General features: G+C 40.3%; 1 protein-coding gene across 1 annotated transcript; it reads left to right on the forward strand.

Moving 5' to 3' along the window:
- Positions 1 to 881: 881 nt before the first annotated feature.
- Positions 882 to 18,862, forward strand: ISOC1 (isochorismatase domain containing 1). The gene is made up of 5 exons (XM_047875064.1): positions 882 to 1,273; positions 10,605 to 10,724; positions 10,838 to 11,041; positions 12,665 to 12,781; positions 17,662 to 18,862. The coding sequence occupies exons 1-5, from the start codon at positions 971 to 973 to the stop codon at positions 17,806 to 17,808; spliced, it is 891 nt and encodes a 296-aa protein (XP_047731020.1). The 5' UTR covers positions 882 to 970; the 3' UTR covers positions 17,809 to 18,862.
- Positions 18,863 to 64,556: the final 45,694 nt, after the last annotated feature.

Below are 64,556 nucleotides of genomic sequence, written 5' to 3' on the forward strand. Positions count from 1 at the left end.
CCCTCCCCTGCTGCGTGCGTGCTCTCTCTCAAAAATAAACATTAAAAAATTAAAAAAAAAAGTTATTACCTTCTAAGAAGAGGAAACCCCTACTATCTAAAAAATGTTTATAGACTCTTGACCTTTTTTCCCAGGACCTGGTGTTAAGGAAACTTAGTTCATAGTATATGCTTCTCTAATTCCGGTTCATTGTATACAGTGCTTGACAGTGTTCATAAGGCAGAGGATTATTTTATTTGCAGGTGATCCACTTTACTGAAAAACAAACGCTCAGTTTGAATATAAAGTCTCGATTTTTACTCCCATCCAAGTGCCATCCCCAATTCAAGTTCTTCCTGAAATTGAGTTGAGATAAAGGGAAGCCAAGATCTCAGATTCATTGCTAGAGATATTGTATTCCATGAGACTGAAAAAATATGAAATTCTGAGCCTCGGGTGGCCCTCTGGAAACATTACATTCTGCGGTTCTTCTTAGGCTATCAGCCAGACCTACAGGTTTTGCGATTACTGCTGCCATCCTCGAGGAGGAATGACTGCAACCCTCTGCACAAGGCCAACAGGTAACGCGTCCCAGCAGATTCAGCCGGGCAGCCCTGGGTCCCACGTAAACTCCCCGCGAACTGCGCTCATTGGAAGGTGGGCGGAGCGCGAGGGCAGTGGGGGGGCCACAAACCTCCTCCGCGCACTAGACCCGCAGCCGGGCAGCCGGGCAGCCGAGACAAGTCCCGGTTGGAGGGGGCGGTCCCGGCAGCGGGCGCAGGCGCTAGCTAGCGCCTTCACCCAGGCCCCACCGCCCAGCCCTCAGTCGCGGTCCGCCCCCTGAGGGGCGGAGGAGGGCGCGCGAGCCGCGGCCGCCAGGGCCCGCCCCTTCGCCTTCCAGAGCGAGCGGGCGGCGCGGGGAGGCGGGGCCCCGGCGGCCGGCCCTGTCTGCGCCTCGCTGGCCTCGGAGCTGGCAGACGCTCGGGGGAACATGGCGGCGGCGGAGCTGGCTGTCCCGGCGCTCCCCAACAGCGGCGGCGCGGGGGCGCCGTCGGGCACGGTCCCCGTGCTCTTCTGCTTCTCGGTCTTCGCGCGGCCCTCGTCCGTGCCGCACGGCGCGGGCTACGAGCTGCTCATCCAGAAGTTCCTCAGCCTGTACGGCGACCAGATCGACATGCACCGCAAATTCGTAGTGCAGCTCTTCGCGGAAGAGTGGGGCCAGTACGTGGACCTGCCCAAGGGCTTCGCGGTGAGCGAGCGCTGCAAGGTGCGCCTCGTGCCGCTGCAGATCCAGGTGGGTCCCGCCGGAGGGCCGCGCGCCCAGCCGCTGCTCCCGGTCCCGGTGCGTCTCTGTCTCCGCCCCCGCCGCGCTCCTCAGGTGCCCCGCGCCGCCCTGGCGCCGGGCCCTGCGCGCCTCGCCGGCTTGGAAGGGCGGTGGGGCGATCGCAGTCCTCGGGGACGGCCCAGAGAATGGGCCAGTAGGAAGGTGACGGTCAGCAGCTGCCGCCCCCGAGGCGGGGGCGGGGGCCTCCCAGCGGGTCGCGGCGCGAGCGAACGCCCCCACGTGTGTGGTCCTCGATCTCCCGCATCAGCTTTGTGTGCCTGGAGCAAGTCCAGCCGCCTGCGTAACCTAAGGGCTGCGCGGTACTAGCTTTGATTTTATTTTGGGCTCATGCCGAATGGGGTAAAGAGTTGATGCGGAGTATTGGCCTTAGGGTTACCCGGAGTTGTGTTTACCACTTGCGGAAACACAAACTTCAGGAGTTAGACCTTTCCCCCTCCTCTCCCCAGCTTTCAGTTTCTGGAGCTTAAGCTTCCCCTAACCTTAAGTGAAATAACCATTTGCGTAGCCTTTTCCTGGTATCTGGCTACCCTAATCTGTTGATTATATATGCGTCGCCTACGTTGAAAAAGTCATTTGACTCTAGGACTGTAATACCTTGTTAATTACACAACTTTTCCTAGACCACGATTTTCTGGCTTGAGAAAGTTGATGCACCTGAGGATTATTTTATAGCTTTAAATTTTTTTTTTTTTTTGAAGCTGTGCCGTAATACCGTGCGGGTTTGTCTCCTGTCCTTTTTACTCTCAGAAGATTAACTGGAGGATTTATATTTTTGAAAAGAAAGAACGTAAGGTATATTTTAAATACTACACTGTCCACATTTTTTTTTTTTCTTTAGTTGAGAAACTGATAAGCTATTTCTTCCGAAGACCAAACTGCAATGTGGGATTCAGGCTTAGAAGGCATTTTAATATTCAAATGTCATATTCTTAAGATTATTTTCTAGATTCGTTTTTTCCAGCTGTATTCGGCTGCAGAATTGGTCTTGTTTCCTGTCACACCAGCACCCATGCCAGAAGCTTCCAAAGCAGGTACTTTGTACTTGGATACATTTCTTAGGTTCAGAGGACAAAGGCAGTGAGATTCCATTGTCTCTTCCTGGAGATCCTAAAGGGATATCTCTGATCCCCCAGAATTTGCCGTGGTGTCCATGCTGGGAATTGTGGTTTGTAGGTGTTTACTACACCCCCATTTTTATGTCTTCAAGGGTTTTCGTGGCTGACACCTCCTTGCAACCTTCTTTGTCAGTGTATTTAGATAATTGCTGCCAACATACCCAAGAAGTTGGATGCCCCTTTGACAAATCCATTAATAAAGGCCAAAATCCAAACACTAACTGAGGAGATATGGAGCTATCCTGAGGATGCAGACTTCTTTGTGATGCATTTCCTGTAGTGGTTGGGAGGGAGGGTGGGCAGTTCCCTGATAAGATGTTATGCTGAATCAGGGACTGCCCACCCCACATCTGTAAGTCTTCCCCCCACCCCCCTGCCCAAGATAAGATTTTTTATTTTGAAAAATTCAATGCCCAGGTATGCCAACTCTTTTTAATTAAACATGTGTATACCAGAAACATCCTATACATTCTCAAAAGGCGTTATATAATTTAGGTCACTTGTGGCTTTTGAAGTATTTTGCTTGGTACAGAAGATAACAATTTTTTTGGTGATGATGTTTAAAATAAAAATTATAATAATAGCAGTACTCTGTTCCATCTTTTTAAAAATGTTATTTATACTTCACTAAATAGTCCCAAGAATTCCTAAGCCTCTGTTATATAATACTTCATATATTTCAAAGTTGTAAAAAATATTTTTCTTTTATATTATCTCATTTTAGTACTCATCATACTTTGACTTGTCCCGCTGGGTGCCTCCCTTAGCCTAAAAATAATGTGGAAGGACACACACCTCATATATATCCATAAACCTATTCTGAAGCCTGTTTTTGTGTATTTATGTCTGAGTATACTTAGAGAAGTGAAGGGGAAGCTATTTCTTTTCATGAACGCTTTATTACATGGTTTTGGAACCTAGCTGGTTTTAGGAACCTTTAGGTTTTAGGAATCTAAAGACATGGACATTTTGTAGCTAAATGAGACCATAGAGTTCATGACACCAACATTTGAGTGGCGGCGTTAAGTGCCTGGCACATTGAAAGCAAACATGGATAAGACCCAGTTCTTGTTCCTTACCTGATACCGTAACTCTCACTTTGCAAAAGAGCAGAACAGATGGGAAATTGCCCAAGACTCCAAGGTGATGGTGGAGCTGGCAGAGCTGGGAAGGGCCTTCCTTTTAGCTGCGTATAGCATTCATCTTTTCTTTTTGTGCTTAATGAAAGCATCACGCTGAATAGAAACCGGCCACAAACTTGAGCTTGTAATATCATTTGTTTTGCTGGTGTTCATTGCTCTTTGTTATCGATGCCTGTAGCTTAGGAAGGCTCAAGATGGCCCATCATTGAAGTGCTGCTACTGGGCATGGCAGGCCCCATCTCCCAGAAGGAGGGATAGAGAGCATAAATTTGGCCAAATGTAGTCCACTGCTTAAATAATGTAACTTGTTATTTTTTCTTCCTGAACATAGACCTTAGAGCCTCGAGGGCCCTGGTTCACATACTGTATATTCTAGAATTTATTCTCAATTTACATAGGGTTGTGACTTTGCTTTCATGCTTGTTCTGACTGCTACTGCTACTGACCTTGTAAAACACAGTGGTCGCTTGTGCCATACTGTCTGCACCCTGGTTGGTTAAGCCATTCTATGGGGGCTGATCTTTGAGACTGCCGTTGCCAGTGTTGGACCTTTGCGTGTCTTCTCCGAAACACTCTGTCAAAATGACCGAGTGTCCGTTGACAACTCAGGTAGCTGCAGACTGCTCATGTTTCAAGCATGGTTTATGTGTCTTCTGCTTTGTCAGAATGCTTGAAGTCTGAGGAATTTTGAGACACAGAAGAAGAAATGTAAATGAAAGGATTATACGGTGGGAATTTAGGTCATTTTTATAACTTAGAGTTTTTAATTTTTCAAAAGGTGTTTCCCAATTTTTAACTAATTGAAACGTTCAACCCTGAGAATACCTGTAAATTTGATACCATATAACCACCACTTTATTTTCCAGCTTGTCACCAGGGAAAGCAGAGCCCAAACAGAAGGGAGGAAGAAATGGACATTTTAGGGAGGATGCCAGTGACGCCATTTTGCCTCCGTACATATGAGGGAAGGCTCTGGCAGCTTTGTGTGGGCAGAAGATAAGGGCTTCCCTGGGAAGGTTATTTTGACCTTTCCTGAGATGGTTAATTGGGAGGGGATTTGACTCCAGCTTTCACTTTCTTGGAGGTTTGTTGCTACTGTTACTGTTTTTAACAGGGGGCATGGACATTTTTAGCTAGAAGAGACCCCCAGGGTTTGTGGTGGGAAGGGAGAGAAGGCAGGGTTTGGAAAGAAGAGGGAAAAGAAGCTGTACCCCCTTGGGCTTGCTGGTTTGAAGGTGGCGATGTTTGATAACGAAACCTTTACCGTGGGAGCATGTAGGAGGAGCAGGAAAATGATAATGATGAGAAACAGTGGAGAAGCAGGCCTGACAGATCTCTGGGAGGTGACCAGTGTCAGGGCGCTGAGGGGAAACAGCTGGATCTTGAGGGTGTGGTTTGCCTCTACTCCATTGGTTCAGTGGGGTTGTGTGTGTGTCACGTTCAAAAAAGTTAACATTTAACACTTTGGATTACTGCCCAAAGCATTGTATACTACCCCCCCCCCCCCCCCCGTGGAGGTTACCTGTAAATATGTGTGTTCATGACACTCTGTGTTTCAGAGTGGAAACTATGCATTTTTTGATTGATTACATGCAGCTCATTGGATCCTTGACGTAGCCCTCTGAGGGAAATGCTGTTTGGTTGCTTTATTAAGAAACTGCTGTTTGAAAATGTTAATGAGTTGTCCCATTTCACGTAATTGAGTTTAGTGAAATTGAGATTTGGTCTCAGAATCCAACGCCCACAGCTCTGTGGTGTAGGGAGCCTTGTAACCCCAGGGGAATCACATCGCTGAAATCTGTTTTCAGGGAGTCAGTCCTCGAGCAAGGCCTTACTGTTACTGTGGTAATCACATTTGCTTGGAAACACTTCTCAGTGAAATAATGATACCCTGTACCCCTTTGGACTCTCTCCCAAGCACATCATTCATGCCTATCTTGTGACTGTAATAGACTCCTACAATTTTGAACACATCATATTTACAATTCCAAACTTTTTTTTTTTTTTTTTTTTTTGAGAGAACAGGTGAGAGAGGCAGAGAGAGAGAATAGAATCTCAAGCAGGCTCCTTGCTCAGCAAAGAGCCTGAGGCGGAGCTCAATCCCACGACCGTGGGATCATGACCTGAGCCGAAATCAAGAGTCAGATGCTCAACTGACTGAGCCACCCAGGCGCCACTACAGTTCCAAACTTTAATCATTCCTAAAGGTACACAGTTTACACACTGTAGTAGTTCGCCCTGGAAGGCTGCTGTAACAGAGTGCCACAAACTGAGTGGCTTGTACGACAGAAATCTGTTTCTGCACAGTCCTGGAGGCTAGTGATCAGGGCTGACTCCTTTTGAGGGCTGTGAGGGAGAATCTGTTCCATGTTTCTTTCCTGGCTCTTGGTGGTTTGCTGGCAGTCTTTAGCATTGCTTGGCTTATAGACCCATTACCTTAATCTCTGCCTTCAATTTCACAAGGCCTTCTCTGTCCAAATTTCCCCTTTTTATAAGGAGACTGGTCATGTTGGATTAGGCACTCACCCTTCTCCATTGTGACCTCATCTTGACTAGATTTTCAGTGATTCTCTTTCCAAATAAAGTCACTCTTTGAGGTACTGGGGGTTACGAATTCACCATATGCATTTTGAGGGACACAATTTAACATAGAACACCATGTATTACTTTTACGGAAGAACAGAACTGGTACACAGAGCATCCCTAAGCAAGGCCAGCCTCCCTGTATGTGTCTGCCCTGAGTAACCTGAGGCACTCAGCATGGGAGGTACAGGTTCCTTGCAGATGTACAGCCATTGTGAGAAAATGTCAGAACACATTTTCACTAGAAGAGGGGAAAATAGTGTCATGTTAATGGTTATAATGCACTTGGGGATGAAAAGTTTTTTGTCTTTGAAATCTAAGGTCAAATAACAGCTATGACAGTTCTTAAGAAAGTGGTCACCAGTTTATATTGGAACACTTTTGTTGGGGAAGCTACTGGCTCCAATCAATTTTTTGTATTTAAATATTTATTGGAATATGTATTACCTGTATGTGTATATACAGGGTTGTTTGTAGATATATAGATATATGAAGGTGTGTATGTATACATCCATATATTTTTATATGTGAGATTTTCATGATTCCTGAATATGCATCGATCTGTAGTTGTATTTTGCTTGTGATGGCATTTAGTCAAGACCACTTTTAATTTGCTAGCCTGCAAATTCTCTTCCACGATCCATTCCTGGATTCTAATTATTTAGTTGTCATGTCTTCTGAGGTCCCCCTGGGCTATGAAAGTTTTTCAGACTTACACTGTTTTTGATGTCGTTGACAATGTTGAGGCATACCGGTCAGATATTTTGGTAGAATGTACCTCAGTTTTGGTTTATCTGATGTTTTTCTAGTGCTTAAAATGGGGTTTTGGGATTTTGAGAGCCAGATCATGAAGGTTGTTGTCATCACATTTTGTCTTATATACTCTCAATATGACCTCACAGATTATCTCAGTTTTGATCACCTGGCTGAGGCAATGTCTACCAGGTTTTTCCACTACAAAGTCACCATATTCCCTCTATATTCTACTTTGAGGAAGCAAGTTACTTGGTGCAGACCATGTCCTAGGGGGTGTCAGGAGTTAAAGTCTGACTTGCTGGGAGAAGGCTATCCGGGCATTTTTCATTAACTAAGTTATAATCAAATCATCACTGCATAATAATGTGCCTTGTCATTATCTCTGTGGTTTCTCTCTGTGTTTGCTGAAGGCCTGCAGGTAAGTTCCTATACTAGAAGGGTTTTGCAAGGCGGTGAGGATTTTATGGCTGCATTTTCTGACGTCCCCAGTCTTTGACTACTATGACATATATCTGATGTGGTTCCTTGCCTGGAACAGGATACCTCACAGTCTGAAAGGAGATAGAGGGAAGCACCAGGTAACAGAAGCCCCAGGAGACCACAACTCTCAATATTTAGGATTTCTGGGTAGGTGAGGTTTTATTCCTTTCAATATCCCAATATTGAGTATTTTGGCTATTTTAGTATTGTGGTCCTGGGGTATTACATAATTTAACATTCTCTGAGTTGAGCGTGCTCTAAAACGATCTTGTCCCAGTTTATATGTTATGTACATACTGTTACTCCTCCACTAGAAGGCTAGAGTGTGGAACTAGTTGAATTGTGATCTGCTTTTATTGTATTTTGAATCTTTTCTGTGTCATCTATCATTTCTTGCTGATACCAGTTTGCCTGTCTCCAGCAGTTTCCTTTCTGGTTTGCCGTTTATAATCTTTTGTGAATTTAGAGTCCGCACAACCAACCGTGTTAGGAATGTATACAGAGTTTGTCCATTATCTGAGATGAGATCTGTGAGCTGAAGATACAGCAGGTATGAGCTGTAAGGATGATAGTACGTGTCCGTCCAGCACACTTAAACCTTTCCCCGTTTACTTTGCCTGCTTCCTGCTCTCATAGCCGTGGACTGGCGAGAATGGCTGAGTTGCATTGCTATAATCTGAAACAGACCAATTGTGGGTAAGCTGCATTTTGTAGTGTGCCCTAAACACATTGTGGATGACTAGGGACCCCCTTGGATTTTGAGCCCTTCTAGCCAAAATTTAATTTTTACTGAGAATTTAAAGTACATATTCATATATAGTGATTGGTTTTTGAAATTGTGTCCTGAGTACCTCTGTATACATCATACTGCTTTGGAAAAGGACCAAAATGGAGGCATGACACCTGCATTAAAATTGAAGTAAGCAAACAGTTAAAGATAGAATGTATAATTTAAGATGACTGAATATTTATTTTAATCAAACTCTATTGGCAAAGTAGGAAAACCCTGTACCTAATGTTAGAATTACAGATGGCACACCCATTCTGCTATGACCTTGGTGTTGCATGTTTGTAGAGTTCACACCAAAGGAAGGTTGATGCCAGAGTGCCTCAGACCAGCACATAGATAATAAAGTACAAAGTTACTAGAACAGTCATACCACTCAGGATAAAAGATTCCTTTTAATGATTCATTTAATTCCTGTAGCAGTTGTTTCCTGAGAAGTTGCCCTGGGCACTGACACTGAGGCAGGGTCTAGGGCCAGGCTGGTGGGGAAGCCACCACCATGTGATTGGGACGTGGGTTTCTTTAGGAAATTATTAACAGCTATTATCTATGGATGGTTTTAGGGCAAAACAGGGTAGCTAGAGGGGAGACTTAGGAGGTGGCTAGTAAGAGGAAGAGTATGGGTTCATTCAGGACCGGGCTGCTTCCTTTATATATATGCTCTCTGAAATTAGAGAAGGTAGGAAGGAAACAAGCATGGGCCTTGAAGAATCTATGAGTGACATTAAATTCTTATATTCAACAGTGGTTTTTACTTTTTGGTAAATCCATATTGGGCCCAAGTTGTAGCCCAACTACAGTAATTAACGTAAAGCTTGGTGATCTAATGCCTGCTTTTAACCTTAATTCGTTAATTTCCTGATGGTGATGAATCTTTTTAAGAAAGCAAATGTCACCTTTATGTCTGTATGTTTAACAGTGGTGATGTGTTTGGCATCATTTTATTGCATTTCTTTTTTGAACTCTAAGAAGTTATTCCTGAGAACAGCATCTTGATATTTCTGTGTTGATGACAGCAGCAAGCCTGGAGTTCTTTTTTTTTTTTTTTTTAAAGTTTATTTATATATTTTTGGGGCAGAGAGAGAGGGGAGGCAGAGAATCCCAACCAGGCTCCTCGCTGTCAGCGCTGAGCCCATCGCGGGGCTCGAGCTCATGAACAGTGAGATCATGACCTGAGCTGAAAAGAAGAGATCGTGAGTCAAACACTTAACTGACTGAGCCACCCAGTGGATTGCCCAGTGGATTTCTGTTTTTTTAGATATATGTTTCCTAGTCTCTGCTACAGATTATTTTCATTGTTACTTTTCATACTTGTAAGCATTGCCAGTTTACTATCATAACTTTTTTTCCAATTACAAAAGCAGTGCGCATTTTTATTTATTTTTTATTTTACTTATTTAGTGTGTGTGAGAGAGAGTGGAGGAGGGGCAGAGGGAGAGGGTGAAAGAGAGAATCTTAAGCGGGCTCCATGCCTCAGTGCTGAGCCCAATGTGGGGCACGATCTCGCCACTGTGAGATCATGACCTGAGCTCAAATCAAGAGACAGATGCTTGAGCCACTCAGGCACCCCAGTGTGTATTTTTAAATATTATTGGGAGGGGTTTTTAAATAGCATTTGGAGAATATAAGAAAACCATAAAGAAAAAAACATTGCTAACTCCCGTTAAAACAGTTAATGATAGAATGTATAATTTAAGATGACTGAATATTTATTTTAATCAGACTCTGTTGGCAAAGTAGGAAAACCCTGTACCTAATGTTAGAATTACAGATGGCACACCCATTCTGCCATGACCTTGGTGTTGCATGTCTGTAGAGTTCACACCAAAGGAAGGTTGATGCCAGAGTGCCTCAGACCAGCACATAGATAATAAAGTACAAAGTCACTCGAACAGTCATACCACTAAAAATAAAAGTGGTATCTACTTGTTAATACTCATATATTTGCTTCTTTTTCTTGATAATAGTCTCCTATATTTGCTTCTATCTTCTATTTGTATTTTTACATTATTGAAATACTATTGAACTGTGCTCTCTTTTTAAAATTAACATTAGATTATGAGCATTTCTTTGTAGATGGCTCAAATTTTTTGAAAACTTATTTGCATATGTTATTTTGGTTCTCTAAAAAATGTTTTATCATGTGAACGTGTTAAAATTTGTGTAGTCATTTCTGTATTGTTGGTCCTTGGTTTATTTCTAATTTTCACTATTGAAAGCAATTCAGGGAACATCTTTGGATAATTTTTGTTTGTTTGTTTGTTTTGTAATTCGAATCATTTCTTGTAGGTAATAGTGGTAGAAATTGACTTACTGGGTCAAACAGTAGGAACACTTTTCTCCTTCATTGACCTCCACTGAAAATAAATGTCGTTGTATAACGAGTGCTAAATCATTCTTTTTTCTTTTTTTCTCAGCTCACCACCCTGGGAAATCTTACACCTTCAAGCACTGTGTTTTTCTGCTGTGATATGCAGGAACGATTCAGACCAGCCATCAAATATTTTGGGGATATAATTAGTGTGGGACAAAGATTGGTATGTTTGTTTGTTTATTTTTTCCAGTTTGCAGAAGCACGATATACATATATATATATGCAAATTGTATATTACTAATTGTCTTTGTTTGTTTGTTTGTTTGTTTTTTCCAGTTACAAGGGGCCCGGATGTTAGGAATTCCAGTTATTGTAACAGAACAGTATCCTAAAGGTCTTGGAAGCACTGTTCAAGAAATTGATTTAACAGGTGTAAAATTGGTACTTCCAAAGACCAAGTTTTCAATGGTATTGCCAGAAGTAGAAGCAGCCTTAGCAGAGATTCCTGGAGTCAGGAGTGTTGTGTTATTTGGAGTAGAAGTAAGTACCTGTTGTTATGTTTTGGGCACAATGTCATTTGTAAAATCTTGATATGTCCACAGTCCGTTTTGTAGATAGACTAGGTGGTAGGCGGTAGTAATGATGAAAAATAGCCACCCTTTATTAAGTGTTGACTGTGTGCAAGGCAGTGATCTGCATCTGTTAATTCATTAAACACTCCCCAGTGAGTTTCTGAGCCAATTAAGTACTTTTCATCTCCCCCTGTTATGTAGATGAGGAAACAAAAATACAGATGTTGTACCACTTGCCCAGGGTCATACTGCTGGTTATGGGATGGAATTGAATTTGAATGTGGGTTGATTGTTGCGCCTTTCCTTTTAACTACTTTTGGAGCATGTTTTTATTAAAGGCGTTATTTTTATTTATGTGTTGTAGGATTTCACGTTGGTCGTGTTTTTGCTGTAGAAAAACCATAGAAATCATGTATTTCATTGTCCTTCACGCTTGATTGCTTACATACCTTTTTAAAGGAACAGAAAACCCATAGATTCTTAATGCTGATTAAAATGATTTTTTGATCTTTTTTTGGGTATTTACGAATGGAATACATGTATTTATTCATAGCATTTAAACAACTATTGAATTAAATTTAAAAGTTATGAAAACTGTAAAAACAATGCAGCCCAAATAGTGTTACTTTAATACACCTATGATGTATTGATGGTAGGATTTATACAGTAGGTTTTAAGATGTAGCCTAGGGTTTAGATATACGTTACATATTTCTGTATTTTGACTTCGATAATGACAATATAGGGTAAGCTTGTTTGTATTAATGTCATGCCAAATACTGTTGCTGACTTCTGCACTTTTTTTGCTCATTCATCATTGTTCTACCTCATGCCTAATCAAAATCATCTTTGAACAGTCCTCCAGTGCTAATTTTAATGAAATGTCAGTTGATAATTCTCCAAAGCTCACTTGTCATGTGCACATAAGGTTGGCATCCTGGTATTACTGAAATGTGCTTTCATTGCTTATATAACCCAGTTATTGTTGGGACATGTTTTTACTCTGTATTCTCTGCTAATGAATTGTTACAAGTTAGTACTTACAAAAATGGAATCTATATAATACATCTGCTTGTGCTGTATACTGGATATTTTTTGCCTTTGTCACTTGTTATTTTTAACTTGGCCTACCTTTACTACTGGGTACCCAGTAACAACTTAGTTTTTCTACTTGTTTCTCAATATGCAGGACTGCTGACTCATTCTTTGTGTTAGGCACTCAGTGTGAGTTCAGAAATAAACCCGACTGCAAGTGGCATCAAAAACGAGTGGTAGTAGTCAGTCGTATGAAGGTCATTCAGATGACAGATGAAAATCTTTAAAAAAAAAAAAAAATTCTCACAGAGCTCTAAGAATATGTTCAAGTTCCTAGTGTGCAAAAAACGTGATGTAATCCAGTTCCTGACTTTACAATGAAGAAACCAAAGCCTGAGATGCTGTTTATTTTCAAGAGCACCTAGCAAATTAGAGGCAAATCTAGGTGTAGGACAAGGTCGTGAGAGCTGTAGTATTCTTTCTGCTTTATCATGGTGTCACGCATTTGTAAAATGCTTTACTGCGTTTTTACGTATGATTTTTTTACTTTCTACTAGACTCATGTGTGCATCCAGCAAACAGCTCTGGAACTAGTTGGCCGAGGTATTGAGGTTCATATTGTTGCTGATGCCACCTCATCGAGAAGCATGATGGACCGGATGTTTGCTCTTGAGGTACTTGTCCTGGTTTCAAACAAATGATTGGTCAAATTTTCCAAATTAATTTGAAGAATAATGAGTACTTCACAGCAATGAAGCATTTACCTCTTCAGTTTGAGTTGTACTCTGACCATAGCGGACTCACTGACTTCCAGAGTCGTGTGCTGACCAACTTTTGAGGTCTTGCCACCATATTGTTTTAGATCTTCTGTCTCCTGAGGTCTGGAGTTCTAGTGATACCAAAAGCTCTTGCACATCTTTCATTGGACTTTGTTTTGGTTTGATGTTTGAACTTCTAAGAGGTATTCCAGAAAGCTTAGTCTGAACCATTTAGAGATTTGCAAATCAAAAACAGCCCACCTTGGTTTAACTCAGCCAAGATGTAGCCCAAAACTAGGGTGTGGTGGGCCTAAGACTGACTCTGCTTATGTTAAGCTTCCTCACATGTGAATCTCTGGGACTAGGAGGTATGTCACTGCCTGTGGACACCACTCAGACACATTGTTTCTTGGCTGTCTGCACCAGCGTGTCAGGTTGGATCATACTCAGGGAATCAGTGATGTTTTGTCAAGGTTGCTTAACAGTCGTCTTCTGTAAGCATTTTCTCTTCCTGTTGAGACGCAAACTACCACATAATTGTTTGAAACATTCACTCCACGTTGTGGATTGTTCTCTTTCTCTCTCTCTTGTTTAATTCTAATTCTGTAATAATTTTAGTGGATTGAGTTGGCAAGTTTTTTAACTGATTATTTCTGTTGAGAACGGGAAATACAAATTGTTGTTTTTTGTTTTTTGTTTTTGTTTTTGTTTTTGTTTTTGTTTTTTGAGATCCTCCAGTGTTGGGGCACAAGCTGGCCTGTGAACCACTTTCTCTGTTGGATTGCTAAATCATTTCGTTAGCTGACAGTGTGCCCAAGGGTGGTGAGGTAGGGCAAATGAAAAAGAGTCAGAGGGAAGAAAGGAGAAAAGTCAGTGCAGAGGGTTGATGCAGAGGCATCTGGGGAATTGGCAACAGCAGTTGTTCTAAGGCCCTGGTTGGCCATCCCTTCTCTAGGAGGGCCGAGGTCCACAACTTGGAATACTACAAACATCCAAAAAAAAAAAAAAATCTTCCTTATAATAAGTTGCAAGGACTTCTGTCATACATTCAAGTAAGTTTTTGAGACATGTCTTTATATTATGGCATTTATCCAGTTTGTTGGCAGTTCTGTCTTCTCACCAGACAGACTAAAAACATAGTCAGGATATTTACTCATTCTTTCAGAAGTAGTCTCATCTCAGTGATGAGGAGTCAAAACACTGGAGGGATAATACTGGTTTGAATGCAGGTTGTGGCATTCAGTAAATCTGTGTCCAAGGACAATTTAGCTAGTACATATGCCTCAGATTTCTTACTGGTGAAATGGGAATAATCATAGCCACTACATGGCAGGATTTGGTGAGGATTAAATGAGATAATGTGTTGATGGCATTTAGTGTAGTGCCTGATAACAGTAAACACAGGTTAGCTGCTGCATTTACTTTTATTGTTATTATTTATAATCGTCTCTATGAGGTTAGTCTTCTTTGAAACGTAGAAGCATTACATCAGCTTGTAATACCCAGAAGGGACCAGTTTTGAGAAGTTCTCAGGAGGGAAGGAAAGAATCTGGTGTGGGTGGCTTTGGCAGAGACAGAGCCCCCAGCACTGCCTTGGGGTCCAGCGTGGAGGTTGAAAAGTTAAAAAAGAATGAGGTCAGGTGTTGATGGAGGAGGCATGCCACATTGCGCAATTTTCTCTTAGTCTTTCTTAATTTTATATTCGAGGTGTTGTAGTTTATACCTCATTTATTGGGAGAAATGTTAAGTATCTTTCTTTTAACGTGTGACTTTGAAAGTTAAATAGCAATCGGGCCAGCTTCCTTCTCTGTTCCTTTAGAACACAACTACCTAAGGAATTCCTGAAACTCCCCATATTCCCCATTGAGATTATTATACTAAGATGATTTATAATTACTATTACTGAAACTTCTGTGCCAGAGTTTGTGGTATGTGGGTTATTCGACAAAATATTTTGAGCACCGGCCATCTGTCAGGCATTGTTTCTTTCAACTAATAATTGGTAGGGTAAATGCAAAATAAAAGAGAAGAAAACCCTCTCTGGAACTTGATACCCTTGTACTTGTGGAGGTTTGTTGATGTTGGTTGGAAATGTACTGGGTTTTGTCTTTGTTCTGCGCTTTGCCCTCTCTGAAGCTGTCATGGCTTTGTGCCCTTGTATTTGGAGATTTGTGGATCAGAGTAACTTTTCTTTTTCGGAGGCCTCTTTGGACTGTTTTTGCAAAGTGTAGGGGATGAATTTCAGAAGCCTAATAAGTTGTGTATCTGTGTGCATTAAAGATGTGCAGTTTTAACTGCCCCTTTTGAATCCAGGAAAGAAAGAGAGTTTGGGACCGGTACTGTAGGTGTCCTCACACCTCATGTCGTACACGAACCTGCCTATGTCTGGACAAGTTGGTGCTTTTCTCTCTCTGCTCAGGTACCTTTTAGTTGGGGCTGGCAGGCACCATGGGAAGGTCTGGGAGTCTGTTCTAAAAGCTTTGCACATTGCTGAGCCATGCCTCCCTCATACAGGTTCTTGGCTTGATTAGTTTTGAGTCCAGTCACTACTGGCCATATCTCTGTCTTGGAGCTAAGTAACACTGTGTAGGTTTCAGTTGACTAATATGTGTTTCTGTGCCTCGAGCATTCCAGCCTATTCCCGCCACGGTGACCCGCCTCAGCGTCACTGAGGATTGTTGGCCTGCGGTCAAGCAGATTGTGGTCAGCAGAGCACTAGGGAAAGCTGGTTTCTTCAGGAGTCATCTGATTTCTTCCTTCCATCTGGGAACAAACAGTTCTCTGTCCTTCTTGCCTCACTAAGGAACTAGAGAGATAAGCAAGGACTGACCTCTGTTGGCACTCTTGAGTGTAAAGCACTCTTGCGGACACTGAAAGTATGTGATTGGGATTCAGAGCAAATCATTGAAAGTCTGCTTGTTGAACCTTGGTCAGTGAGGAAGGCTGGGCAGGGCCGCCAGCTAGTGAGGGAGGGAGCTGTGTCTGAAGACATTCACACAGCTGTGCTGCATCTAGTCTCATATTTGTCCCCTGCCCTTGTCTCCGAACCTAGCACACAGCCCTGGAGATTTCTTAGGGTTTTGGTATGGTAGGCAGAAGTTGACTAAAAGGCAAGGAGGAGGAAATTAGCTTCCAGAAGTCTTTAAGAAACTCAGAGATAACTTACCTGGGTTATTTGTCTCAACATAAAGAGTACTAGCGTAGCACGCTTGCTGTCTTTCCTCGCTCTTCCCTATGTAACTCTGCTGTTTGTTCATTTCTTTAGAGTTCTCGTGAGCTGCTCTGCGTGCCCTTCCACACTGGCTGTTGAGTCCAAGCTTGCTTTCTGAAGAGTAGGCTATGGCTCCTACTCCCTGCTGCGTCCTTGGGGTTAAAAAGGAAGGGGTTGCAATGCCCGTGGGAAAATTGGGCAGGTGCATCTACAGTCATCTGAAGGATTAACCTTCACTCTGCAAGGATGTCCTGGCTCTTCATGGGACTCCTTCTTTATGAGGAGTGACTGATCTAGGTCATTTCTTCTGACCTGCCTGGGAATTATTTCTAACCACCTGTCTTCCATGGTTCTTTTAGTAGATGTTTCTTGGAATAGCAGTTGGCCAGTTTTTTCCCTGTAGTTTCTGATAACAGAGACATCTAAGAGTACCTCTCTACTCTAGAATTCTCATTCAGTTCTCGATCACTCTCTGCCTTTTTCTCGACTTTGTCTTCTTTGCCCTCTTCCTTCCCTCCTTGAGATTTCTGTCCTTGGTTCTTTATTATGGTTCCCCTGGAGCAATTTGGCAAGGACATTCATTGACCTGTCAGTGAAACTTTAGACAGCCTTAAATTTTATACTCATGTTTAGTCATTCTGAAGTTTATGATGGTGGCAGTGGTGGTGGTTCTGTTATCATCATCCCAGGGGCCATTCCTAGACCTTGCTTGGAGGTCTTCTTTTTTTTTTTTTTTTTTTATTTTCTAAATTTCTTTTTGGTAATATTTATCTATTTTTGAGAAAGAGAGAGGGGCGGAGCGTGAGTGGGAGAGGGGCAGAGAGAGAGGGAGACAGAGAATCCGGAGCAGGCTCCAGGCTCTGAGCTGTCAGCACAGAGCCCAATGTGGGCCTCGAACTCACGAACTTGAGATCATGCCCTGAGCTGAAGTTGGACCCCCAACTGAGCCACACAGGTGCCCTCACTTGAAGGTGTTCTACCACTGGTCATTTCTTATTTATTTATTTTTTTTCCAACGTTTATTTATTTTGGGGACAGAGAGAGACAGAGCATGAACGGGGGAGGGGCAGAGAGGGAGACACAGAATCGGAAACAGGCTCCAGGCTCTGAGCCATCAGCCCAGAGCCCGACGCGGGGCTCGAACTCACAGACCGCGAGATCGTGACCTGGCTGAAGTTGGACGCTTAATCGACTGCGCCACCCAGGCGCCCCTGGTCATTTCTTATTTACAGGAAGGACACACATGCTGTAGGTCACATGTTTGGAAATAGAGAAAAAATAAAAATCGTTGTGCATTCATAGTCTTGATTTCTTTTCCTCCCTGGTACATATAAATCATAATATTAGCTATGTGTTTTCTTCTGCTTATTTCTTGTCCGTATTACTAATATAGAGAATAATCATAATGGGTTTCTGGTTTGTCTCCATGAGTGAATTTGATGGTATGACTAAGGACCATGGCTTTACTAGAGGACGCTAATTAACTGTGTCCTACCCTTGCTTTTGCTTCTGTAATATACTGTTCATTGTCATGCTTAGTTCTTGATTTGTCCTTATCTTTTTTTTTTTTTTTTTTTTTTTTAAGCGTCTTGCTCGAACTGGGATCATAGTGACGACCAGTGAGGCTGTTCTGCTACAGCTGGTGGCAGATAAAGACCATCCAAAATTCAAGGAAATTCAGAATTTAATTAAGGCGAGCGCCCCAGAGTCAGGCCTGCTTTCCAAAGTATAAGGACGTTTGAAGGACTGGTCTCTTCCTCGGCATCAGGTGACAGGACTGTAAGCCCAGACAAGCTCTTGTCTCTACTAGAATTAAAACGTTCAAGTCAAACATTGGCTCTTCTTTTGCGCCTCTTAGTAAAACGTAAGCAGTTAGACCCTTCGGGTACCAGCATTTAGTTACAGTGTTGAAGGCTTCAGGTGCTGCTTTATTCCTTTTCTTTTTGTTTTTGTTTAATGTGCTTTTATTTATTAAAAATGATAACGGAGGTGCCTGTTTTGTCTTTACCGTACCACAGATCATTATTTTCTAAAGTGAATACTCTTGTGATGTTTTCTTAAATTGTGCACTGTAAAGAAAAATATGCCTATCATGGTTTGACTTTTGTAGTATCATTCAGATCTATGTTGTAGTATGGATTCTGTGCTTTTACTTTACAGGTTGATTGAAAGAGGATTATTAGGTGAGAACTTAAAACAGGCCTTTGGATCATGTTACCCCTTTCCTTCACAATGCAGTCATCTTACTTGAGTGAGTTGCATTGATCTAACCAAACAAAATTATATTGAATAATTATGTTTCTTTCTTGAGTATGCTAATTTTCTTGTTCTAGTCATCATCACAAATTCTGTTAATGTTCTTTTTTTTACTGGGATATTTTACCTAGAAAGACTCATTGGGCCTTTGTTTGTTTTAATTTTGTAAATGGAATGATTTACAATACTGTATAATTAGTGACGAGCTGACTTTGGCTGAATGTGTTTACAGCAGTCTTGAATACATATTCTAATATGCACCAGATTTAGCAAAGAGTTCAAAAGCCTGGGTAAAATCGAGTTTTTCAGTGTCCATATTCTTATTTGATATTTTCTCTTCCTACCCTCCAAATATTACAATTAATGCAAAGGCTTGAGTAATGATTTGGTAGTATTAATTTTGTAGTCATTGCTACTCTTCAATAAATTTATTTTCTTTAAAAACTTAGAGGGTTTTAAAACTTTTTTTTATATTATGTGAAATATGGAACATTGCTGTCTTTTATATTAAAGTAATTAAAGAAAATGTATTATGTGAATGAAATTATTTTGTTCCCCACAATATAGTTCTATGAGTACTATACCAGGCATTCGAATATTTATTTAAAGGTGTAAAACTTTTGACATTTAAAATCTCTCAACCAAAGGGAGTTGTCAAAGGAAAATCCTTTGCAGGTGGGACAAATGGATTTTACTGAAGGGCCTTTTCATTATTTAAGAGTAATTGAATTGTTTATATTTCTTTTGTCATTGTAACAAACAGCAGCCAGCTGTCTTGTGGGTGTGGTTGAGTATTTTTTCCCCCAGCAAATTTGGGTTTCAAAAAAGAAGAATCAAAGATTTCTGCACATTCTAAAATAGTTTTTAATAACTTCAGCGTAGTGCTTTTCAAACTTTAATAAGATTGCAATTCACCTGGGGATCTTGTTAAACTGCTTACTCTGGTTCAGTAGGTGTGGTGTAGGGGTTGACATTTTGCATTTCCACATAAAAGGCCACTTTGCACCAGTGCTGCTCAGAGCAAGGATTTAATCAACAACACCTGTTTCCCCGCCTCTTGCTCCCCCCCCCCCACCCCACTCCAGGCCCTTTGTTTTTCCCGAAATACCACCACAGTGAAGCCTTGTCAGAGCTGAAACTAATTCCCTGATCCCCGAGTTAGTTTCCTATGGCTACCATAACAGATTACCACAAATTTAGTGGTTTAACACAACACAAATTTAATATTCCTACCATTCTGTAGGTTAGAAGCCTTAACTGGGTGTCACTGGGCTAAAATCCATCTTTCTCACTAGATTGTCAGCTCTTTGAAAGCAGGACCTGTGCAGTTTCTAGACTCATTCTAAAAATATATTTTGAGAACCTGCTAAGTTCTAATCACCATACTATGTGCTGAGGATAAAAAGATGCCCGTGGGAAATTTCTGGTCCGATACAAAATCAGATGTATCATAGCCTCTCTGTAAATGTAAATTGAAATAGGTTATGTCAAAGGTTCAGGAATGTCAATAAACAGAAGTTCAGAGTAATTGTGAATCTGGCTTCTCCTTTCTTGCAGATCATCCAAAGCAAGGTCACATGGCCTTATTATTCTGGGAAGATTGAACTGATTTTAACACATTAGGCTTTGAATTTGGAAGTGTCTACAGTTTTGTAGGATAACAATATTCTTTTAACTGCTGTAAATAATGAAGTTGATAACATAAGCAGAACCATAGTTCAGTGTATTGAACTGTAAGGGGGTTAGGAGAAGGATTAAGATGCTTCATTTATCAAAATGTGAAAATATCTGAAGAACTTTAAAATTAAAAGTAATAAGGGGCGCCTGGGTGGCTCAGTCGGTTGGGCAGCCGACTTCGGCTCAGGTCATGATCTCGCGGTCCGTGAGTTCGAGCCCCGCATCGGGCTCTGTGCTGACAGCTCAGAGCCTGGAGCCTGTTTCGGATTCTGTGTCTCCCTCTCTCTGACCCTCCCCCATTCGTGCTCTGTCTCTCTCTCTATCTCAAAGATAAATAAACGTTAAAAAAATTAAAAAAAAAAAATTAAAAGTAATAAAAGTGATAACCTTCTCCAACCAGGAAAGTAAATAACCTGCTATATCAATTTAAATATCACATTTCTCTAATTGGAATATTTTCCCTTTTTAAAAGTTGGTGTTTGGATAAATTTGAATAGAGCAGGCTGAAACTATAAAGATCGTGATCTCAAAGGTCCATTTTAGCTCTAAAATTCTAAAATGGTTTGGGGCACCTGGGTGGCTCAGTCGGTTGAATGTCCAACTTCAGCTCAGGTCATGATCTCGCGGTCTGTGGGTTCCAGCCCCGTGTGGCTCTGTGCTGACAGCTCAGAGCCTGGAGCCTGCTTCAGATTCTGTCTCCCTCTCTCTCTGCCCCTCCCCCGCTCATGCTCTGTCTCTCTCTCTCTCTGTCTGTCAAAAATAAACATTAAAATTAAGAAAAAATTCTAAAATGGTTTTATGTTACAAATGAGGCCTCTAGATAAATGGCTTTTCTAAAGATGCATAGATGGCTAAAGGCATAGTAGAATGGGAACCAGGTTTCTTTTAACACATCGTCTTGTGCTTCCTGACGTGAGTGGTTAATGCTATAAAGATGTTTGGAAGGAGAGGGGAAAAACAATAAAAGGGATACATGTTACAGTCTATAAAACACACCCTTTACTTAGCAGAGCTAATGGGATACTCCCATGCTTATAGCTTTTCTTGTGCTGCAGTCTTCGATCTAGTATTCTCTCCAGGTGGCTTTCTCACTAATTCGGGAGGATGGCCGATAATGTAAAATTATTTTCATTGTCAAGTAACTACACATCAATATTTGCACATCATTAATGTTTCCTTAATCCTCCGTGGAGCATTTTTGTCAACGTCTAACCTTTGATTAAAAAGAATTTAAAAATCACTAGGCTACTGTAATGAGAAATATCAATTACTTAGATGAGATTGCAATGGATTTTCTAAATAATTGAAATTAGCTTTTAGAATTCTTCCACATTGCTTTTCTTTTTCTTTTAGGTCTGAACAGATAACAAGAAAGTTTGTTTTTAGAAGATTGAAATCCAAAATGGTGTTTAAGTAAAAATAACCTGTTAATTCCTGTTGAGTAGAGTATACTCTTGATTTGCCGGCTGTAGGAAACAAAATTCTGAAATGGCGCCCAAAGTTCCCACTTTGGTGTGGGAACACGCAGAGGCCCCTTCTCCCAGGCAGGCAGTTAAACACCCAAGGTCAGTATGGTGTTAAAGGGTTTTGCTCAGATGATTCAAGTTTCAAATCAGTGCATCTTTTATTCTTTTAAGTTTTTTAATGTTTATTTTTGAGAGGGAAAGAGAGCATGAACGGGAAGGGGCAGAGAGAGAGGGAGACACAGAATCCGAAGCAGGCTCCTGGCTCTGAGCTGTCAGCACAAAGCCCAACTCCGGGCTCAAAATCACAAACCGCCAGATCATGACCTGAGCCGGAAGTCGGACGCTTAACTGAACAACCCAGGTGCCCCAAATCAGTGCCCCTCAATATAGGGAGGCTGGGTTTCGTGGCTTGTATCTATTCAGAGGAGATCTTAAAAGGGACTTGGCTCTTCCTGACAAAAGAGTGTGCAAGGGATTCCCCAGAGAGAGTCGGCTGCTGACTTTGAAGATGGAGGGGATCACAAGCCTCAAAATGCAGGTGGCTGGCAAAGGAACAGGGACTCACGTTATGCAAGCCAAAAGAGCTGAATTCAGTCAACAACGTGAGTACGATTTGGAAGAAGATTTTCCTCCAGGAGCTCCAGACAAGAATGAGGTTCTGCTGACACCTTGATTTCTGCCTTGGGAGATCCTGAGCAGGTAATGCAGCCATCATGTGCCCAGACTTCTGATCTACAGAACTGTGAGGTAATACGTTTTCTTGTTTTAAGTCACTAAACTTGTGACGGTTGGTTACACAACAATAGGAAACTAATAATTCTTGATTTTATTTTATCTTATTTTAATGTGTAATCATCTTTACATGAAGAAAGGAAGGAAATAAGTGGGATGTTATCAAGAGAATAAAATAATGTTTTTATTTTATATTCCCGTTAGCTCCTATTTATGTGTTTCCAGAAAAGTGGGGCAGGAAGGAAAAATGTACGTCTTCTAGCCCGTCATACTAATACTGTGTTTTTTCATTGTCCTCGTTGGCTTTTTGTATTCTTGAGTGCACAGCAAGTCAAGTTAGAGCACGCTTGTCATAGGAGGCTTCATTTCTTGATATAATTGTTAGTTGCACAGTACATTTTACTACCATACTCTAAAAGTCACTAGGCTTTAGATTTATTCATTGTTCTCGCAGCTGTTTCCTTGTTAAATTGTTCCTCCCTCTTCAGGCACTAAATGCAAGAAATGAAAGGGGTTGTGTCTCAGAACCTACAGTTAATACACAAGTACTCACTGTTGACGTATACTGAACACATGTGGCTCTGAATTGGGCTTTTGGAAAATGCATTTTGTGCTTTCAGAATAGGCTCTTTGGCAGCCTCAGCTGAAAGTGTGGAATGCTTTGTAAACTACAGGTTGGAAATGTGCAGGTTTTTTGTTTTTTTTTTTTTTCCCAAGAGACTAAGACTCTAGAAAGAATGCATGATACCTGTGAAGAACACCCATGAAAATTGTTGGCTGCTACTCAAATGTTAGTAGTTACTTGGTTGTATAGCTCGTGTGCCAAAAAGTAAGTGCTTTATTCTTTTAGAGAATTCGGCAGAACCAAATATCTTAGGATGTCAGTATTCGATTTCATCAATTTGTTCATGCAGATAGACAACATGGTTTCTTCGCAACATTGTGTGTGCATGTGTTCATCACCTACCCTTCTCAAATGTGGAAAAAAAAAAAGGTCGGGGTTGTCAGTGAAGGGCATTGGCAGGAAAAAGAAGAATGGGGAGTTTTCTTACTGGAAAAGTAGCCGCTGGTTATGTAATGCATTGAGAGGTCACACCTGGCTTCATTATTAATAGCTCTGGCACCTGAAGCAAATTTCTCATCTGCACAATGAAGAGAATGGACAACACTCCATCAGGAGTAAGGTTCATTACAGTTGTAAATTCTATGCTGCACATTTTGAAAGTGAATTAAATTGAACATGTGTTTGAGTTCCCATCATCTTAGGAAATGTGCCAGGTATACCAAAATGCTTTGTGTCTATGAACTCAGTCCTCGTATCCCTATGATGTTATTGAAGAACTGAGTGACTAAGTAACTTGCCCAAGGCCATTGAGCTGGTTAGAAGTGGAGAGGTGGATATTTTGATTGGAATTTAGATAGCTTTTTGCTGTGTGCCCTCTTGCTATCCTGCTAGGTGCTAAGGAGACCTCTAAGAGCAAGCCGTAATTATGATTAAAGCATGAGTGACAAATAGGTGTTCTTGATTCCCAAGTTTTTTCTTTTTTAAAAGTTTCTTTAGTGTTTATTTATTTTGAGGCAGAGAGATAGAGCATGAGTGGGGGAGGGGCAGAGAGAGAGCAGGAGACAGAATCTGAAGCAGGCTCCGAGCTGTCAGCATAGAGCCTGACGCAGGGCTCGAACCCACAAACTGAGATCGTGACCTGATGAGCCGAAGTCGGACGCTCAATCTACTGAGCCGCCCAGGCACCCCAAGTTTTTTCTTTATATAGATAACCTTTTTTGCTGTCTGAGATTTGCTATAAATAGCTTGATTTTTGTTTTGCAGACTTCCCCTTTTACTTTAAATATTTAATTTCTGTAGAGAGCTCCTTGAGAAACATGAAAATTTCACTAAATGTCAACCATCGTGCTCTCTTTAAACTTCCTTTGAAGGTTCATTAAATTGCTTCACATTTGCATTCAAAAATGCAGTTTTCTTAGCTAGATACTGTTTATCGACTCCTCCAACCTATGTGTTCAGAACTTTCAGATAAATAGCTTTTTTCTGGTGAATGTTTGCTCTGACAAATTTAATTTCTGCTTATTTTAATGGCAGAATATACTTACTGAAGACTGAATCTGTCTCTTAAACCCTTGAGTATTTTCAGTCTTGAAGATCCGTGAAATAGAAAGTCTTTAGAGACTTGAATGATAGGACCAAAAATAGCATAAGAACTTAATAGAATGGTGAGTAATGGGAATGCCCATACCCTGTAACACTTGGGTGTTTTTGTTTGCCTTAATGACCAATCTCAGTATTCTGAGGAATTATAATCAAATAATTTGCTATCATAACCTATAAGGATGAGTTTTCAAGCTAAAATTACCGTCAAGCTTGGTATTTGATGTTACTCAGAAGCTAAAGTGTCTACAGAGACTTTTTTTTTTTTTACATTTATTTATTTTTGAGAGAGACAAAGTGTGAGTGGGGGAGGGACAGAGAGAGAGAGAGAGAGAGAGAGAGAGAGAGAGAGAAAATCTGAAGCAGGCTCCAGGCTCCAAGCTGTCAGCACAGAACCTGATGCAGGGTTTGAACTCGTGGATGATGAGATCGTGACCTGAGCTGAAGTTGGACACTTAATCGACTGAGCCACCCAGGCACTCCCAAGCAAGACTGTTCTTAGTCCAAAAGGAGTGGTTAGCCCCTCTCTGAAGGTGATCAGTTGCATCAACAACACTGAGAAGTGGCCGGGGTAGAAGCATTTAGGGCCTTAAAGACATGACACACCAGCGAGACCTGTGGGAGCATAAGGCACTGAAGGACAGACCATATCTGCCCACAGATGGAGGGTGTGTGCTGCAGTGGGGGGGGGGGGGGGGGGGGGGGGAAGGGTAGGGCAGGCTCTGACAGAGTTCTGGTTATGGTGCTAGCTCACGCTCTAGTGGCCCTCAGCAAGACTTTGTGTGAGTTCTCTGGGTTCTCCCGTATAGCAAGGGGAGTTGGAGGAGATGACAAAAAATATCTACCCCTTCCTCTAGCCACTGGGTGTTAGAATTGAGGCTTAGAGATTTTTCACATAACCAAGCAATGCAAACATAGTATGATGGGCTGCCCTCAATTGTTAAATGGATTCTTAGAAGGGAAAATGAATCATTGTAATTGTTCAATCAAGGATGCCCTTTGTAATTTCAAGAGAAATAGATCTTAGAAAATGCAAGCACAATTACAAATGTATGACTAATATTACCTCATTTTCTTTTTTTTTTTTTTTCTTTTGATAATCATAAAAAGTGCGATGATTGGGCTTAGGGTGTTGTGAGCATTTAAAAAATGGTCCTCTTTGTGGAATGTCTGAACTAGCTTAGAGATACTTTAGAGTTATTGCATTGTTGGGATTTTTTTGTTTGTGTTTTTCAAGAACAAATGGTGGAGGAGCGCCTGGGTGGCTCAGTCAGTTAGGTGTCCAACTCTTGACTCTAGGTCATGATCTTAGGGTTGGGTTCATGAGTTTGAGCCCTGGTCTGGCTCTGCTCTCTCTTTCTCTCTCTCTGTCCCTCCCCTCCCCGCACTCATTTGCACTGTCTCTGTCTCAAAAATAAATTCAGAGAACAAATACATTGAAATACATTTGATGCATTTTTCTATTAAGTAAATGGACAGGAACAAACTCCGTGATTACAGCGGTTTTGCTGAATGGTACCACACAGCTTGGTTGGTCAGAACATAATTGAAGTAGGTTGAGCATGTCCTCTTTGCTCTTGAATACTGCTCCTTACTGAAAGACCTAATAAAGATACACCTAAAAGATGCGTGCGAAAGTACGCAGTGATTTCCGTCTATACTTGGAAAATAATGAAGCACAGTTCTGGAAAAACCAATCCTCCTGTGATGGTTGATAGTTGATGTACAATCCAAATTTTAACAAATTTAGCCACTTGGGGTGTGGAAAACATAAAGTCCAGGTGCACAAGGACTTTTTTTGTGTGTTCACATCCTCCACCAGTAGCTTTCTGCCAGCATAGATCTTGAAGTATTAGAACAAAAAATACAAGCAGACATGAGCTACCAGGAGCTCTCTGGAATCAGTGTATGTGGGTTTATTTATTCTTGGAGTACTGCTTTATTGATGACCCACCCTGTGAAAGCTTCCCCACTGGGGTAGAGCCGAGAGAGCTATTATTTCTGAAGGGACTCAGTCTAGTGATAGATGAAACAAAGGCCACAGAGCATGGTCAGTACAAAGATGACACATTGGACACAATCAGGAAATGCCTTATGACAGATTCTCACCAGATGGATGATGGCTTTTTAAGTCCAAGGTATGCTTGCATTTTAATTTTCTTAGTGCTTGGTGGTTGGTTGGTTTGGTTTGATTTGTTAAAATACTTTCTGGACTTTGTTTTTTTAATGTTTATTTTTCAGAGCGAGAGCGCACAAGTGGGGGGAGGGGCAGAGATTGTCAGTGCCAAGGCCAACATGGGACTGGAACACACAAACTGTGAGATCATGACCTAAGCTAAAGGCGGACGCTCAACCATCTGAGTCACCCAGGTACCCCTGGCGTTTACTTAAAATTTTTTTTTTAATGTTTATTCTTTTTTGAGGGACAGAGAGCATGAGCAGAAAAGGGGCGGAGAGAGGGAGACAGAGAATCTGAAACAGGCTCCAGGCTCAGAGCTATCAGCACAGCCCAGCATGGGGCTCGAACTCACAAACTGCGAGATCCTGACCTGAACCGCTCAACCGACTGAGCCACCCAGGTCCCCTCCTGGCATTTACTTTAAAAGAACAGGCAATCTGACTTCGGCTCAGGGCATGATCACGTGGTTTGTGAGTCGAGCCCTGTTTCAGCTCTGTGCTGACAGCTCAGAGCCTGGAGCCTACTTCGGATTCTGTGTCTCCTTCTCTCTCTGCCCCTCCCCCTTGAACACACTTGCCTCTCTCTCTCAAAAATAAATAAACGTTAAAAAATAAAAATAATAAAAGGACAGTTTTACAGCATGCTCACAGTCTTTTGAAGGAGCTTACAGTCTAGTTTTCTGAAAAGACTTGCACAGCCTGAACAGGGCTTATTCAACTTTGTGCACAGATGAAGGGCATAGATAGAAAATGGGTAATAGCAGCTTGACCTCGATGGACTCCACACACAGAGGTCAACAACTTGGAGTCAGATGTAATGGGTGATCTGTTGAATGGGCTTAGTCACTAACTGTGAGGCCTTGAATATTACTAAATAATAGGTTTGGGAAAGGACAGCTCATCAGTACATATACAGTGTCTCAAAACTGAAGAAGCCAATGATTGATTTTATATACAGTCTGGATGGAACCAAGCTCTGCTGGCTACTTGCTAGTTGTGCCAGGTGACCTGGAGTCATTGTTCAGGAGGCATTGCCTCACCCAGAGTTGTCAGACTCGACTGTCCACAGGGTAAGACAGATTATACAGATGATGGGAATGGACAGGTGGGCCTGACAGATGGGAAAGGGTGCTACCTTCTTTTTAAAAATGGTTTTTAAATGTTTGTTTATTTTTGAGAGAGACAGAGCATGAGCAGGGAGGGGCAGAGAGAGACAGGGGAGGGGGAAGACACAGAATCTGAAGCAGGCTCCAGGCTCTGAGCTGTCAGCACAGAGCCCGACACAGGACTTGAACTCACAAACTGTGAGATCATGACCTGAGCTGAAGTCGGAAGCTCAACCCACTGAGCCACCCAGGCGCCCCAAGTGGACTACCTTCTAACGGGACAGACTGTACTTAGTCCTACCTGCCTGCTACCACAGGGGAATGCAGATCCAGTGGTGGCAGAGCTTCTGAATGTTGTAGAAAAGGGTGACTTGTCACATGTTGGTGCTTTGGCTAGGAGACCTGTCAGTATGTGCAGCCCATCACCTATACAGGATGCTTTTCTTACTCCTCTTCATGCATGGTTTTCCAGTTAGTCTTGGGTTCTTTAACGAGGTACAAGCTAAGTCAGTGGCCTCAAATTTTGGTGCCTATTAGAATCACCTGGAGAACTGTTAAAACCCCAGTACCCAGAGGATGCCACACACCAAAGTCATCAGAATCTCCGTAGAAGGGGCCCAGATACTATTGGGCTCCAGCTTATTCCAGTGTGCAGCCAAATTTAAGAACTAGTGTTTGAAGGATGTGGCTGCTGAGTGTACCTGTCAGATCATCACTATCATGTCTGTGGCAAATGCAGAATGTCAGGCCCTACCCTGTGCTCCTGAGACAGAACCAGAAGTTCATGTCAAAGGCATTTCCTCTGTGGGTTAAAGTTCAACAGCATTGCCTAATGATTATTATGTAACCAGTTGGACTGCACTTTTAATTTTAAGCTTTAATAAGACAGTGGGTTCCGTTTGTTTGTTTGTTTGTTTGTTTTTAAGAGCTCAAGTAGGGAGAGGGGCAAAGGGGGTCAGAGAGAGAATCCTAAGCAGGCTCCATGCTCAGTGTGAAGCCTGATAGGGGGCTCAATCCCATTATGCTGCGATCATGAACTGAGCCAAAATAGAGAGTAGGATGGTCAACCGGCTGAACCACTGAGGTGCCCCAGAACAGCCATTCTTGACCATGGCTACACCTTATAATCACCAAGGACTAGAAATGTACCCATATCCATAGCCTGTCTCGAGAGGTTGTAATTTAATTGATCCTTGGTAAGTTCTGGGCATCAGTATTTTAAAAACTTAGCAAAGTGAGGGTAATGTCTTGCCAGCGTTGAAGATAACAGGTGTAGTCCAGTTTTGTTCATTTCGTAGTCATCTGATACCTCAGAAAGGCAGGAAGAGAATTGGGGTTGTTAACAAAACTGTTAGCTGTTCCATCAAGGTGTGAATGTTTTCTAATTACTCATACGGATTAACACTTTGGTTGCCACTCTTCAAGGTAGATTAAAGAATTCGTCTGTTCGTTAGAGTATTTTCTTCTAAAAACTTATTTTTCTTTGTGTGCATGTACTTTAATACATGATAATTGGTTACATATCTTATACTGTTCTGCCTCAGTAGGCCTTAGTTTGTAAACAGCAGCCCTTGACTCGGAGGTTTTTCATCTGTGTATACAGCAAAATTACTGAAAAACATTGATTGTACTTTCACGGAGCCCATAGAGATCATTCTGATGGGGCGAAGGGAAGAATCAGTTAAAATTCTGTAGTCCCACACTAGCCCATAATACAACACAGGAATGACTCTGTCAGCCAGGTGTCTTACCTGAGGGGACTTGGAGATCACCTGCTGTGAACTCCTGTTTCTTCCAATGAACACATTATCAAGTCTATATGCCTCAAAGCCTAATCCAACAGGGCAGAATGTCTTCTCTGGATGGAAGATACTTTAAATGGCGGTATCAAGGACCTTGGCCTCCCTGTCTTTAATTTTTTTTTTTTCCCCTGTCTTTAATTTAGACCCAAATGAAAGCAGCTTTTTTTTTTTTCTTTGAATGAACTAGTTGTATGCCTTCTGATCACATAAAATAAGAAAATAATTACCTTTGTTTATGCAGATGACATGGCTTACCATAATGAAACAAGAGGTATCCCTGATAAGCCAAATGATCCTTATTAATGTGGAAATGAAGTTCTCTTTTTTCCCCCCAGACAAGTTAATCAATTCAGCTGCACAATTGAGTTTGTTCAGGGGCGCCCTGGGTGGCGCAGTCGGTTAAGCGTCCGACTTCAGCCAGGTCACGATCTCGCGGTCCGTGAGTTCGAGCCCCGCGTTGGGCTCTGGGCTGATGGCTCAGAGCCTGGAGCCTGTTTCCGATTCTGTGTCTCCCTCTCTCTCTGACCCTCCCCTGTTCATGCTCTGTCTCTCTCTGTCCCAAAAATAAATAAACGTTGAAAAAAAAAAAAAACAACAATTGAGTTTGTTCAGCCCTTTGGGGCAATGCTGGAAAGCTAATGCTGTGGATGAGCCCACAATCGAATGTACTTGAAGGTTCTTTGGTCACAGGGGCCATAGGTCACACTTGTTAATCTTGGGTAACAGTTTTCTCCTTTTTTTTTTTTTCTAAAGATTTTTTTTAAACTTTTAAAACTTTATTTTCAGGGAGAATGTGCACCAACAGGGAAAGGGCAGAGAAGGAAAGAGAGAATTCTAAGCAGGCTCTGCCCTGTCAGCACAGCGCCCACCCGTCGTGGGGATCAATCCCACGAATGTTGAGATCGTGACCCTCAGTCTACTAATTTATCTTTGTCATGTACTACAGTGGTTTCCAATCTTGGTATCATAGCAGTAGTAGAAATGCTGACCTCTCTAAGACACTCTGGGGTAAACTGACAATATTTGTCCAGGAGAAGCCACATGCTCAAATGCATATCATAGTACAAGTGTACTGGGATCCTGGTCACAAAACATCTGCCCCAGCTCTAGCATCTCCTCAAAGGTGTTGGGCAATCTCAAAGGCCTTGATGGGGGCTGGTTAAGAAGACACTGAAGCCTGCTGAACGCATTGACGGCTGGGAATGGAGGTCTGCTTCATAGGATCTCCTTCATAAAGGCAGAGGCAGCTAAGTTCTCTGATGGGTTTACTGGAAATTTTTTAGTTTCTCTAATTAAGCATTCACTCTTTCAGTGTAGATCACCATGGAGGTTTACTAACATGGACACAGAAGATACATGCCTTTCCATAAACAAAAAGAGAAAACTGGCGAAATTAAGTAACAGGCTCCCAGGTATTTTAAGAGAATCCAAAAGGACTGTTGAAAACATGTCCGTAAAGAAGTGATCTACGATTTTCATTTTCTTCAAGTGGTTTCTCTATTACTTCCAGAATGCAAGCTCTACAAAAGCAAGGACTCTTACTTACCTATAAATTAAGATTTCTCTGCAACATTAAAAAATTATAACCTAAGAGTCTGGCTGCGTTGAAAGCCTTATTTCCACAGTGTGCCCCGGCTCAAGTCATGATCTCAGGGTCATGAGATCAAGCCCTGTGTCTGGTTCCTCCACTGGGCATGGAGCCTGCTTAAGATTGTCTTTTTCTACCCCTCCCCTCACCCTGTTGGTGCACATGGCCTCTATTAAAGGAAGAGGTTCTTAGGCAGAGAGAATCTTGCTATTTCATGTAGTTTGATAACAGTCAAGTGCTGTATGTTGTTTAGTGTCTTAGAATTCCTGGGCAAGGTGCTGAAATTAATTTTTACCATAAAACAATTGGTAGATGGTGTTGACTTGGTAACTAAAGCTTTTAAGGCCTAGTAGCTTCAGATACAGAAAAGCTGCATCAAGATATGAAAAACAGGGATTCATTATTAATGTGAAATGATAAACTGGAAAATTACTTCTGAATTAGTATGCCTACTATTTTTAGCTAACAAGAATCGTATACTGTTACATACAAATTCCTCACGGGCTTTTAACCCATTCATTTGTGTTGTTTTGGAGTGCATCACTGTGATGAATATTTGTATTCCGTACCTCCTCTGCACTGTGAATGCAGTGATGCCTGAATAAAGAAGTCCATGCAAAGCGTAGAAAATGAGCAATTGCAGAAAAAACTGCATTGCTCTGCTGAGACTTGTGATGGTTTTCCCTTTATTACAAATAACTAGCCAGAAATCGGACTCAAATTCAACTGGACAAGGATAATTACTCCTTCTCTAAGATGTGTTCTATCTCCAGCTTTGAGTTTTGTGTTTTCTCCTTGTCAGGTGCATTCTCAGAAAAAGACGCTAATAAAGAATGATCTTATTTGAAGTTACTTAAATATCTTTAAGGGAAACTGTACTTCATCTAGAATGCAAAAGTGAAGCTTTTAACTGGAACTGTTGTTAGTAATCAGTAATACCATAGACAATAAAAGCTTAGTTTTTACTGAAAAAATTTAGTGAAACTAAATTCTTTCAGGTATTTGGAAATGTTAATATTTTTCTTTGATGCAAACAGAAACTGCATCAGTAGAGGGAATGCTAGGAAATCTAATTTAATCAGATAAAGATTTCTGGCAAAGCCATAATCCACCAATGTGTTTTATCCCCAGTGAATTCACGTGTAGTTCTATTTCTTTTTGGAGAGAGGGGGGAGCGGGAGAGAGAGCGCATGAGGGAGAAGGGGTGGGGGTGGAGGGGGGAGTGGCAGAGAGAGAGAGAGAGAGAGAGAGAGAGAGACAGACTGAGATGGAGAATCTAAAGCAGGATCCAGGCTCTGAGCTGTCAGCACAGAGTCTGAGCCGGGGCTTGAACCTATGAACCATGAGATTGTGACCTGAGCTGGAGTTGGATGCTTAACCGACTGAGCCATCCAGGCACCCTACACAAACCCTCTCTACACAAAATCAAGGAGTAATACTCTGAGATGATAATGTTTTACAGCAAAGAAGATTGTATGCATTATTTCACTTAAATATTGAAACAAAAGTGACTTTTCAGTATCCTGAATTAGACCTACTTTCCAGGTCACTTTAAATGCCAGATGGGCTGATAGCTTTATCCTTTATTTTTTAGTAATTCATTTTTTAAAAAGACATTTATTAAGTTTTTTATTAGAATTCAAGTGTAGTAACAGTGTTAGATAAGTGAGGTCCTTTAAAAATGAATTTTAAATGAATACCATTGCCTTCTCAAAATGGCTGATTTTGTCCATCCTACAGTAAGGATAGACAGAAATGAGCTGGCAAATTCAGGAGAAAATAATAAGCTGACCTGTATCCTCTAAATTGGGTGTTTGTTTTCTGTCAAAGAATCACACTTAGAAGTCAAATGAGAAAGACTACTGGGCATGATTTAAAGTTCATCTACAGTGGTAGAAGGACTCAGAAGACTAAGAATAGGTATTAATCTTAAATGAGAATGATAGTAAAATATTATTTAAAGGCCACAGGATGAAAAAAATATTCTAAACACTGATGCTTAGAATGTGTATTTCTTTCATCAAATGGATTAACTTACCACAACAACAGTATTGGTCACTAATGGCTCATAATTTTGAAGCTATGGCAGAATTGTAATTTAAACTCATGACCTCCCATATGTAATGAGTAAATATGCCCTCTTGATTACTTCAGGCTTATCTCGGGGTTGAAAAAATTCCTAAAAGAAATTACTAAGGAATGGGACCACAACATAATTAAAGTCTTTTATTGGACAAAACCCTATGATGTTAACAAGCAAACGGCAACTGGGGGAAAGTCTACAACATTTAATTAAAAACCTAACATTCTTATATAAAGATTTTTTTCGTTATACATTGGACAAATAGGAAATTAGCAGGCATCAGAAAAGAATGTAAATGACTATAGCATGAAAAAAAAGCTCAGTAATCATAAAAAATTGCACATAGGAAGCTACCACTGTTCACAATGTTTACAAAAAGAAAAAGCCAGTTTCATACAGTTGGGAGTATTACTTGGTAGAAAATTTCCAGAGGGAATATGGTAAAGTGAAAAATATATAATAATATGAATATGTGTTCTTGACATTCAAATAACAATTTCTCATTCTTCTTGTTTATTAGGGAAGAAACCTAGATGGCTATACATGGTTCAGAGGAAATTTGTCAACATGCCCATTAGTTACCATTGACTTTTGAATTGCATTAAACAAATATTTATTGAATAGCCAATTTGACATTGCCAAAGTACTGTATATAGAGGATTGCCTGAAGGAAAAAGCTGTGCTTTTAGCGCGTGCATTTTAGTTGAGGTTAATATTTAGTGTCTTAGGTTTTATTCCGTATGGTTTCCATTATTGACCTTTTTTCTCTACTGAACATGCTTCCTTAAATTATCAGAAAGCAGGTTACTTAACTTACTCTCTTAATATTTAAACAGACGTTGATCTTTTTATCAGGCTGCATTAATTTGACTAAGATGGTTCTCTACCATGTTCCTCACATGTTTGGACATGTTAGATACTGAAAGCCCCTGGCTGTGTACAAAAATGTGTAAGTGTATATTAACTTTTTTATGTATAGCCTTCATCATGTTGAGCTAATCATACACTTGCTGAACATCAGTTTTCCTCATACCTTCTGAGACAATTTTGAGAATGAGAACACCTGTCAAGGGGCTTTCTTTCCTCACAGATGCCCCTGGATCATCAGGGGGAGGTGCTATGTGGTTGCATAATTACCTGTTCACCCTGATCTGGGTGTCAGAATGACCTGGGGAAGTTAGGGTAAAGCAGATTTTCAGGCCCAAGAAATTGTGAGACCGTAAGCTTGGAATTGGGCCAAGCCTCAAATTTTATCAGGTTGTCTGAAGTCGTTTTGATGGCAGTAGCTACATAATAAAAACACAGAATAAGTGCCCTGGGACTCGAAGCATGTGTACCAGTAACATGAGGGTGTGGAATTGTTTCCAAGCTCCTTTGCCTCCAGCCTACTCTCCGTGCCTTTCGAATCACCGGTACAATTAAATGCTGAGCATTACTTAAGGTCTGTTCGAGGTGCTCTTCTTTTCTCTTGATAGATTCAGACTGATAGCAAAACTAGGTCACCTAGAGCATGAACAGTTGCAAGTTTTCCTTACTTAGTGTTTGTGTCTCAAACTTGAGCCACGTGTGCTCAAAGGGGAAACCTCTTTCAGGCTTAATAGTCTTCCAGATAACTTTGTTGGATAGACACTAACCTGAGAAACGGATACTGAATTCTCAGAGAATGTTTTCCCATTGGAAGTGTAACAGCAAAAGGGAATTTTTGGCTTTACGGTTAGCAGAACACATTGTCCTGGGATTCAGCATCCAAATAAATGCATGAAAAGTAAACATTCATGTAGAGTTTAGGGATTCCTAAATGTGTAGGTAAGTCCTGTGGATCCTTGGCTGCCGGTTTGAGGGATACTTAAAAAAACTTTTTTTTTAATGTTTATTTATCTTGGAGAGAGAGATGGTGACAGAGTATGAGTGGGTAAGAGGTCGAGAGGTCGAGAGAGAGAGAGAGAGAGAGACAGACAGACAGGATCTGAGGCAGGCTCCAGGCTTTGAGCTGTCAGCACAGAGCCCAACACAGGGCTCGAACCCATGAACCGTGAGATAATGACCTGAGCTGAAGTCAGATGCTTAACTGACTGAGCCACCCAGGCGCCCTGAGGGAAATTTTTAAATCTATTTAAAAGGTGATACTTCAAGCATGGTCATGACCTAACATTGGATCAGATTTATGAAGTAGATGGAGGAGGTTATTTACTTCTGCTTGCTGATGATGCTGTACTTGGTAAAGTGTTGATTATGACCCTCTGCTGGAAATGGGGCCACCAGCTTCTCTTCAAGAAGGATGTTGAATGTTAGCAAGAATTCAGAAAACATTGGTGAGGGGCTTTGGGGTTTTTCTCTGAATTAAAAATCCTTGAGACTCTTCTTACCTCTTGTGAAACCATCCTGACCTTTTTGATATTCTTTCCTCAGTATTGGCATAATAGGGTAGTCAGAAAAATAGCTTCCTCCTCAAAGAATTAAAATGGGCCTCTGAATAAATGTTTACTTCTGTTTCCCTTTTACAGTGTCCTAAACCAGATGAAAGATGAGATGAATCTGTATAAAACCCTGTGAATCATGTGTGTATGAACATTTACCTATATTTCCTATAAAGTGCTATGAAAATGGAGATGACTTTCAAGTAATGGGGTTTGCATGAACTGACTATACTGTGCAAGAATGCTATGTGTTGTCTTCTATCATGAAGACTTAGGACAGTGGTGTCATAAGTACATATCCTGCTGGAAAAAAATGTGCTATGGTAAAAAGAGCAAGAAAACAGCTGCACTGATCCGTGGAATAGTACCAATGTGTTTTGTCAACCCATCAGATAGTGGAGCACTTACGTGGAGTTAGTGATTTTTACTCGTGAAAGGGTTTTGTTTTGTTTCATTTTGAGAGTCTATAGATGGAATAGAAGAGTTAGGCTGCTGTAAAAACGTGCATGATTAAAACTTGTTAATTCAGAGCTTCTTGTGTTCCCTGGCCTGTGGGAGGCTGTCAGTAGGCATTTGATGATGGATTCAGGAAGTGTTAGGTATCTACCGACTCTGAGATGGCTGGGTGGAAAGTATCCTGGGTTAAGTCCTGTCCCTGGCAGGCTATGTGAGGCTACACTGATTTCACACAGACTGAAATACTCATCAGATGATAAATTTACCCAGCTTGCAATTACTCAGTTCTAGAATTCCAAAGTTGATGGAGAAATCACACTAATACATCACGCTCTTTTACAGACAGAGAACCTGAGGCTCAGTTGGGTCAGATGATTGGCAGTAAATAATCAGGAGCAAAAGTTGGTGATTCTCATCCCAGCTCTTAAGTGTATACTTTCACTTAATACCCTCAATTTCTAAAGAGTGTAACAGGATGCCAATAGTTCTGCGCTCACATTTTAACCCTTCAAAGACTCTGGGTGGGTGAAATTTAATAATAGCCCATTGAACAGATGGGGACACTGATGATAAGAGAAGTTAAGTGATGGTTTTTAGGACCTGTATTTAGTAAGAGTAGAATCACTTCCCTTTTGGCTCATCATGGTATCAGCTCCTGTTGAATTTTGAGCTTTCTTAGGTCTCTACTAGAACGATAGGTAAGGTTGCTCTTACTGGAAATATTTTGGTTTTCCCATTTTTAATCTTTTGGAAATAGTGAACTTGCATCCGATGTGTGAAACTTAAGTACTTACCTAACTAGATGCATCAAGTCAGAAAAAAAAAAACAAACACATGGATTCCTCATAGCCAAAATTGTCAAGCTTTACCATTCTAGCTTTAAAAAAAGACTTTTTTTAATTAATGTTTGTTTATTCTTGAGAGACTGAGCATGAGCAAAGGAGGGGCAGAGAAAGAGAGAGGGAGGGAGACACAGAATCTGAAACAGGCTCTAGGCACTGAGCTGTCAGCATGGAGCCTGATGTAGGACCCTAACTCACGAACGTTGAGATCATGACCTTAGCTGAAGTCGGATGCTTAACCGACTGAGCCACCCACTTGCCTCATTCTTGATTTTTTTTAAACCTGATATCTGAGTTTGTGAGTACAATCTCAAACTGTCAATCACTGGGAGTTTTTAATTTGGAACAAAAAACTGGAAAATTGATGTGATTTTTCAAATTTAAAATAGACCTTAGGGGCGCCTGGGTTGCTCAGTCCGTTAAGTGTCCGACTCTTGATTTTAGTTCGGGTCATGATCTCATGATTCGTGAATTCGAGCCCTGCATCAGGCTCTGTGCTGACAGCATGGACACTGCTTTGGATTCTCTCTCTGTGCCTTCAATTGGTCATGTGTGCATGCTCTTTCTCTCTGAAAATAAATAAACTTAAAAAAAAAAATCTTGAGAAGAATGAAAAGTAAACTTTCTAAATTACAGGCCAAAATTCATTAAGCCCAGGTGTTCAAAGGCAGTAAATTATTAATGGAAGCTAATTCTCACCTTGATGAGTGATTTTCTCATATCCTCCAAAAGATGGTTGAAACCATACATCTCACGGAGAGGAAAAACATCCAGATGGAGCCAGGTGACTTGGAAAAGGGGAAAGACACTGTAGTTTTGTTTCCACATGATGAAGACTTGGAACCAACATAAGGCAGAAGAGGCGTGCTTTCATAACCTGCTTGAGACCTGGATTTACCAAAATAGTAGGAGTTGAGCTAGTTGTATTGTTATACTCAGCCATACGTACCAAAGAAGATGATGTTTCACCCTTGACAATGAAAACATATCCTTGACATTTAGAGAAGGAAAGAGTATCGAGGTACTGCTCTGATGTTACTGTTGAGGAAACCCATGTTTAGGGAGATGAGCAGACTTGTCCATGCTTTCACACACAGGTGCCAAGTCAGACCCCCAACCCTCTCTTCCTGAGCCCTTGTTACTAAAATGAACTATGTTCCTAGATAATCAGTCGACAAACTGTTGTCTGGGATAGTTGTCCATGAGGTATGTGCACAATGGACAAGCTGGCATTTCTCCCAAAGATCAAGAGTATACAATCAGCTAGGTCAGAGGTGCCATTTACAGTTGTCAGAATGAGATGAGCTCTGATAGGGAACACATGGAATAAAGGTGGACTTGGTCAATCAAGACTGCTAACAAGCCAGCTCTGGGAATAGCAAGTACATGTTGCAGGGGTGGGGGTAGGGGTGGGGTCATTGAGATGACATGACCAGAAGTTGACCCCACATTTGGATCCCCTCAAGCTCGTCCCCTCCTGGTCCTTGGAATGGAGACCCAGCACTGTCGCCAAAGCTGGGGGCCATTTCAAGGATGTAACCTTAAGAGTAAGGTATTGAGACCTTGACCTATACACAACTGTGTGTATGATACATATATGTATACATATAATACACAAAGATACATAAATATAAATATAAATATACACATACTACTAAGATGGTGGCATGCGGGTGGCAGATACCTCCTCACCTTGCAGCCACCCCAGCCAAGCCTTGTGACTTCCTTTGTTTGTTAGAACTGCCATCTATCAATCTGGGGTGGTCTGATGCTTCCTTTGTCTCTTCAGACCCTCTGCGTATGACAAACAGTGGGCGAACGCAACAGTGTGATAGAGTGGTTTAGGGTATAGTTAGCAAAATAGTCTCTGTGGTTCATTGACTCAAGAAAATAGAGCCACTTTTAAACCACTGAAGGCAAAGAATTTGTATCCTTTTAAAGATCCTGGAGAGAAGTTATTTTTGATAACTTGTTCCAATGTTGGACCTCATGTATGTTAGGAATTGTTTAAATCGTAAATATCACATGATGAGGCTTAAACCTGAGGTTAAGCAAATTAAGAAATCCAACATTACCAATTCTCCAATTCTTTTTAATGTTTATTGCTGAGACAGAGACACAGAGGTGGGTGGGGCAGGGCAGGTGGTAGAGAGGGAGACACAGAGTCTGAAGCAGGATCCAAGCCACCCAGGTGCCCCATATTAGTAATTCTTTAGAAGCACTCTTTGTGTTTCTTTTTTCTCCCTTCTTCCTCACTTTGAAAGTAAATTCTTTTTTTTTTTTTTTTAATTTTTTTTTTTCAACCTTTATTTATTTTGGGGACAGAGAGACAGAACATGAACGGGGGAGGGGCAGAGAGAGAGGGAGACACAGAATTGGAAACAGGCTCCAGGCTCTGAGCCATCAGCCCAGAGCCCGACGCGGGGCTCAAACTCACGGACCGTGAGATCGTGACCTGGCTGAAGTCGGTCGCTTAACCGACTGCACCACCCAGGCGCCCCGAAAGTAAATTCTTATATCTAATATAATGAGTTTTCCCTGTTGTTGAACCTGATAAAAATTTTTATGTCCTCTAATATTAGTGTATTAATCTTCAGTTTTAGTGCCATTTCTGTCTTCCCTCATAGCTTTTTTTTGCCCTCTTTTTTCTAGAAAAGTTATTCAAGACTTCATTTTTTTAGAGCATTTTTTGGTTTATAACAACCTTGAGAGGGAGATAGAAATTTTCTATACCCCATGGCCACAAAAATGCATAGCCTGTTCCCCATTACTAACATCACTCACCAGAATGGTACTGACGGACTTAATTTTTATCAGGGATGAACCTACATCGTCATTACCCAAAGCCCATTGTTTATCTTCGGGTTCCCTCTTGGTGTTTTACTTTCTGTGGTTTTGGACAAATGTTGAATTACATATATCTGTCATTATAGTATCCTACAGGGTACCTTCACGGCCCTAAAAATCCTCTATGTTCTGCCTTGTCATTTCTTGCTCCCCCGCTTCCTCCCACATTCACCCCCCTGTGGCAACCACTCATGTTTTTGTTAGCCTAGTTTTGCCTTTTCCAGATTGTAATATTTGCACTCCTACAGTATGATTGGCTTTTGAGATCTGCTGCTTGAACTTAGTAATATGTGTTTAAGGTCCCTCCTTGTCTATTCAGGCCAGGATAGCTCTTTTCTTTTTCTTTTCTTTTTCTTTTCTTTTCTTTTCTTTTCTTTTCTTTTCTTTTCGCACCAAATGCATCCTATTGTCTGGGTTTCTTTATTAAGTTCACCTGCTGAAGGGCACCTGCTTGCTTCCAAGTCCTGATAATTATGAATAAAGCTGCTGTAAACATCTGTACAGTTTTCATGTAGGCATTTATTGTCAACTCCTTAAGGTAACTTAGGGATGCATTTGCTAGATCATACGTAAGAATATGTTTAGTTTTGGGCGCCTGGGTGGCGCAGTCGGTTAAGCGTCCGACTTGAGCCAGGTCACGATCTCGCGGTCCGGGAGTTCGAGCCCCGCGTCAGGCTCTGGGCTGATGGCTCGGAGCCTGGAGCCTGTTTCTGATTCTGTGTCTCCCTCTCTCTCTGCCCCTCCCCTGTTCATGCTCTGTCTCTCTCTGTCCCAAAAATAAATAAACGTTGAAAAAAAAATTAAAAAAAAAAGAATATGTTTAGTTTTGTAAAAAAAGAAAAATAGGCAAATGTTTTGCCGAAGTGACTATACCATTTCACATCCCTACCAACAGTGAGCTAGAGAGTTCCTGCTGATGCCTGCCTCTATCAGCACGTGGTGGTGTCTTTGTTTTGGCTTCGGTCACTCTAATAAGTGTGTGATGGTTCCCTTCATATCTTTAAGTCAAATACAAATGAATATTTATTTTTCGGGTTAATCATATATGCCTAGGATTTTTGCTTCTCTGTTGAAGCTACTTCATATTCTCAGTGCACTTGATTTCCCGGTTACTCTGAAGTTGCCTCTTAGTCTTGCCTTCATTCACTGGCTCGTTCCATAGATGTTGGGGTATGTACTATTAGTAGGTGCCATGTTTTATGCTGGAGATAAAAAGGTCAACCAGGGGGTGCCTGGGTGGCTAAGTCGTTTGAACAAACGTCCACCTTCAGCTCAGGTTATGATCTTGCAGTTCCTGAGTTCGAGCTCCGCATTGGGCTCTGTGCAGACAGCTCAGAGCCTGGAGCCTGCTTTGCCTTCTGTGTCTCCTTCTCTCTCTGCCCCTCCCTCGCGTGTGTGCGTGTTCTCTCTCTCTCTCTCTCTCTCTCTCTCAAAAATAAACATTAAAAAAAAAAAGTAAAAATTGACATGAATTTTAAAAAGCAGATTTGAAAAATATTTTAAAATATCTTTTAACCCAACAACATGCCTGCTCCTTTCTTTTCCACCCCAATTCCTAAAAAAAAAAATTCAACGTGTTTAATAGCTGATGTCCAGAAAAGTATGCATATCATACCTGAATGTCTAAATGAATTCACAAAGTGGCCAAACTCGCATAATGAGCAAATTGAGAAATAGATGATCAGTTCTTGAGAAGCGCTCTTTGTTTTTCTGTCCTCTTTTTTCCCTCCCTTTGAAAGCAAATTCTGTTCTGGCGTCTAATACAATAGAGTTTTGCCTGTTATTGAACAGTTTTTTAGCGGCCCTGATATTAAGGAACATTGAATAGGACTGCTTCAAACGATCTTGGTATATCTTCTTGGTGGACATATGCTCAGATGTCCATTAGGTAGGTTAATAGGAATGGAATTACTATGTTGTAAGTAGTACATTCACAGAGATGTACTAGAAACTGCCAAACTGGTTTTCAAAGCAATTACATTCCTTTGCAAATGACTACTGATAACCTTGTATATGCACTTAACCGCACCCACCCACCCTGTTCACCTTTCTCCAAAAGTTATGAGTAATTTATCTCTTCTGTTGAGTATATTTTTAACTTAATATCGTATGTGTATCCTCTGTGACCTTTAAGCAATTTCCCTTATGTGTCTACTATGTCAGATGTAAATAGTAGTGACTAACATCATATTTTTTATAGGAACTTATTTTGAGTTTTAGATTTGTAGAAACATTGCAGAGGTAGAAAGTATATTTCTCACTACCGTTAACTTCTTTATCATTTGTACAGTTGTCAAAAATGAGAAACCGACATTGGCACATCACTAATAACTAAATACCAGACTCAATGTGTATTTCCCTAGTTTGCTTACTGTCCCTTTCTTGTTTGAGTTTCCAATGCAGGATACTACAATTGAATTTACTCCTCATGTTTCCTTATTTTTCTTGAGTCTGCGACAATTTCTTGGTTTTCCCTTGTTTTCAATGACTTTGATGGCTTTGAGTGCTGTTGGATGTTCAGAAGAATCGTGCTTTTTCTCAGGATTATATTAGCATTACGAGATCTGAGGAAGAATACCACAGGAGTGAAATGTCCACGTCACGTCAGGGCCACATGACATGCCCACGAAATCCCTGGTGATACTAGTCTTCATCCTTGGTTACAGTAGTGTTGGTCAGGTGTCTCTACTGTCAAGTTATTTTTCTTGTTATTCTTACTTGATTCTTTGGAAACCAGTCATTGGGTTGAACCAGTGCCCACTTTTAAATAGTGTGGTGGGCGGAGTTAAATAGTCTCCTCACCTTGAATGAGGGCAGGGCTCATGAGTAGAAGGGGACAGCAGTGAAGGTGATGGCATAGTCCATCCTGTGACTGCTCTGCTCTGTGAGACAGAAGGGAGATGTTCCTGGTGGATTGGAAAAAGTAAGCCCCCTGTTGGGAGAGCATCACATGGTTAAGAACTGCGAGTGGTCTCTAACAATTGGGAGATTTTAGTTAATTTGTTACAGAACGATGAAAAATAAATGGCTCCAAATGACAGGAAATTGATACAAATACTTAACACATTTTGGTTTTGCTATCAACACTGTCTTCTGGGCCTTGTCTGTGGATTGAAGCTAAATGTAGAAAAGCAATAAATCCAGGGGATTATTATCATGTATACTCTAATGCAAAATTTCTATAGGTGCAAGAATCCTATTTCTTACATTCTAAGCATACAAGTCAGGTGAATATTAGTTTCTCCTACTCTATTGCTCAAAAATCAGACCACAGTTTAATTTGCTTCAGATTTGGTTAAAAATTTTTGTAAAAATTGTATTTGAAACCCTTTACTTTTTAAAAAGAAATACCCAAATCTCTCCAAACATTTAGTTATTTCTATTTATTGAATATAGTCAGGAGATTTCTATTTGAAGACAGACATTTTAAAGTGTGTTGATTCCTATTCTCATTTGGACCGTATCCATTCTAGGCCTGATGAACAAATTGCATTTTAAGATGCGATATATGCTAAGATATGTAGAATCTGGATGGCTTATTACATAAAATCTCTTTTTATTGTTGAATTGCTTATTAATCATGATCACTTTTGTTTATCTTACTCTTCTTTGTTACTGAGTATCTTCATATGGCCAATAATGAGTCATTATTTGCTCAAATTTAGAAATCTAAAACTGTGATGATAGAATCTTGAAAAAAGAAAAAACAAAAAAAAAATGTGGCACCAGGCTGGCCCAGTCAGTAGAGCATGCAACCCTTGATATCCGGGTTGTGAGTTCAAGCTCCACGTTAGGTATACAGATTACTTAAAAATAATAAAATCCTAAAAAAAAAAAAAAAACCAAAAAAACCCCCAAAAAACTGATGATAGCAAGTATTTGGTATGGGTTTCTGTTGTATATGTACATGTGCTTTACTCATTAGGACTCTCCCCTGAATGAGAATGCTGAGTGTAAAGGCTGTCTGTCTGTATTTCTCAGTCTTATTGACTAACACTTCATGTGGTCGGAGCCAGAGAACTGCCTTGTAAATTAGGAGTTCCCCACATGCCAGAATGAGGACTTCTTCTGGAATATCCACACCCACAAACGTACTGCAGCATTTTCCAGGCAGCTCTTGATACTCTGCACAGATCTTTGCAAGAAGCTAAGAGTGTCTTATGCTGTAAGAGGGAGGTAAGCTATGTGTATGTGTGTACTTGGCTGGTGTATTTGCTCTGTAGACAGACATGATATGAAAACTTGTATTTTGTTTTACTCCTTACATTCCTATGCTTTATGCTGCATGCACTAAGCTGGGGCTATTCAGGGGTTCCTCTGGGTAGTTTGGCTTTTACCTCCATTTTAACTCCTTTGTGGACTTTATTTTCATTAGTATATTTCCATGGACTTTCACAGTTGGAGACAATTATTAGTCTCTAATTCCCTCACCACCTACAATTCTCTTGACTCTTACAAGTTGATTTATTTTTGTGTTGCTTGTTAGTGACTTGCCTCCATAGTTGTTTGTTTACCTGCCGGTAGCCGATGTTCTCGTGGACATGGGTTTCTTAATGGTAGTAGTTGCAGGCTCACTTTCTTGGGTTTTATACTTGGCCCCCAACTCTGCCTAATGCACCACTTGAGAAGAATGGCTTAATTTGTGTCTCAGCCAGGACACAATCAAGATTATTACTGCTGTCTACTGCATAGAGTAATCTGAATATGACTTCATTTTCATTGCCATAGCATTTCTAAAACTGTTTTAGGATTTTAAAATAACCTTCTTTGTCTTAAAGACCATAAGCAGATGCAGAAAAATGCCAGCAGGCAGAGGTAAACTGAGAATATTCCAATGTTCCATCAACACATCTTGAAAATTCTTCATCAGTCTCACTGGTGAGTGATTCCTGACCAACATCCAGAATGCTAGGCTTAGGGGCCAACAGAGAAGAAAAACAGCAATATAACGTTGCTACATCCTGCCCCTTGGTATAACTTATCCTCAGTGTTGATTTCATGATGATTGCTTTTTTATAATTCTGTGACTAAATGAGAAGTTGATGAGTCATTACATAATTAAATAACCATGAAACAGCAGGACGCATACTCTGGGCACTCTCAAACAGGCAGGACGTGTTTTCACTTCACTGGGTTGATAGAGGAAAGCTGACTCTTGGGGAAACTTTTTTTTTTCTTAATACATTTTTTTAACATATAAAACATGTACATCTAGGGGTAAAGAGAGGACTCACATCAAACAAAGCAACATTTTTATTAATTGTGTAAAATTTTACAGGCTATTAACCAAAGAAGAGGTACAACCTTTAAGCTTTGCTTTGTGTCTTTCCACAATTTGGATTAAATGATCTTTTCCATCTAGGTCTGGGCTCTGTCTCTGGCAGAGACATCAAAAGATTATTGTGGGAGGGCTTGATGACTGTCATAACAGTGTCAAAAAATTACTTGAAGAGCAAAATACACTGATGGTCCTCATTGATCATCAACATGCATGAATCTCTATAAAACTTGAACATTTTTTCAGTAGTTAATAGTTCAGTTAAAAACAAATCTATAATGAAAAGAACTATAATGCTATTACTGCTTAAATAATCCCTTTTTCATTGTATTTGATAGGGTACAGATGGGGTTCTCTGTGATGGGTCTCCCTTTTCCTTCCCCTCGTGTCTGCTTGATGACTTTAATGACCACTGTCCACTGTCAGGTTCAGGTGCTAGCAAGGATGGAAATGATCCCTATTCTGGTTTACTAAGGCTGATGGACTCTGGAGTTGTATTCACTTCCTTCTCTATATATTAGTATACCCACTAACTTGACCTTGCTTGGACTGTTTGTATCCGTATAGGTCTGGAGCACTCTCTCATCAGTTACACACTTGAATGTCCAGAGGTGTTTACTATGGCCATCTGCAAACTTCAATATCTAGTGAGATCATATCCAACACTGATTCTGACAAGGCCCTGTTTTTTATGCTACTTCTCTCTGAGATAAGCCTGCTGCTGCTGGTGGTGGTGGTGTGTTTTTGTTGTTGTTGTTGTTGTTTAATTTTTGAGAGAGACACAGGAGTGTGAGATGGGAAGGGGCAGAGAGAGGGAGACACAGAATCCAAAGCAGGTTCCAGGCTCCGAGCTGTCGGCACAGAGCCAGACGTGGGGCATGAACCCACAAATGGTGAGATCATGACCTGAGCAGAAGTTGGATGCTTAACCGACTGAGCCACCCAGGTGCCCCAGTGTTGTTTTTTTGACACGAAAAAATTTTTTCTTGGTATCAGTTACTCATAACAAAAATGTCTTCCCCTTCTCCAGCTTGAGTGTTTAAGATCATTTCCAGATAGACCCTCATTACTGACTTCTGAAAACAGACGACTCCCGCTGCCTCTTGGCACTGCCTCCCTCTGCCACCTGCAACAGATGGTGTTTAAGTAATTTATAAAATCACTTGCCCTCCTGGTCAGTTACATTTCCCAAAACCATTAATTTCTTTCTAATTTTCTCTTTCCTTAAAGGCAATGAAACTTGGATGGTCCTTGAAATATTTTCTTCACTTGGAGGCACCTGGCTCAGTCGTGACCTCTGCTCAGGTCATGATCTCATGGTCTCGTGAGTTTGAGCCCCGTTTCAGGCTCTGCCCTGACAGTGTGGAGCCTGCCTGGGATTCTCTCTCTCTCCCTATCTCTCTCTGCCCTTCCCTGCTCATGCTGCCTCTGTCTTTCTCAAAATAAGTCAGTAAACTTAAAAAAAAAAATTTTTTTTTCTTCCCTTTGGGTAAAGCAAGTTCCAAGTTTTCAAGAGAGTATATGCTAGGACATACCTAAGCCATTCAACCTCGTGCCTAGGAGTTTTTTGATCCACAGTCAAAGCATAAGTAACTTAATTTCTAATACCTGTGTTTTAATTGGCCTTCATTTAAGGTGTGATTTAACGCAACCCTTCCGTATGTACCTTTTGTAGTCTGTCTTGATGTGTAAACCTTTTGAAACTAGAAGGAGTTAGGAGCACACATTTTGAGAAAAGTACCTTTAGGGTATAAGCAGTGATTAATATATGTTTGGAATGACCTATGCAGTCAAGGTTCTTAGGCAGAGGGAATATTCCCTATTTCATGTAGTTTGGTAATCGTCAAGTGCTGTATGTTGTTTAGTGTCTTAGAATTCCTAGGCAAGTTGCTGAGATTAATTTTTTTTTTTTTACCATAAAACAATTGGTATTTTATTTTGCCGAAGATGATACTCAGCCTTTTAAAAAGCAATCTGGGAACATTTGGTGACTGAGGAGCTCCTCAGGTCAGGGTCCTCTAACTTACCATTTTCATTCAGTGAACACTTCTTAGTGTCTTCTGGGTGAAAAGTACTGTATTGACTGCAACAGTTAAAGAGGTTATATTATCCTTGAACTAAAGCTGATGACAGTTGAGTAGAAGAAACAGTAAGAACTAAGCATGAGGTAAAACAGAAAGACTTGGTAGAGGTACAAATTTCCATGGAATCAGTGAGAGAGGTGCTATTGCTTGCATTTGGAATGATACCCAAAGCTATGGGAAGGCTGCATTTGAATTAAATTTGTGCACCTCTCTTAGCAGCCATCTCTTGGTTGGAGAGGGGAGAATGACGTATCTTTCTTACCTCACCCAACCAGCTTCTAGTCTTGTTTGTAACCTAAGTTTCTTGCCCTGTACAATTAGTTTTAAGGAACTAATTTTGTACCTCTTGAATTCCTTGCTAAATTGGACATGGAATGCAGAACATAAAATAGGTCTTGAACTTTTTGTGGGCAACACAAGAAATGCCTTGACAGTTGTTCAAGAGTTTTCCATTTTTTTAAAGGATTTTTTTTTAATAGTGACCAAGTGTGCCAACGGAGTGGGGGGAGGGGTAGAAAGAGAATCTTAAGCAGGCTCCATGCCCAGTAGAGGAACCAGACATAGGGCTTGATCTCATGACCCTGAGATCATGACATGAGCTGAAATCAAGAGTATGACCCTTAACCGACTAAGCTTCCCAGGTGCCCCTGAAGAAATTATGGAAATAAACATGAGGTATAATTATGGAAATAAACATGAGGAGCATTTAGAAGTTTAACTTGAGTTGACAAGTTAACCTCATATCTCTTTATAGTGAAGGTAAAAGTGACAGAAGAATGAGGAATCTGGGTGTGTTTGTGTGACCAGGATCTCAAGAATAATGTCATTTTGTCCATTTTGTCATTGTGACATGGTCTGGTTTTTTTGGTTTTTTTTTTTAATATTTACTTCTGAGAGAGAGAGCTAGAGAGAGCGCACACAGGGGAGGGGGCAAAGAGACAGGGAGACACAGAATCTGAAGCAGGCACCAGGCTTGAAACCATGAACCATAAGATCATGACCCAAGCTGAAGTTGGACCCTTAAATGACTGAGCCACCCGGGAGCCTCTTGATGTGTTCTGTTAGACATCAGTGTCTTCTACTTACTTGCCTGCTGACCCATTCAACTGCTTTACGGTGCTGTTTCATTATTATTATTAACAGGTGTATAAGAAGGCAAAATTAAAACCAAATAAATGTAAAGACCTCAAGGTGGGTGGAGTATAGTGGGGGTACAGCTAAGTGGGAGGAGGCCACATTTTCAGATTTTCAGCTGCTTATTTGTGGACATGTAGGGCTTCTAGTTTTGTTGTGTTCAGTGTGCCCTATTTAATATAATCAGGGTACGTTTGGTTCTCTCAAAGGTTTCTTTCCATTATTAAATTTCAAAAGCTTTTAATAATTTTATAAAGCTTATAAAGACTAGTCCTTTTATGTTTTGGTAAAACCATTTTTTAAAAAAATTTAATGACTGATGCTACCTTGAAGCCATCTGAGGGTTCTGGGTTGTGGAGAGCAGAAATTAATGATGCCTGACTTGTCTAACTTCTGCAGGTGGAAGAGTGCCTTTGGATCAGGCGCCCTCTGGGTTGAAGTTTATTAGAGTATGAACATTCTACTGAGCTATCACTGTGGTACCTAAAACAGCTTCTTTTCAGAACGATTGGGCCTCTTCTTTGGTAGCTGACTCAACAGGCAAATGACTACTCCCAGGGCACATTAATAAACACCCATGTTCTTGGCTGTTGTGGATCTGTGAACCAATAGTACCCTTGAAGCAGGGATATTATTAAGCTGAGCAGCTTCGAAGTCTACTCGGGTTTGCAATTAAGCAGTACTAAAAATTAAAGGTATTAAAAATGAAGGTAGTAAACTATAGCTATTGACCATTTTGTAAATTTCAGCATTAAATAATGTTTTATATATATATATACACATATATATGTATATATGATTATAAATAATATTACAAACTATCCTCCGTTACAAGGTAATCGTTTACTTTTAACCTTTAACTGGCTAATATCTAAGGATTTTTTGGTTTTCTGCATAGTGAAATAGATGGTGATACAATTCTAGCTTTACCTGAAATTTCTGTTTTACCCGAAAAAAGGTTCCCAGAAAAGTAAGTTACATATTTCTTAAATTTTAATAGAATGGCTCTTAAAATTATTTCAAATGATATATAAGGCATGAAGCATTGAACATTGTTTAGCTGAAATTCCAAAAGAGATGGCAATTTAAAGGAATGTTTGCTCTGTAATAAACCTTGGGTCAGAGGTAGCCTCTGGATATTGCATTCTTAAGATAGGATCTAAGGATTTGCCCTATATTTGCACTATAAAATGTTTTATTAAAGTACTGGTATGTTGGAAAAAATACCTACAGTGGATTTGGTAAGATGATTTTACACGTAAACAACCCTGGCACTCTTCATCTTTCGTACTCTGGTTTACTTTTTCTTTATACTTTTTCTCAAATCACTTATTAACTACTAGACTGTTACTTTACTAATCTATCATGTGTACAAATCATTTATTTCTCTCCATGGTAGAATATAAGGTATGTGCCGGAAGAGATCTTTCTCTAGTATGTTCATCTACAAGCATCTCCAACAATGCCAAGAGCATTGTAGTTATTCAACAATAGATATTGTTGAATGAATTAATAAGAACAATGGGTTTTTTTTTCTCTAAAAGCATCATTCTTATATGTGCTGTAATTTTTATTTAAAATTTGCTTAAGATTAGATATTTAAAATACACTATGGGAACTTAAGTTATTAAAATACTTATTTCAAAAACTTATTCCAAATTCTGTTCTAAAATTGTTTAAATATTCTGTACTTTTTTATGAAATAATCTTGGTTCCTTTATATTTCATGCTAACATTTTAAGAAAAATGGATTTAAGGGGCGCCTGGGTGGCTCAGTCGGTTGGGCATCCAACTTCACCTCAGGTCACGATCTCGCGGTCCGTGAGTTCGAGCCCCGCGTCGGGCTCTGGGCTGATGGCTCAGAGCCTGGAGCCTGCTTCCGATTCTGTGTCTCCCTCTCTCTCTGACCCTCCCCCGTTCATGCTCTGTCTCTCTCTGTCTCAAAAAAAAAAAAAAAGAAAAAAAAGAAAAATGGATTTAAGACCTAGAATTGACAAATTATAAATTTCACTTCTAAATCAACAATTGCTATTTTTACTGATCTCAGCCAGTTTCTTTGTTTCCTACTTTAAGGCCCCAGAGTATTTCTCTTAAAGACACACTTAAATTCCTCTGGAAGTAAAAGGTTATACTTGACAGGAGAAAGAGAAATTATATTACCTATAAGGTATACTGCTCTAGAAAAAATGAGAAATTTTTTATTACTTATATAAAAATACACACAATTGGAACTTTCTAGTCAATATTTATATTTTATATCTAAAAGTGTTAACACAGTCTGCTTTAATAAGGGCTGCCTGAAATGGTGCTTTTAAAAATGCAATGAAGGTGGGCACCTGGGTGGCTCAGTCGGTTAAGCGTCTGACTTCGGCTCAGGTCATGGTCTCAAGGTTCATGGGTTTGAGCCCCACATCAGGCTCTGTGCTGACAGCTTAGAGCCTGTTGCCTGTCTTCAGATTCTGTGTCTCCCTGTCCCTCTCCTGCTTGGTCTGTCTCTCTCTTTCAAAAGTAAATAAAAACTAAAAATTCAAAAAAAATTAAAAAGGCAATGAAGGTAAACAATGTAATGTTGAAGTAACAATGTATAATGTATACGTATCACTTGTTTTATGTATTTTGGTAGGTTTTCTACTTACAGAGAAAGTGAAATCCTCTCAAAATTAACCACTGATGGACAGAAGTAGAGTTTACTTGGTTAGTTTTGATAATTTTTGTATTTCAGCTTCTATTTCCTGTTTATTTGTGAAGACTGTATTTTCCTTTACTTATGAGAACATCCTTTACTCTAGTTCTTTGAGCGTATTTATACTTCGTGTGTTAAATATTGTCTAACAAATTTACCATCTTAGCCAATTTAGGTTAGGTATCTACTGACTGTGGGTTGTTGTTTTTTTTTTAGCTATGTTTAACAATGCTTATTGTAATTCTTGCATTTTTTTTTTTCATGTGGAAAGCAAATTACTGAGAAAACATTTTGTACAAACGCTAAGGTTTTTTTTCTTTTGAGCATGCAGTTAAATTATTAATTGAACATTTAGGACTTGTGTAGTCTTGATTTAATGCTTTCTTAGAATCTTTGGAAAGCTTAGGGAATTTTCTCAAGCCCCTGTTACTTGGGATGTCAATTTTCAAAATGTGCTTTGCTAATCTTTAAGGACTTGGTTTCAATTTGTTTCAGGTTACATTTAAAGTAGGCCTTACCTTCGACCTTGGGCCTTACTTCCAGAGTTGGCTTTTGGTCTTTGCTGAGTGCACATGATATTAATGCAGTAATAAGGAGGTGTTAATAAGATGTCTCTGCTGCTGTTTTCTTGGCAACATAAAACAAGGAAAATGATGTTTTAGCTTGTTTGGGCTATGAAATTGTCTTTATTATAAATGTTTCTGGGTTTTGTGTGAATGATATTTTGTCATCTTTTTTTTTACAGCTGAAACTCTGGGGATTTAAAATGAGCATCTTTTGCACGACCTTCTTACACGAAAAACAGTTGAGACTTAATGTTCCATATCATTCTGCCATGCATTATCTAAATAAACCTTTGTGAGCTGCATGACATCCATTTTGACCTGAATTTTCTTGCCCAGCGTAACTTGGGAAGACTACATCCTCTAGGACCACATGTACACAGCTGTCAGAGTGTGGTTTCTTGAATGCATTTATTTATTTTTTTTATGTAGCTTTTTTAAGTAGACTTAGTCAAAATTGTCCTGAGCATTGAAGACAATGTGCTTCCCTCTCAACTTTTTCTCCATCTCATGGACTTAACAGACTTTTTTTCTAGAAAGATTTCAGTTGAGGAATAGAAAGAACAGAAGATTGTAATAGCTTTCTGATGACCGTCAACTTCGATTTCCTTGGCTGCTATTATATTCAGCTCCCATAGCTGGGCCTTCACATATGAATTAACCTCCAGCCTAAGGAGAGTCTGAGAGACATAGAAAAGAAGTGGCGTGGCTTTTCACCTTTAGGCTTCACTATCTTTAGGGCCCTGCCTGAATTACGTCCTCCTGGTTGAGCGCTGGCCCAGGAAGAGAATACTTTATTTTTAAAGTTTCCTCAGCCATGTATTAGAAACATCAGATACTGTGGTATTAAACAAGATGACCAATGAGGCTGTATTCCAGTTCATAGTCTATTTTGAAAACCCTGCCTCATAATGTCACTCAAATGTGTCCCATCCTTTCCACCTTGACTGCCACAATTTCTGTCTAGATATTGATAATTACTAGCTTGGCTTATTGACACTGATTTTCCTAGCATCCACTCTGGAAGTCCAGTAATTCCTTATCCACAGAGCTCTGTAGAGGATACAGCATTTTAAAAAGGCAAATTACTTGGAATGTGAAATTCTCCTCTGCATTAAGTGGAAACTGTCCATGAAAGGAATGAAATGAGGAGGAAGAGAAAATAGCCCTGAAAGAGAACAGAAAAGCATAACGTTTTGAACAGTTGGGTTCTTCACTCCTTGAACCATACCTTCTTTTTTTTTTTTTTTAATTTTTATTTATTTTGGGCAGAGTACTAGTGGGGAGGGGCAGAGAGAAGGGAACAGAGGATCTGCTTCGGATCCTGAAGCAGGCTGACAGCAGCAAGCCCAATGTGGGGCTCAAACTCATGAACTGTGAGATCATGACCTGAGCCGAAGTCCAACGCTCAACCAACTGAGCCACCCAGGTGCCCCAAACCATACCTTCTGCAGGTATGGCTGCAGACTTCTCTTTATAAGCTACATACTATATTCAGTGCAGTTTTGCCTGTTCTCTGTCCCACTGAAAACCAGCTTGCTCCCATACGATTGACTCCCTGTCTGTCCCACTAATATGGATGTCCGTGCCCATGTTGACTGCCACTTTAAGATTAACAGCTTCTGGGATGCCTGGGTGCCTCAGTCCGGTAAACATCCAACGTCGGCTCAGGTCACAATCTCGCAGTTTGTGGGTTCAAGCCCCGTGTAGGCTCTGTGCCGACAGCTCAGAACCTGGAGCCTGCTTCAGATTCTGTGACTCCTCTCCCTGCCCACCCCACCCCCCGCTCAGGCTATGTCTCTTTATCTCTCAAAAATAAACATTAAGTATATTTAAAAAAAAAAAAAAAGATTAACAATTTCATAGACCGTTCACCTGGCTTTGAATTTATTTTCTGAGATAGTACTTTTTGGATTGTCTCCTCTTCCCTAATTGCCAATCCCAGCTTTATTGTGAAGGCGGTAGTGGTTAAGATTGATGGACCCAAGTTTCTGAGTAGATTATTCTACAATATCCCGCCTAGGTTTCCAGATTCAGGTTTCCTTTAAGTTAAAAACAAAAACAAACAAAAAAACCCAAACCAAAACAAACAAAAAACACACAAAATTATGCTTCTGCATAGTTGGGCAGGGTAAAAAAATACCCAACTGGGCTATGAGATAGACTTTTTTTTTTTTTTTTTTTGCTTTCAACTTTTGAATACGTATGTATTGTACATGAATGCATGTTATTTTTTGGTGTGCTGTACACAACAGCAAGTGATTTAAACTGTGTTTCTATTTTTGGAGTGCTTTCGGTATTCCAGAGGACACAGACCATCACGATATTGAGAGTTGTTCTACAATAAAGAAGTAGAGGGGTCATTCAAGTACCTCAGTGAAACCTCTCAGTCCACCAAGTCAGGTTTTTTTGTTTTGTTTTGAGAATGATTTTTAAAAGATTTGGGTCACCAAGGAAGGAGTTAGGGTTATGTGGAAAAGATGGCAGGGACCTCAGCGTCTTCATTGGGTGGATGGGGATTATTGAGAGAAACAGCAGGAAAGGTAAATGGGAGCTTCTTCATGAAGAAGCCCCTTGTGAGCCTTGTAGAGAAATTTGGATTGTATCCTGATGCAGGACATGTGTATTCAAAACATCTAGTAATCTTACTCCAGCCTGGAGTCTTAATCCGTAGGTCTGAAGTGAAAGTTGCTTTCCTGCATTTGTAATATGCTCTATGTGTTGCTGATGCTGCAGGTTTGTGGCCCACACTTGAGATAGCCTTCTCCTAAGGGACATAGTAAGAATTTGAAGTAGATCATGAAATCCAATCATGACTTGTTTGTGTTCTGAAAAGATAGCTGTGATTTCAGAATAGAGAATTACCTGAATGGGGCAAGATTGCACTCAGCAAGTTTTTTTAGTAGGGTGTGTTAGTAATCCTGGTTAGATGTAACAGGGACTTAGCCTGCTAGATGGCCCCAGGGATAGAGAGAACTAAGCACATTCAGAGATGCTTAGGAGGCAAAGATGAGGATCTTGGAAACAGGTTGGATTTTGGAAGTGAAACAGAAAATAGACAATAAGGATTATTAGATTCCTGGTTTGGTCAAATTTATAGCTGCTCAATGTGACAAAGTGTCTGTGGAAAGACTGTAAAACATGCAAACAATATGAAAAGGTGCTATTTTTTTATTATAAATTAGAAATACCTGCTTATTATCTGTAAATTTAGAGACGTAATATGTTTGGCATGAATACAGAATCAAAAATAAAGAGTTTTTTTCTTTGTTCTATGGTTCAAATAGAGACTTCTCTTTTCTTAAATTGTTATATGTTGACGGGCTCTGTGCTGACAGCTCGGAGCCTGGAGCCTGCTTCAGATTCTGTGTCTCCCTCTCTCTGCCCCTTCCCTGTTCATGCTCTGTCTCTCTCTGTCTCTCAAAAATGAATAAATGTTAAAAAAATTTTTTTAATTGTTAAACGTTGAGATGAGTCAATAAAATGAACTCCCTTGAGTTTGGCATGATGGACCCAAGGAACTGTTAGTGATGTAGTTACCACAGGGAATGTCTTCAATTTCTCCTGGCTGTTACCTTTCAGCTCTGACTTTGTTCAGTTAGACTCTTGTGAGTGGGTAAAGGATTATGATAAAACATCTATTTCAAGATACTTTAAATCTTACTTTGCTAAATCCATTGATGTTTAAGTTTTTTTTTTTTTATTTAGTAAGATTAACTTTTTTTTTTTTTTTTTTTAACCAATCCTCTCTGGTACAGTGGGATAACTAATTGGGAGTAGCAACATTGCTGACTAAATAAGCTTGTCCCATTATTGTTATTTGTGCAAATTCAGTTGGTACCTGGGCTTGTCTTGCACAGATAAATGTTAGGGCTCTCAAAAAATGTTTACACTGGGAAGAGTATGTCCATGATGGAAGGTTCTTGGAAAAATTTAGTCCTTGGATTCTGCTATGCCCCCCATATTTCTCTTCAGAAGAACTACATTTTGAGAGGAATCTTGTACTTGATCAGACTTGATGACTTCTTTGCTCAAGTCTGAGCTTTGTAACCGTTGTCATCTTGAGAGTCGGTTGGGGTGCTCGCCTCAAAGAACGCTTTTTTTTTTCTGATTCTTTGTAAGCAATGACAAAATTAGAATGTTCAAGAGAGAAACCTAGTTTATTCTGGGTTCTAGCAAGAAGCAGAAATGGGATATGTACATATATGTGTACATATGCTTTGGGGTGTCTCTATGTGGAAGTTCATTAACAAATTATTTCACGTGGTTATGTGGGCTTAGAAGTCTCCCATTCTGCCACCTGCAAGCTAGAGAACCAGAAAGGCTGGCAGGTGTCCATCAGTCCAAGTCTGAAGGCCTGAGAAGCAGAGTTGCTAATGATACGAGTCTGGTCTGAGGCCAAAAGAGATGAAATGGGATGTCCCTGCTCAACTAATGAGGCAAGGAAAAAGAGACCTATCTCTCCTTCCTCTGCCTTTTTTGTGTTCAGGCCCTCCTCAGATTGCTTGATGCCCACCACAGTGGGGAGGGCAGTCTACTTTATTGGGTCCACTGATTCAAATGTTAATCTCATCTGGACACATTTGCCCCAAAAGTCATCACAATAATTTAATCTACCCACCCCATGGCTCACTCAAATTGACACATAAAATGAACCACCAGTCCACATCTTATCTACTTGGCCCCCCACCACATCTCCTTAAACCATATCTAATTTCTAAATAATAATAACAAGGTCTTAATTCTGCCTATTAGGCAACAACTGTCCTGTGTACAATTGAAAATGGAGTCGCTGCTTCCCAGTAAAGGAGGTAAAATCCTTGAATAATGCTTTATCTTTTCCTTGATATCCTATAACTTGCCCTAAGATGTTGAATTAATAATACTTGACTACTAAGGTACAAAATCAATACATGTTATGTTACACGGTAAGGGAATAAGAGGAAAGCAAAGGTGTGTGTGTGTATTGTACAGAAATAGTCCTAATTTGTGTGATGGTCCCATGGTTGTAACTGGTATTTATAATTACTTTCTTTGCCTTCTCATTCTGTATTCCCTTTGTATTCAGGAAGCACATCAGTTGGTCTTGATTCTGAGCAGTTAGAAGTCTTCCTTGGATTGGGTTAGTGTAGTTTTCTATTGACCTTAAGCATAGGACATGAAGCTACTAAGTGATGCCCTTAAGGAATTGCCTCTGTTCCAGACAAACTCTTCCTTGCTTCCGTTATAGAGTAGGAGTCCAGTTTTATCTTGGTATTAGATCAATATACCCCAGTTAACAGTAAATCTCCCTTTGTGGCCAGGTCATTCAGAAACAATAGGAGCCCAAGGTGGCCAGCCAGTGGCAATCTTCCCTTCCAGATAAATGGACTCATTTTATGTCTGTTGATAGATTTCCTACCTGTGGAAATAAAACTGCTTGGCCAGCAGAGCATATTATGTCAAGAACAAAGAGCAAAAATTTTACTACTAGATATCAAGGGTAGTACTGAGTGGTTCCACTGCCATTTCTCCTCCTTGATTCTTGGAGCTATTTATTCTGGCTATTGGAAGAATAGCATCATATATTGGATACTGATTGAGAGTGTATGTAGCATTCTAGGGTATCTTGTTGAGGACCTGCAAAGAATTGCTACTTAAATGGCACTGTAACTGAGTCATCAAAAGGCCATTACTCTGTTTTATCTAGCTAGTTGCCTTGGGGTGGTGAGGAACATAGTAAGACCAGTGAATTCTATGAGCCTGGGTCCATCACTGTCCTTCTTTTGCTATAAAAAACTTTGCTTGATCTAAAGCATTGCTTTGTGGAATACTATGCTGATTGATAAGCCCCAGACTTCATCATAAAATTTTTTTATCTTGAGTTTTCTAATTATAATCCTTCGATATCCCTGGACATTCAGCCAAACCTTAGCTACAGTCCATGAATTGGTATATAATTGCACATCTGCCCATTTCTCCTTTCAAGCAAAGTGAAAAACCACGTGCACTGCCCATGGAGAAGATTCCCTTCCCCGTTTTCTTTCAGAGATTTCCCACAGAGGGTTATAGTGCTACAGCTGTCAACTTTAAGGTGAGACCTGCATATCCTGCAGAATCATTTTTAAACTAGACTGTCATCTTCTATCAGTGATTGTAAGAAAATATGTCTAAGGCCCTAGATGGGGGCTGGGAAAGAGAAGGCACTTTAACAGGAACAGTGATCAGGGGCTTTTGAGCCACTTCTTGGAACTTATTTGTGCCTTAAGAAGCTGCTCAGGGCTGGTCATGTGTACTTGTTCCATTTGATGATGGAGTATAGCTGTGCACACCCAACTTAATGGCTTGGTGATCAGGTATCACCATTCTAAATTAGTTGCTATTTTTTGCTCACTAGCTGTAAGCAGCTTATTATCATCAATATACTAGACCATTGTATATGTACTTACAGAAGGTAAAGGTGGTCAGTATCTCTCAATTAAATTATGACATATGACTGGAGAGTTGGGATAAACACTTGAGGTAGGACCAAGATTAATCAGCTAACATCATGGCATTACATAAGTGAAGGTGTATTACTGGCCTTGCCAGTTGAAAAAAATACATTTCTGGTGGACATTATGGACAGAGATGGAGAAAAAGCTGTTTTCCAGATGAATGGCTGAATACTTGGTACCAGGGGATGTGTTAATTTGCTCAAGTAATGAAATGACATCTGGTACAGCAGCTGCAGTTGTAGTCAGTACCTAGTTAATCTTACAGTAACCTACTGTCATTCTCCAAGGCCCATCTGTCTTTGGCTCTGGGAAAATAGGAGAGTTGAATAAGCATGTGGTGTGTGAATCTGTCTTTCAAGTCCCTGATGAGGACACCAGTCTCTGCAGTCCTTCCAGGAATGTGGTATTACTTTTGCATTATTTTCCTATGTAGAAGCAGTTGTAATGGCTTTCACTTGGACTCACCTACCAGAATAGCCACTCTGTAGGTCAGACGTTTCTAGGGTTTGGGGTTTCTACCAGTTCCTGAGTACGTCTGTTGTATTTGTACATTCTAAAACTGTGGGGAAATACTCATAGGATTGGTTTAGGACCACTGTGTCACCTGAGAGATGGACCAGAGGAAAAACTCCATTGATCTCCTGACCTCCCTAAGTCCTTACTTTTGTGGGCCATGGTCATGTTTCATGTCTCCTGGAATTAGTGCCAATTCAGAGCCAGTGTCTAGTAGTTGCTGAAAGTTGTGGTTATTTCCTTGTATTGTTACCCTGTGAAAAGGCCAGAGGTGCCTTTTATGAAGGCTGGGTGAAATAGGAACCGTGTACATTTTTGGTGGTATAATGAAGTCCTTGCTGGAATGAGGTCCTGGCTTCCCCTCTTGAGTGGGTTTTAGGTCTAGAAACCTCTGAGAATGAGGAGCTATGATTCTGTGATTGGGTTTACACTTTGGTTCATTTAACGTAGACTTTTTTGGTTACACAGATTCAATAAGAATTTAATAAGCTTTGCGTCTATTTTACTTGTAAGAACACTAAAAGTAGCTAGTCAATACAATAGGTTTACATGAGTCAGATTGTTGTGATTGCTTCTGGACTCAGTATCCATTTACGCACATTCCTCAGATTTCTGTCCGTAAAAGTTACAAAGTCTGAAAGTTCTTTTGGAGTATAACACATGTCCTCCAAGATCACACCTTTTACTTCACTGGTAGGGAGATGCTGGGGCTTGTGTCTAGTTCCAGATCCAAAAGCTGAGGAGGGCGATGGAGTGGGTCCTGAGGAGAATCACAGGAGGCCATTAGAGTTACATCAGACAATACAGTTTTCCTCACCAGAAGTGGAGGGAAGGCAGACCACTAATGGGGGTGAGGAGAGGCCACTTCTACTGACCATAAAGTCTCATCAGAATTACCGGTCTGGTATTTCCAGCTGCACTTTCATTGTAATTCAACTGATGATATGATAAGATGTTGCCCTGGATTTTCAGGAATTTCAACCCTGAGGGGATAGGAGATCAGGGTCTCCTTAGGACACACATGGTGCTCTCAGGTTACTTATGCTGTGTTCAAGCTAGGAATTCAAATCCCTAAGCTCCTCCTTTGTACCACTTTGTCCAGAAACATTAGGAACAACCAGATGACTGATACTTTTGGAAAATATGAGTTTAAAAGGTATCACCCAGGTTCCTACTTTTTATAAGGGATTGGTTAGGAGTATACAATGCTGACTATTTTAAGTATCTCTAATGCCACATCATGCCATGGGATATCCATGTGCTCTGTTACTAGAAATCCTGGAACCAATTTAGAAAAATCATCTTGAAAATTCTCTTCTTCTGAAACCACTCTTGATACCTAAATCTGTTGTAATCAGCATTCTCTGGACAAAAAGAACCAATGGGGGAAATTGTATATATATGTATTCTTTGTATATATCTGAGTATATCATTTTATCATCTGTAAATATCTGTTCTCTCTCCTCTATCTGATATATATATATGTGTGTATATACATATATCACATACGTGTAATGGGATGTAATAGGGATGAGCTCACATGATAATGGAGGCTGGAAAGTCTCAGGATCTGCCCCCTTCCTGCTGGAGAACAGGAAAATCAAACTGTGTCATTCAGTAAGAATCTGAAGGTCTAAGAGACCTGCTGATGCAAATCCTAGTCTAGGGCAGGATGAGATGAGGCAAAATGAAATGTCCCAGTTTGCTCAGTGGGGCAGGAAAAAAAAGGGGTGAATGCCTCCTTCTATGCAAGACTTACTGGATTGGTGATGCCCAACCACAATGGGGAGGGCAATCCACTGAGTACATTGATTGAAATAGTAACCTCAACTGGAAACAGTGTTATAGACACCTCTGGATACCATGTATGATTTGGACACCCACTGACCCACCCAAACTGACTCCTACAATTGACCATCACCCTTAGAAATCTATATTTTTTAGTAATCCTCTCAGCAGATGATTTTCATGTGTACGCATTTGACTTCTGGCTCACATTATTCTTCCGTGAGAAATTTGATTCCCTACTGTATAAAAATTGAGTAAAATGTTCACCCAAATATGCACACTCTAGAAAGTAGGTGAAAATAATCCAATTTTAGGTTCTTGAGAAAAGAAACGTTTGGACATTTAATCTTGGAAGATTCACTGGGCTGTCTTATAAAGGAGTGCTTAAGTGGATGGGATAGTACAGTAGAAAGTGCAATTATAGAATGTTGTAGGTAAATGGAGTTGTAATAAGAAATTGTCCTGGTTATCCTTTTACTTTTTTTTTTTTTTTTTTTTTTTTTTTTTTGCCTTTTTTAGATTTGCTATGGTGTGCATTATTGGAAAACTTACCAGCAGGTGGTAGCGCTGTTTAACAAATACATCTCTGATCACAAAACAAGCATTTGTGAATGAATTCCTGGCTGCAGCACCATTTCAATATGTCACAATATGGAACTGTGATTCAGAAACCCTGACATCATCATTTTGCAAAAATTATCTTCTCTACTTAAAAATCATGAGTAAGACAGAGATAAAACATCACAAACCAGGACAATTATTCTTAAGGGTGAAGCAAAATGACTGTGACATCCTTGAGAAGGAAACAATGCTATGTAATGGCAAATACTTATCCTTTAAACAATCGTTGGTTATGCTCTCATTTATTTTGCGATGGCTCCTTAAGAGCAACAGTGGTGGTCATCTTGTTGGATCCTAAAAGGTTGATACTCATAAATGGAAAATGATTTTCCCATTGGATATATAGTCAACTATTTTTTGACTAGTTTTTAATTCCGTTTTATGTCTGTGAGGTATAAGTTGCCAAACCCAGAAGTTTGTTGGGTTTAAGAGTAGCTCTAGCTTCTGAATGCTTTTTCAGGCACAACCATTGTTTATCTAACATTTATACCTTCATGAAAGAAAGGGCTAATGTCCAAAAGAACCCCAGCAACTGCAAGGTATCTTTCAGAGGAAATGGTATCTACAAGTACCGTCTGTAATATTCAAAGTATTAGTTACATAGTATTTACTGTGTATTTACTGCTTATTTACTCAGTTTACTGAGTATTTACTTTGTGCTGAGAAGTGTACTAATGACTAAAGGGATTCAGAGATAAAGAGCCCAGACGATGCCAAAAATTAAGAACTTTGGTTCTTTTTTTTGATGTGACAGATATTTATTGATCACATTCAATAGACCACACATGCTATTAATGGCTGGGGCCATAGGCTATACAAGACATCCCTAATTCTCAAAGTTACATCTTCTGCAGGTGAATTATAGACTACCTGTAAACAAGAGCAAACAGATCAAGTACATAAGGCCAGAGACCAGAGTCAGGAAAAGGAATTCAGTCAGGTTGTTATTTACTATTTTCTTTCTTTCTTTCTTTCTTTCTTTCTTTCTTTCTTTCTTTCTTTCTTTCTTTCTCTCTCTCTCTCTCTTTCTCTCTCTTTCTCTCTCTTTCTCTCTCTTTCTCTCTCTTTCTCTCTCTTTCTCTCTCTTCCTCTCTCTTCCTCTCTCTTCCTTTCTCTTCCTCTCTCTTCCTCTCTCTCTCTCTCTCTCTCTCTCTCTTTCTTTCCTTCTTTTTCTTTCTTTTTCTTTCTTTCCTTCCTTCCTTCCTTCCTTCCTTCCTTCCTTCCTTCCTTCCTTCCTTCCTTCTTGTTTGAGAGGGAGAAAGAGAGCGCAAGTAAGGGACGTACAGAGCCCCACATGGGGCTGGATCCCATGAACCATTAGCTCATGTTCTAAGCCGGAACCAAGAGTCAGATGCTTACCTGACTGAGCCACCCAGGCACCGTCCCCCACCCCCACAAGTTGCTACTTAGATTAAAGCCAACTTGGACAAGATGGTAGGAAAAGAGATTTTAGGTGCACAAAATGATACCTACAAAAATAGGTATTTGATGTGCAAGCAGTATAAATAGTTAATGATTATGGGCTTTGGAGTCAGAATGACCTGAAATAAAGTAATAACTCTACCACTTACAAACTGAGTGGTTACTTTTGTGTAAAAAAGAGGTAAGAAGTGGGGCGCCTGGGTGGCTCAGTTGGTTACGCGTCCGACTTCGGCTCAGGTCGTGATCTCGCGGTCCGTGAGTTCGAGCCCCGTGTCAGGCTCTGTGCTGACTGCTCAGAGCCTGGAGCCTTCTTCCGATTCTGTGTCTCCCTCTCTCTCTGACCCTCCCCCGTTCATGCTCTGTCTCTCTCTGTCTCAAAAATAAATAAAGGTTAAAAAAAAAATAAAAAAAAAAAGAGGTAAGAAGATCTACTGTATAGGCTTATTGTGAGAATCCTATGTTAAAATTAGTCAACATTAAATTCCAGATGGGTAAACAACCAGTTTTCTGGAGGTACCTAAAATGCTTAAAAGAACAGTTTATTGTCCAGCATACAGTTCCTTATATAAAGTGTGGCTTTTTTATAGCAGGCAATGGGAAGTATAGATTCTTGTATAGAAGGAGGAATCAGTGAAAAGATACTTAAAAGGTCTGAGGTGCCTGGGTGGCTTAGTCAGTTAAGTGTCTGACTTTGGCTCAGGTCGTGATCTCGGGGTTCATGAGTTCGAGCCCCACATCAGGCTCTGTGCTGACAGCTCCAAGCCTGGACCCTGCTTTGGAGTCTGTGTCTCCCTCTTTCTCTGCCCCTCCCGCTTAATCTCTCTTTCTCTCTCAAGAAAAAAAAAAAAAAAAAACATTAAAAGATACTTTTAAAAGGTCTCACATCAGTGTGTACAGGGTGTTTGAGGACAGAGGAAATGGAGGCAGGAGAAGGAAGGTCATCTCAGGAGTATGGAGGTCAATATGACCTTAGATTTGGATAATGAGTTGGAGAGACTTAATGAATTGTCTATGACATCAAGGGCGAGAAAGGATTGAAAAGTGATTCTAATAAGGGAGTCTGGGGAGCTGGTGGGTGGTTGTAACTTTGGCAAAAATAAGAGGTGATTTTTTTTTTATGTGTGAGGAAAGCAAATTATTATTAGGGAAAGAAGCAGTCAGAAGACACAAAGCACCAGGCAGAAGGGTCAAGATCAACGCTGAACATTTCATTTGAAGATAATCTGCTGACTTTCAAATTGTTCATTGAAACCAGCTGCTATAGCATGGTTGAAGGGAGTAGGGGGAAAAGGAAAAAAGAAAACCTCACATAAGTATATTCCAAGAAAGATAATTTCTGGTGCTGACAGAACATTCAGGAAAGTGATAAAAGCTTCACAGCAAGCCAAACTCTGTTTACATGAACTTGGAATAGCAATTGCCCCTTTATTTGCAGCATTTCCCCCCAAATCCTTAAAACCCCATTCTCCTTTAACGATGTCATGACTTGAATTCAATTATAATTCCTGATACTAACACATAATAACTAATTTAGCATCTGGCTGAGGCATGTATAGTAAGGTCAAATAGCAGGTACCTCATATTCTATTAAATTACTATGTTCTTCAGAAAAACTTAGTTTCCCTGGGTTTGCCATATAGAATGCAATGTCTTTCTGGAACAAACTGACCACCCATAAAACCTGCAAAAAGATGGAACAGTAAAATCCTTTTCTGAGCCTGTGGGAAGAGTTCCCTAAGATCCTATCCCTACAACTGTGTCCAGAAACTAATCTGAATATTGAAGTAATAGGTAACCTTATTTCTATCAGCCTGCTTATGTCGTGCCAGTATTATCTTTTGGTATTATCTTTTTACATGAGGGTATGAGCTTCACTAAATGTTAAGAGCATTAAAGACAATAAAAAGACTATTAAAAGAGTGTCCTTTTAAGATTTATAAATGTATATACACAAAATATATACACACATAATGTGTATATTATGTATATTATGTATATATAATATGTATATATATAATGTACATATTATATATATATAATAACTGATTTTGTCAACTGTATGTATTCTGGTAACTACTATAGTGTTTCATGATGTAGAACGTTTCCATGACTGAAAATACCCCAGTGTCTCTGTGCTGTCAGCCCCATCCCCTCACTTCTGGCCATTGGCAGTCATTCCTCTTTCACTGTAGTTATAACTTCTAGAATTTCATACAAAAGGAATGATGCAATGCATACTTCTCTGTGCCTTTCACTTAGTATCATGCTTACATTGTTGCGTGTATCAGTAATTTGTTCCTTGTT

Source organism: Prionailurus viverrinus, chromosome A1 (genome assembly GCF_022837055.1).
Source record: "Prionailurus viverrinus isolate Anna chromosome A1, UM_Priviv_1.0, whole genome shotgun sequence".
Taxonomy (NCBI): Eukaryota; Metazoa; Chordata; class Mammalia; order Carnivora; family Felidae; genus Prionailurus; species Prionailurus viverrinus.

Excerpts from the sequence above, each read along its gene's own strand:
- ISOC1 (XM_047875064.1), top strand. The coding sequence starts at position 971 with ATGGCGGCGGCGGAGCTGGCTGTCCCGGCGCTCCCCAACAGCGGCGGC. Across the intron at positions 1,274-10,604 it reads TCGTGCCGCTGCAGATCCAG|CTCACCACCCTGGGAAATCT; the intron begins GTGGGTCCCGCC and ends TTTTTTTCTCAG. Across the intron at positions 10,725-10,837 it reads TTAGTGTGGGACAAAGATTG|TTACAAGGGGCCCGGATGTT; the intron begins GTATGTTTGTTT and ends TGTTTTTTCCAG.